Source organism: Mustela erminea, chromosome 7 (assembly GCF_009829155.1).
Source record: "Mustela erminea isolate mMusErm1 chromosome 7, mMusErm1.Pri, whole genome shotgun sequence".
In the NCBI taxonomy this organism is placed as follows: Eukaryota; Metazoa; Chordata; class Mammalia; order Carnivora; family Mustelidae; genus Mustela; species Mustela erminea.
Window position 1 is genome coordinate 766567 of NC_045620.1, and position 66735 is coordinate 833301.

At 63.7% G+C, this 66735-nt stretch overlaps 3 protein-coding genes across 8 annotated transcripts; 2 read left to right on the forward strand and 1 right to left on the reverse strand.

The window, feature by feature from the left end:
• Nucleotides 1-15557: 15557 nt before the first annotated feature.
• On the reverse strand, nt 15558-23360 carry BIRC7 (baculoviral IAP repeat containing 7). 4 transcript variants are annotated; one of them, XM_032353566.1, is made up of 8 exons: nt 22650-23358; nt 21916-22015; nt 21542-21776; nt 21395-21440; nt 20449-20652; nt 20157-20213; nt 19813-20011; nt 15558-19112 (listed from the first exon to the last, which is right to left on the reverse strand). In XM_032353566.1, the coding sequence occupies exons 1-7, from the start codon at nt 23014-23016 to the stop codon at nt 19818-19820; spliced, it is 1203 nt and encodes a 400-aa protein (XP_032209457.1). In that variant the 5' UTR covers nt 23017-23358; the 3' UTR covers nt 15558-19112; nt 19813-19817. The 4 variants fall into 4 exon arrangements, 3 of the variants coding, with proteins under 3 accessions (XP_032209457.1, XP_032209456.1, XP_032209458.1); XM_032353565.1 differs by having other exon boundaries at nt 15558-20011; XM_032353567.1 differs by having other exon boundaries at nt 15558-20011; nt 21542-21623; nt 22650-23356.
• A 9559-nt stretch (nt 23361-32919) lies between these two features.
• YTHDF1 (YTH N6-methyladenosine RNA binding protein 1) lies at nt 32920-44062 on the forward strand. Of its 3 annotated transcripts, XM_032353542.1 has the most exons (5): nt 32920-33039; nt 33204-33228; nt 34180-34259; nt 39814-41328; nt 42882-44062. In XM_032353542.1, exons 1-5 carry the CDS (start codon nt 33013-33015, stop codon nt 42906-42908), a joined length of 1674 nt encoding a protein of 557 aa, XP_032209433.1. In that variant the 5' UTR covers nt 32920-33012; the 3' UTR covers nt 42909-44062. The 3 variants fall into 3 exon arrangements, with proteins under 3 accessions (XP_032209433.1, XP_032209434.1, XP_032209435.1); XM_032353543.1 differs by lacking the exon at nt 33204-33228 and having other exon boundaries at nt 32921-33039; XM_032353544.1 differs by lacking the exons at nt 32920-33039; nt 33204-33228; nt 34180-34259 and adding an exon at nt 34269-34568.
• On the forward strand, nt 43038-56671 carry LOC116595830. The gene is made up of 3 exons (XM_032352614.1): nt 43038-43047; nt 44864-45009; nt 54893-56671. Exons 1-3 carry the CDS (start codon nt 43038-43040, stop codon nt 55442-55444), a joined length of 708 nt encoding a protein of 235 aa, XP_032208505.1. The 3' UTR covers nt 55445-56671.
• The last annotated feature ends 10064 nt before the right edge of the window (nt 56672-66735 follow it).

The window sequence follows — 66735 nt, forward strand, 5'->3', positions numbered from 1 at the left end:
CTGGTGCCTGATTCCAGGCGGAAGGGCAGACAGTCGCCGTGATAGTCTCACTTGGTGTGATGCCGTCGGTGTCCGTGCACAGTGCTGCGTGCATCAGGGCTCGATTCCTATGGACACCCGAGCTACGCTCCATCATATGGCCACACCACACTTGTAGAGACCTGTTAACCTCTTCAAGGACATGTGGGTTGTTTCCTCTCTGGGCTCTTCCAAATGACGCTGCTGCAAAAACGGGTGCACACGCTTTCCTCCGGCTGTTCCGTTTCTTCTGAGCGTGTGCTGGCACTGCTGGTTCCCATGGTAACCCTACAGTCAACGTCTCAAGGAGCTTGCCAGACAGCCTCCCGTGCGGCTGCACCGTTCACGTCCCCAGCAGCGCGAGGAAGGTGGACTCCGGCCACGCTGGTGGGTGTGGAGCCGAGTCCCCTTGTGGGTTTGACTTGCATTTGACTTGCATTTGACTTGCATTTCTATCTCCAGGTGACTCGTAACTCCAGATACATCGTGGTCTCCTGCGTGGGCCTGGGGCTGTCCCGTCTTCTGTCTGCAGATGGGACGGGGACAGCCCTCGCCCACACGTCCTGGTGCAGACAGGAGAATGTATCTGGGAGAAATATTCTGGGAAGCCACGGAGCCAAGGGCTCCCACGCTGCCAGCTGGTGACCTGGTCTGCCGCCCTGTCCCCAGGAGCATCCAAGACACTTTCCTTTTGATAAAACCGAAGCCACACTTCACGGCAGTGAGGGCTGTCCCAGGAGACGTTTGTCCATGTCTGGAAACATTTTTGATTGTCGTGACCGGTGGGGATGCCATGTGTCTAGTGGAAGAGCCCAGGGATGCTGCCGGACTCCCAGAGTGCCCGGGCCCCGGAGCAGAGCCACTGGCCCCTCGTGCATGGGATGCTGGTTTTGAGAGGCTCCATTGCCTGTAACATCAACCCACCTATTTTTTTCATTGAACATCTTCCTAGGAAGTCCCTTTCCGGGTGTTCTAAGGGTCAAGATTTGCAAAGAAGATCAAAAACCTTGGGTGGTGAGTCCAAGTTCCCATGTGTGACCCTGTCACTGAAGCGCCCCTCCCCCCCAGCCTGCTGAATCATCCCCAACAGGAACTGGACTTCCCATGGGGGGTGCTTCTAGAGGCCCCTTCTTCTCCCTGGCCCCCCACAAAGGCCATCGGATTGAGCTCCAGGGACCTCCCTGTGCCCCAGTCTGCCTGTCCCTCCCTCCTGCCCATCAGCAAACACCCTCTGAGAACACTCCCCCTTCGACCAAACCCGGTTGTCCCAACCTTTCTACTTACTGGGGTCTGAGAGCCGCACACCTCCGCAGACCCCGGGTTAGAGCTCTGCTGTGGCTTTCTCTCTACTTTGCTAGGGACTCTAGACCTTGGCCTTGCTCTTTAGTTAAGTGGACAGTGGGACCTTTAGCCAATATTGTATTGGTGAAAACTCTTGGTGCTTTGTAAATCCCACAGGTGGGGTCAGGGATTGAGGTCACCATGGGAACCTGATTTCAGATCACCCGCCTGTGAAGGGGCCGGTGACCATGGGGGTGCTCAGCGCATGTGTGGTGAGCACGGGTGCCCCTTTGCCCGGCTGAACGGCTCAGCCATGGAAGCCATCACCAGCAGGGCTTGCACTCTGGCCCTGGACTACTGGAGCCAAGAGCAATGGCTTGAGGCTGAAGTGTCACCTGCTGTGCGACCCTCGTCCCCACACCCCCACGTGCTCTGCTCAGGAACCACCTGCTGGCTCCCCGTGTAGGACTCACTTCCCGAGGACCAGCCTGATCATGGCTCCCACTGATGGAGAACTCCGGGGCTCTCTATGACTCAAGGATAAAAGCAAAGCCTCTGTACGCCCCTCACCTGTCTCCCTTTTCCCATCCGCCCCAACCCTGCTCAGTCCCACCAGGCCTTCGCATGGCAGGGTTGTCCCCCAGCCCTGCCTCAGGGGCACAAAACCTATGCCTCGAGCCTGCGATGCTGGGGGCTCCCTAGTGACCCTACCCCCAGACCTGACCCTGCCCTGGCACAGGCACAGTTGGAACAGACTCCCCCCCCTTCCCATCTCCCCACATTCTCTGGGCCTGTGAGCCCCTTGGTAGACCACCCGGCCCTCCTCCTGAGTCCTCAGACCTGGGAGAGGACCTCTGGGCTGTGAACCCTGGCCGGAGCCCGGGAAGGTATTGAGGAGGTTGATGGGGCCGATGAAGGGGTGCTCGGTGGGAGGCGACAGGCAGGGGAGGAGAGCTGCCGCTTCCTCCCGCTGGTCTGGGGCAGGCTCCGGGAGCTCCGGTTCTGCGCTGGGGCGGCCGTGCGGCCGGTCTCCGCTCCAAGCCTCCTGACGACTAAGAAGCGGTCCCGCGTCCCTCCCCAGCTCGCGCGAAGGCCCGGGAGGGAAGGAGGGAGAGGCGGCGCGGCTGTTCCTCGGAGGCGGAGCTGGGCCAGGGGGTCCGAGGAGCCCGGGACTGAGGGGCGGGGGGCTGCGGGGTGGGACCCGGCTGGCGGTCCGGAGTCTGTGGGGCGGGGGCGGGGGCCGCGGGGCGGACCGGGAATGGGGGGCGGCGGGGGCCGCGAGCAGAGGCGCCCGGCAGCGGGTGCGCCAGGGTGGCCCAGGTCCAGACTCCGGGCCGGCGCGGACACAGTGGGCTGCTGCTCCGGCCGCCGCGCGCTCATCTTCCTCTGCGCTTTCCAGCTGGTGAGTGGCCGCTACTGCCCGGGTCCCGCGGTCCCAGCGCGCGGGGTGTGGGGAGGGCGGGGGCCCCCGCTGGGGACGGTCGGAGCCGGGGGCTTCTGGGGCCGAAGTTCGCCGCGGCCCTGGAGGGGTAGGGAGCCAGCGACCCGCGCACGACCCCACTGGCCCCTGAGGCCAACCTCCGTGCCCCGCTGGGCCTGGGCGCCCGTAGGGAAGGGGGGGCCGCCGCGGGGACCCGAGAGCCTGGGACAGGTGCCGCCCGGGCAGGTGCCAGGGAGCGGCTGGAAAGGTCCCAGGCGGAGCAGAAGCCTCCGGACGGGGCTCCCGAGCGTGAGCGCGCGCTCCCTTTCCAATGCCAGCGCCAGGCCTTGGGTGAGCGGCGTCGGCCCATTTCTAAGGCCCAGGAGCCTGGGGGTGGGGGTGTGCTGGCCCGAGTGTATGTTAAGGGTGTGTGAGCGCGGCCCTGTCCCCTTTGGCGCGGGAAGATGGGGCTCCCTCGCCCTTTCTCTGTCCTGGAGAGATGGGGAGGACAAAAGACCAGCAGCTGCACCCGGACCTTCTGTGTCGGGGATTAGCCGCCCCCCTGTATCCAGAGCTTTGCCAGAGAACTTGGGCACCCCCCACCCCCCACCCCTTCCCCGGCCAAGTTTCCATTTTGCCCCAGCCGCTCCCAGTCGTTCCGGAGCCCGAGGCATGGCGTGGGGGTGATGGAGTGCGAAACCGAGGTCCCAGGCCGCAGACCCGGGGAGAAGATGCCCAGGAGCCCTGGGGTCGCCCATCTTAGACAGGAAATGGTGTTTTGTTGAGGCCAGGCTGTGGGCTTCTGGCTCGGCAGGGCAGGGGCCTTCCTCCCCCGGAAGCTCGGAGACCCAGGGAGCATGACGTTTGAAGCAGAACGTCCTCGAATGCATGGCATCCTGTCCTTTGGCTGTCCTTTGCGTGGGGGTGAGGGTTGGGGCAGAACCGGCAGGGGGCTTTGAAACAACCAGGAGGCCTCTGTGGAGCCAGTGCCCACGCCTGAGCTGTAGGGTCTGTGTCGGGAGCAGAGCCGTGTGCAGCCGCACACCTCCAGTCCGGGCGTGGGCCAGGACCCTGGAGAGCACGGCCAGCGGTGGCCTGCTGCAGGGGCTGGGAGTTGCTGGCAGGCAGCCCGGAGTCTCCCCTGAGTGCGTGGCACTGGCGGGGGGTGCTGGGGAGGGGCATGAACCCCAGCCCCTGGATGAGGGTCACGTAGTCAGGAGAGGAGGCTGGGGCTCAGGACGTCACGTCACTCTTGTCGAGAGCAGGTGGGGCTGGCGGGCCGGGCCCGGGAAGGCTGTGGCATGCACGCGCGTGTGCACGGCTCATTCTCCTTGTGTGGCGGGGTCCCCCATCACAGTGCAGGCCCTTCGCGCTTGGGCCCCTCCCCCTCAGAGCTTTGCCTCGCTTGCGGATTGCTCCACTCTCCCCCTCCCCCACCACACACGTCTGGGCCCGGACCGCTTCCTCTGCCCACCCAGGCTGACCCCTCAGGCCCGGGTTTGTGGGGCTGTCCTCCGTGGGGCTGGCCAAGAGCTCCAGGTCCCAATCCCCCATCTCTGTGGGCAGGGCTGGGGTCTCAGGAGGCAGGGAGAGGCAGGATCTCTGCCCTCAGACGCCTGTCTCTTTCCTCCAAATCTGTGAAACCGAGGAAGTCCTGGGCTCCCGGATCCCGGCCCTGATGGGAGCTACTGTCTGCTTCCCGGCAACGGGACGGATGAGGGGCTGGGCCATGGGCTGGCGCAGGGCGACCTCTGGGCAGAGACGGCCTCTCCCGTGCCCGGGGTTAGCTCCGTCTGGAAACACCTGAAGGGGCTGTGTGGTGAGCCAGGAAATGGGGGTGCTGGGGAGGGGGCTTCGTTTCTGCTCGTCCTTGTCCCCTGAAAACTCGCTGCTACAGTCTCCGTTCTGTACTGTGACTCGCAGCCCTGCCGCACGCTTCCTTCTCCGAGGGAGTTCTGCTGCCTCTTCCTGCCGGTGGAGCCTCTGAGAATTCTTTTTGCATTTCTAAGATTTATTTATTTGAGAGAGAGAGAACCTGAGCAGTGGGAGGGGCAGACGGAGAGGGAGAGAGACTGTCAGGGTCGCCCCACTGAGGGCTCCATCCCAGGACCCTGAGACCGTGACCCGAGCTGCTGGAGAACTGAGCCGCCAGGCGCCCCCTGCGTGGGTAGTTCTTTAATTCTTCTTGGCCTTTGCTAGCCGTGACCCAGTCTTGCTTCAGGTGCTGGGAGGAGGAAGCCCCGAGCCCAATGCTTCCTTTGGTTCCCATTTTTGGGGTGTTGTGAGGGGGGTCCCGGGACCCCTCTGGTGAGGCTGCGGTAAGGACTCCGGCTGACACGGTGTCCGTGACACTCAAGTGCTTTCGGGCTGAGCTGATTTTCAGGTTCTGGTGGCCAGAGGGCACACGGATGCAGATGCTCCTTCCTGATGGGGTCCCAGAGCCCCCAGCGCGGTGGCGGGGCCCTCAGGGTAGGTTGGGGGAGTGGGGGTGGGACCTACATTTTGGAAAGATCAGTGCAGGCTCTGGGGGCTACTGAAGCATGAGCGTCCTCTCTGTCCTGAATTGAAAAGAACCATAAGGGGCGGCGGGGTGGGGGGCAGGCAGGAGGCCGGGCACCAGCTGGTGAGCAGCCTGGGCCTTCCGGGGCCACTCTCTGTGGGGAGGACACACGGCTTGGAGGCCCTGCTGAGTATCCCCCCCTCAGGCGCAGGCTTGTGATGGGGATGGATGCCCTGGGAGGAGACAGACAGACAGACTTGCCTGAGCACATGGTGGCAACACTGGGGTCTGCCCATTGGGCAGCTGGGTCTTTGTGCGCCCCCCCGGCGTGTCCACGGCCCTGAGTCAGCCCTCCTCCCCTCTTCCTGGCCTGCTAGTGCCCTCCGAGCTCCGTCCCTTTCCTGGAAGGCCACCAAGCAGGAACACCCGTAGTCCCAGGGATGCTCCCCTGTGGTCCAAAACCATGGGCACGGAGGACATAGGGCATGGTCAGGGAGGCTGAAGTTGGACAGCAGGCACCTCAAACGGGAGGGGACAGGGGGCCCATGGTCTTCCCAGCAGCTGCCTGGCCCCCTCCTCTTTGCTCTGAGGGCGTCCCTGTGAAGGGATGGGCCCGGCCCACGGGTCCCACCTGCCCACTGGGGTCTCAGACTCCGACTGAAGCCTTCTTAGCCGTGACGGTGCCGCACGTCCTTCCAGACGCGTACTGACCACTCGAGACCGTGTCGGTTACAGACCGCTCATCCTGTGCAGGGCAAGCAGTGGGGAGTCTAGTGACCAGCCGGACCCCGGCCACACCCGCTGGGCATTAAGAACAAAGTGGGGACAGAAGGTGGGGGCTTGGCTGGTCCTGGTTCTCCTCAGAGAGAACCGCCTGCGTCTCAGGAGACGATGCCTGTCACCTCCTGGCCTGGGGGGTGGGGGCTGGTCTGGAGCTGCCCATCCCCCGTGGGCCTGTGGGGCAGGAAGTCTGCGGCATGCAAGAGAGCAGCGCAGAGCAGACACGTGCTCTGCCCTTGAGCCGCTCCCAGTCCCCACGCCCCGCTGTCTCCCAGGATGGACCCCAGCCTCTGCAGGGCATACTTGGAATGTCCCCGGCCAGAGACCTGGAAACAGCTGCCGCCACCCCTTTGGGGCCATACACGGCAGCTGGCCATGCCCAGGATGCACCCTTGGCCACTGTTTAGGGGGCGGGTCGGAGTCCTGCAGGCAGCCGGGGTGGGGGCAGGACCAGGGGCTCCTGTGGGGTTCCAGCTCACCCAGCCTGTGGGAGGGACCTGCGAGGGGGGCATGCCACCTCAGGGTCGTGAGCCCCGCGCTGGGCATGAGGAATACTAACAAAAAAGAAAGCAAGGCCTTAAAAACCATCGAGCTCCGCGGAGGTCTGGGAGTGCCCCTGCTGGTCCTCTGCCAGCCCGTGCCTGCAGGCTAGAGACCAGGAAGGGCCGCAGTCCTCGGAGGGAGGGGAAAGCCCCGCAGATGGGGAGGGCGCTGACCGGAGCTCCACGGGGCCTCGGCGCCATTCCTGCCGAGAGTGCCCCAGAGCCGCAAGCCCTGGCCTCACGCGTCCTGCCCCGGGTTTGTGGCTGGGCCTGCAACCCCGTGAGTTAGAGCGGCCCGGCAGCCCCACGCTGGGGATGAGGGAATCCAGGTGGGGGGGTGGTGCTTGTCCAAAGACAGCCTTTCCAAGCAGAAGGGACACCCCCAAGGTGAGACTTGAGGGCCAGTCGGATGCGTTTGGAGATTTCTGTTGGACGACCCAAGACCGTTGCTGGCGCCGGGTGGTGGTGGTCGGGCGGAAGACGCATGCCGGGGCTCTGCCGCCCTCTGGCGCCCGCGCTGCCCCGAGGCTGCTGCCCTGGAGCGGCAGGTGTTCGCCCTCCGGGACCATCAGAGGGCGCCCGTCCTGGCCACCTTGTCCGCATCGTCGTGGTCATCCTGGAGCTCTTTGGGACCATCCAGCACTGGCCTCGCTATGTCGTGGTGGTGAGTTTGTTGTGCTCCTGCAGACCCCCATGGGCGGGGGGGCGGGATGACCAGTGGGAGGGCTCTGGCGGCATCGTGTCCTAGAAGCCACCAGAACATCCCGGAGAGTCCGGGATTCAGCCGCCGCAGCCTGAGCCCTGTCTGGGGCGGGCTCGGGGAAGTCACCTCCAAACAGAGTGTGTGGCTGCAGGCTCCGGGAGCAGAGTCGCCCCTGCTAGTGCCCTCCCAGGGTGCTCTGGAAAGGCAGGTTGGCCCCCACAGAAGACCCGAGTTCACTTTCTCCACCACCCCCCGTCTCGACTTTCCAGCTGTGTAGGCAGCCGGAAACGTCTTCATTGTCTGCTTCTTCCTGGAGGTGGGGGGACTGTGGAAGGTGGGTAAGTCGAGGGCTTGTGGCCTGGCCCCTGAGCGTTATACACGGCTGCTTGTGGGTCACTGTCTCTGCCGTGGCCGGTTCGTGGCCCTGGCTCCCAGGACAGCCCCAGGCCACAGAAGGGACTCAGTAAAGGTTGGGGGAAGACCTGCGATTTGATGGGTAGATGGGGGCTTGGGCACTGTGGGCAGTGGGCTTGGAGGAGGGCTGTGGAGCAAAGAGGTGCGGGGGGTGCACCTTGAGGGGCAGGTTCTTTCAGATGCTGGTAAAGCCCACTGGCCTCTCCCGGGCAGGGGGCACCACTTCCAAGCCGTGGTCTGCCTGAGTAGCAGTTTCATCTCACCCGAGCTGAGGGCCAGGGATGCGGGTCGGCCTGGACCCCTGTTCCGCCGCGGGGCAGACTAGCCGTTGCTTTGTGGGGCCACAGCTGGGGCAGCAGAGCAGGGAAGACAGACGTTAGTTCCAAACCTAAAATGACAGTGGTGACCAAGGACATGAAGAAGGGGCCGAGAGCACTGTGAGAACACACCCTCAGGGTCTGACCTGGGCAGGGAGGCCTTCCTGGAGGAGGGGGTGTAAGCAGGGTAGGGGCCAAGGCAAGCAATGGGAGGCCTTCTTGCAGGGGAGTGACGAGCAGGCCTTGGGGTCCCTGCCTCCCTTGGCTGGAGGGCAGGGCACCCCTCCCCCTTCACAGGGGCCCACACTGGGCTGTGAGAGGTGGGTGGGCCGTGTCCCTGCTGCTTACCTGGTCCCACCCTCACCCCCAGAGCAGTGAGCTCCTGACCTGCCACCTCTCCCGCACCGCTCCTGGCCTGGGCTGCTGCGGAGCTACAGGCTGGTCTTGGGTCCCTGGATGGCCCTGGTGCCCGGCACCGGCTGTGCCCTGGAGCCCGGCTACGCTGAGGCCCTACACGGTACCCTGCAGTGGGGGGGGGGGCAGGAGAGGCAGCGGGGAAAGGGGTGGGAGGGGGCTTACAGGTAAGGAGTCACCCCCACCCCCATCTGTCCCTCAGGCCACTGGACCCTCAGTGCGCTGCTCTGCAAAATGGGTTCTGAACGGGCTCCAGCCCCGGGGGGCCATGAGGGCGGGAGAAGGACAGAGCGAGGCTGTGCTGATGCTGTCAGTGCGATGGGACCAGAATGAAGGTGTCTGTCTGTCCCCTGCCCGCCCTGAAGCCTCCGTCACAGCCCCTCCCAGTCACACAGACACCTGACATGAGGGGGCAGAGACGCAGCTGGGCCGCACCTGCTCTGCTGATATGGGTTGTGGCCCATGAGTGCAACTGCAGGATGCCCAGGGCCGCGTGCGTTTCTGATCAGCAAGGACTACACTTCAGCGTTGCGCGCTCTACATGGGATTTGTGACGTACGCGACATCCGTGGTTCATCGTGATCTGAAATTCGCATTTAAGTGGGTGTCCCGTATTTTATCTGCAAGCCCTGAAAAGAGAAGTGTTTTAATGCAGGGGTCGGGCGTGGGCAGGAGCATCTCAGGCCTCAGGAGCTGGGCCAGCGCCTGGCCCCATCTGCCCCTCCAGACTGGGGACTGGGGACTGGGGACCGGGGACGCTGCCGGGACAGATTCTGGCCGTAAGCCGGTGGTTTCTCCAAGCCCGTTTCTCTTCTGCGATCCCGACGGTTAGCTTCCTGCACCCTTCCCACCATGGAGGTCTGGGCACCTGGCTTCTGAACCCCATGGAGGGGCTCTGGGACTAGATGGGCAGGAGGCAGGAGGATCGAAGCCCCAGCTGCGTGGGAAGCGGGGGTCCTCTGCAGGGCGCCCTCGGCTCGCAGCTGCTGGGGTCCGCCATCTGCATTCAGGCCTGAAGCGCCAAGTCTCCTGAAGCCTGTGAGGGTGCGCCGGGAGCTACTTCTACCCATGCTCGGGAACCCCACTCTGAGGGGAGAGTCTGAACTCCGCTGCAGACTGCTGCTTGGCGCCCGTGCCTCTGGCAGGCTGCTGTCGGGTGAGGCACATGGTGCAGGCTCACGGCGTGGCTGAGGTCCGTGTCTCATCCTCCCGTGCCTGCCTCGTGTCCCCAGCGTGCGGACGGGGAACAGAAGACAAGTGAGAGTGCCGCGCGGGGAGCGTGGAGCTGGAGGGGTCTGCAGGAGCTGGTGGCTGTGGCTGTGACCTAGGATCCTGGAACATCACTGCTGGAGACAGTGACTCTGCGGGTCGGGAGTCTAGGAATGGCTTAATCGGCTGGTGGTGGCTTGAGATCACTCACGAAGCCTTCCTTGGCAGAGGCTTTGGTCACGTGAAGGCTGGACCGGGGCTTCAAGTGCTGGTTCCAAGGGGGTCCCCTTGCGTGCACCCCCAGGGCTGCTTGGGTATCCTCACCATGGGGCGGCTGGTCCCACAGGGTGAGCAGGTGGAGAGGGACGGGCAGCTGCATCGCCTCTGAGACCCTGTCTTGGATGTCACACTTGGTCATTTCCGGAGGATCTCAGTGTTTGCACAGGTCAGCCCTAGTCAGGGTGGGAGATGGCCCTGCAGGACATGAGCTCCGGGGAGATCCACCAGGATGGCCCCGTGGCTTCTGCAGGAGCCCCGACTCTCCCTGCTGTTGGTTCCCTGCAGTGACAAGGCAGACGGGGCCCAGATGCCTCCCTTTCTTCCAACAAGGCCCACCCTCTCTGGTTTGGAGCCCTAGGGAGGCCCTTTCTCCCCATCATGTCCTCCAGAGAGATAAGGACCCGTCTGAAGAAGAGGAAGGCGGGAACCCCCAGTTTTACTTAAGGCCCGGAAACTGGCCACAAGATGCTCGTACCCAGAAGAGGCCATCGAGGGGTGGGGGGGAGGGAAAAACCCCGTTCCAGGAGGGGTCCGGGAAGGGCACCTGCCCCATGCCCTCTTTGGGGGCTTAGGTGGCTGTGGACACAGCTGTCTGGTCTGCAGAGCCCAGACTGTCTTTGACCGTGAGCATGTGGTCTCTGTATTCTGGAAAGCATGGCCCCATCACCAGGCCCCTCAAAGCTGGGGCTGGGAAACCCCCTGTGGGCTGCAGCCCCTTCCTCTCTCTCAAAGCCTCCAGGAGCATCCTCTAGAGGCTGTCCCCGGGCCCAGATGGAATGGGTGTTCCTCCTCCGGGTGTCACCTTCTTGGGCTGTGTACCCTGTGGGTCTGGAGCTTGTCCAGAGCTCACACACCCAGAGGCAGAGCCTGTTACAGGGAGGCCGTTGGCCAAGGGTGCTGCTCAGCAGGGTTCTCTCAGGGAACTCGTCCTTTTGTGGGGGGGTGTCTTATTCATGAATGCATGTGGGAGACAACGAGACTGGTTGTGAGTAGCAGAGGCAGAGGTTAGGGATCACGGAAGGAGCACGAAGAAACAGACTGTGGACTCCGAGGTGGTCAGACAGCCTGGAGGGCCCTGGAGGAAGGGGAGGTCAGGGAGCTCCTCCGAGGGCAGGCTGGCCGTGCAGCCATGTGCAGGCGCTTCCCTGTGTGGGGAAGGGAGAGGCACTGGGAGGAGCTGGGCCATTGTCTGTGAGGCCCCTGGAGCCGGAGTCCGTGCTGGGCTCCTCCCTGAAAGGGACGCCCGCTGCTCCATGCGTGGCCAGGCCACGCCAGCTGGGCCGGTGGTTTCTGGCTTTTCGGTCCTTTAGTGTCCCAGGGACACTGTAACAAAGTACTATGACAGGCCACTGCAAACATTGGTTTTTCTCTGTTCTGGAGGCAGGACTCCAAAATCAAGGTTCTGCAGGGTCGGTTCCTGCTAGGGGCTCGGGCGGAGGGGCTGCCCCAGCTCCGGTGTCGGACGTCCCCACCGGCAGATGTGGCTCTGTCTTCACACAGCCTTCTTTCTTGTGTTTCGTGTGTCAGATCTCATCACTTTTCCTTACATCTCAGCATCTGGGGTGGCCTCGTCTTAATTTTGTCTTAATTTTGTCTCTTCAAAGAGTGCTTCCAAATAGGACTGTATTCGCTGGTGCTGGGGGTGAGGACTTGATTGTGTATTTCTGAGGCTACGATCCAACCCATGACAGCAACTAAACAACTTCTCGGGGTCACACAGATGGCTTCTGGCTCCTGGAGGACTCGCGTGGCAAAGCCCTGCCCCCTTGGAGACCAACCCAGGTCCCTTTCCGAAGCTGTGTGTCGTGCAGTCTGTGCGGGTAGTGCAGGGCCAGGTTAGGTCCAGGACAGGCCCAGCTGCAGGCTTTGGTGGCCCTGGGGAGGCCGGGCAAGGAGCCTCTTGACCTGATTGTCCAACGGAGCCCACTCACTCCTGTCCTGCCTCGCTTCCACCACAGGACCCAAGGCCTACCAGCAAGGAGCCAGGTGGCTTTGCCCCAGGACCTTGGAGTGTGTGTCCAGGTGAGCCTTGAACCTCACAATGGAGTCCAGTCTGGCTAGTGCTTCTCCAGCCCTGGGCAGTGCTGAGGCCCTGAGTCGGGCGGGCGCCGCCTTCATGAGCCACTTGAGCCCCGTGTCTCAGCTTCCTGTTCTGTGACCTGGGAAGCAGGGGGGAAGGACCTTTTGGGGGAGGTCACGTCAAGGCTCCGGTGAATGTGCTTGCAGGAGGAGCTCAGTCCGTGTTGGCCAGTAGCTCCATGAGCACCGCAAAGGACACACGGAGCAGCTCGGGTGTGTCCACCGCGTCCCTGGAGGGAACTGGTCAGATCTGGAGGCTCCTGACTTTGCTTGGTGTAAACAGTGGCGTCGACATCCATGTGTCCAGGTGGGTTTACAGGACAGAGGTTCAGCATCCAGCAGCTGACACTGGAAATTGAATTCTGAATCTTGGGCAATGCTTGGCTGCTCGTGGTGGTCCGCAGCATAAGAAAACACGGCAGCTCAGGTGGCCTGCACACTTCCAGCGTTCCCTCCTCTGGTTTTTATAGGTCCGACGGACGATGAGACTGGGGCATTTGGGGTGCTGTCCCCATGGCCAGAAGCCAGAGCCGGTGCTGGTGCTGCAGACCTCACTCACTGATACAAAATGAGGGTCATGGTTACCTGAAAATGCGTGGGAACCCAGGTGCTTCCTCGAAAGGAGAAAGAACCAGCTTGGCAAGGACACTCCTCCATACATTTACAGAATTTTTAAAAAGACAACGCAAAGGAAACTGGGGAAGAACAAATGAAGATTCTTTTTTTTTTAATTTATTTATTTATTTGACAGAGAGAGCGATCACAAGTAGGCAGAGAGGCAGTCAGAGAGAGAGGAGGAAATAAGCTCCCTGCTGAGCAGAGAGCCCAATGTGGGCCTCGATCCCAGGACCCCGGGACCACGACCCGAGCTGAAGGCAGAGGCTTTAACCCACTGAGCCACCCAGGCGCCCAACAAATGAAGATTCTTGGTGGGAGTTTCCAACATGCTGCTGCTGGTGCTGGAGGGGAGTTCCGTGTGTCTGTGGGAGAGACGGGTCCATTGGGTCGCAGGGATGCACTTTCTTTCATGAAATGCGAGTTTCTAAATACTGGTTCGCTGGTACGTGCTTTGCCCCCCAGGAGCCAGCCCTCTGGTGATTGTTCTGGAGGGCTTGGAGGGGCGAGCCCTTAGCTGGCTGGCCTGCGGTCTGGCTGGTGAGGAGAGAACCTGCCATGGAGGCAGGTAGCCTCGTGCTGGTGGAGCGGAGTCTGCAGGTCCCATGGGCTTCTGGGAACTTCGGAGAGCAGCTGGGAGTGGGGTGCAGGGGACAGACAGGAGGTGGGAAGGCAGAGGTGGGGTCATGGGGTGTCCTTCCCCAGGACCCTGCGGAGGAAGAGTGGGGGTGGGTGGGTGGGAGGGAGGAGGTTTCAGCACCACGGCCAGCTCCAGCCCGGCCCTTCCTGGGAGGGACACCAGGTTCCCATAAGAGTTCCAGAGGACTCCTCAAGCTTCCCTCTTGAGGGGGAGGAGACCCGCTTGTGGCATCCAGGGGGGACTGTTGAGCCTGATCTGTGCGTGAAGATACCAAGACCCAGAGCTTACGTAAACCCCTCCGGTCTCACCGTCGCGGATGGAGGGCCGGCCATCCCCGGGGAGGCAGCTGGAAATGCTTCCAAGACCGTGCTGCTGGCCACCTTTCTGTGCACCCCATGCCATTTCTTACCCCACCCTGGGTTGTGCTAGTCTCACAGACAGACCCCACCACCCTCTCTCAGAAGATCAGTTGTGCCGTCTCTCCATAGCAGGCCCCCCTGTGAAGCACCTTTTCTCTTTGTCCCCCCGACAAGTCAGAATCCCTGCAAGACCGAGGTGGTGCCCTTTGGTTGGGTTAATGTCCAGGGGCTGGTGAAGGGCTGTTCTAAGTCTGGGTGCCACGCGAGGGACAACACAGCGTATCCCACTCCCCTGGGGTGTGTAGGCACAGAGCCGTTGCCCTCTGGCCCGTAGGGGTGTGGGGAGGTGTTACATCCAGGCAGAGCTCATTGGAGCTGTCACCTGCCCCTGGGATGCAGCTGAAGAGAAGGGACAGAGGGGTCCACACTTTGTTTCTCTCCTTCCTTCTGCTGGGCTCCCCATTGGCTGACCCAAGCAGGAGACGCTGGAGCATGGACGCCATCCACACCACAAGGGGTGGGGAACGTGGAGCAGGGTCAGGTGGAGCACCCCCAAGCCACCGCCATCGGACTCCTGCTCCAAGCTGCATCCTTGGGGTGGAGACCCCTGCTTGGTGTGGGAGATGCTCGGATGGCCGACAGCATGACCTCACCATCCTCAGCGGCCTCGCAGCTTCCCAGCATCCGTGGAGGAGGCTGGCTTTGCTTCCCTGGGCAGAACCTCCCGGGTGAGCTGGGACTGCCAGCCTCTCCCAAGGCTCTGTGAGCACGCAGGACAGTGGGCATTTCCTGGGAACCTCTGGCCCTGTGGCACTGGGATGCATGTTAGAAACAAGCAGTCCTGCTCAGGGCCCACCCTGGGCTCTGGCTGTGAGTCAGGGCTGGTCCCCTCATTCCCATAAGGAGGATGCAGCTCCCCGGCGGTGTGAATGCACCCTCGGTTACATCACCTGGGCCACATGAGTGCAGAGAGACCAGACCACAGGCAGTGCCAGCCCCTCCATCTCAACTGGAGCCCTTTCTCCCACAGTGGTCCTGGTGTCTCGCTGTCCGTGGGGCACCTAATGCCCACCTGTCCTCTGCCCTGAAGTCTGAGTGTCCTCCCGTGGGACTGGCTGGGGAGCCTCTGCCCAGTCAAGCTGCTGACTCCCTCACGGCAGCAGCCAGTCCTGTCCACTCTGTCCAGAACTGCCCGCGGAGCTGGGTCCTTGGCACCTGCAGCCGAACCATCCAGCCTGGCTGGCTCCAACTTCTCCAGCCGCGTCTGCATGTGGGCACCCCCTCCCCGAGAAGGAGAAAGCTGGTGGTTGGTTACGGCAAGAGGACCCCACAGTGATGGCCGGGCTGGAACTGGGGTTCAGGGTTCGGTCTGGGGGTCCATCAGCTGTGGTTGTGTCTCTGAAGGCTTCTCTCTGCACCTTAGCCTCTCATTAAAGCAGGTGGTCACCTTCCGGACTCACCCACTGGCCAGCCCTTACCCCGCTCACCCCCCCGCAAGGAGTTCAGATGCCACTTGGAATGTCGAAGCTGAGGAAGTCCCACAGACACGCTCTCCTTGTGCATTTTACAGATGAGGAAACTGAGGCCTGGGAGGGGCTGTGGCCTCATGGTCGGGACACCCTGGGGCTTCTGTCCCCCGTGCCTCGAGCTTGCCTTGTCTTCATCCTGGCCTCTCGGAGTCTTTCAGCCCCTGGGCTTCGTCTACGCCTGCTACATGGTCAGCGTTTTCACCGAGGAGGACAGCTGTAAGTGTGCGGCCCCCGGGTGCCCACAATAGCCTCTTGGTGAGCTGGCCTGGGCCGTCCAGGCCATGGGCAAGGAGCAGAAGGTTGGACACAGAGATGGTGACTCTGCGTTCTCCTGGACTTTTTTAAGATTTTATTTATTTATTTGACAGAGATCACAAGTAGGCAGAGAGGCAGCAGAAAGGGGGGGGGGAGCAGGCTCCCTGCTGAGCAGAGAGCCCGACGCGGGGCTCAATCCCAGGACCCTGAGATCACGACCTGAGGCGAAGGCAGAGGCTTTAACCCACTGAGCCACCCAGGCGCCCCCCTCCTGGACTTCTGCTGGCAAAGCCTGAGACCTCGCCTCTTAGGTGGATCCCCCTGCCCTCGGGGGCCCGTGTCTGAGCAGAGGGAAGAACAGATGAGGGGTTCCCTGGGCTTTGGGCACCAGGGCTCAGTTCACACCCAAGCCTCCAGGTCCGAGGGCTCCTGGACTGCAGGGCAGGTCCCACTACAGCCCCCACAGCAGCCGCAGGCAGAGGTTCAGCCCTCAGACCTGCAGAGGGGTGGGCCGCTCTGTCTCCTGCAGCCGGAGAGACCGGGCCCTGCTGGCTGTGGTGGCCCCATCAGGCCCCATCAGGCAGCACTTTTGCTTTCTGCTCACAAGGGGGGACCCCCTTGACCTTCCTCTGATTTGCAACATCTCGGCACGCTTGCCATGCCTCACTGCCCCTGGCTCTGCCACGATTTCCTGGAAAGACTCTGCAGAAGACAAGGCTGGGGTGGGTTGGGCCTGGGTGCACCTGGGGGCCACTGCTCCCGGGGGCAGAGCCCTCTCTGGGGGCCGAATGGCTTCCTATACTGGGAGACCAGACTGGCTCTGGACCAGCCCCCAGGTCCCCCAGCTCTCACGCTGCGTGACCCCCAAACCGTCACTCAGACCACTGCCGGCTGGGAGAAAACTAAGGGGAATTCACGTATTGGTTACATTAAAATGTTCCGGCATGGGAGTCAGCCCTGCGGTTCAGAAATGCATCTCCTCTGCCCAGCAAGGCCAGCCACCCGCCAGCTGCGCAGACACAGGTGGCTGATGTTCGTGGACGCGGCGGGGGGCAGTGGTTGGGCCACAGTGAGGTGCCCCGCAGCCCTGGGGACCCAGACCGGCCCTGCAGGCTGCCTCCCCTGCTGAGCTCGCCAGTGTCCACCGGAACGTTCTGCCTGGGGAGTCACACTGTCCATCCTCCAGAGGGACATGGCCGGGCCTGGGCCGGGCCTAGGGCGGTGCCTGCCCTCCCCTTGGGGCCCCCCAGGCTCGCCCCGCCTCTGCCATCAGCACACAGAGGTTTGTGGTTGGGCGTGCTCTCTTTCTGCCATCTTTTCCATTGTTTGGGTCTTGTTTTCTTTCAGTGGATTTCATTGGTGGATTTGACCCACTTCTCCACCTCGTCAAGAAGAAGCCTTCCAGCCTCTTGTTCGAGCAGGCGTACTAGTAAGCATGGCCAGCAGAGCCCACCCCTGGCTGGGCCTGGCCGGTTGGTTTAGCGTAGCTGCGAGGCTTCTCTCCTTGTGGAAGCCTCACCAGGCATCCGTCTGCCTATCCGCCCATCTGTCCATCGTCCGTCCGTCCACCTATCCCTTGCTCCCCGAGATCGGCTCCGTGCCGGCTCTGCGCTGGGTGTGGAAAAGCCGAGGCTCTGGGGCGTGGCGCCCACCTGCTGGAGCTGCAAGCCCGGCAGAGTCCACGGACTTGGGTCTGAGATGGTTTTGTGCTGGAGAGACCTGGCCTGGAGAGACCTCCTCGCAAGAGGGCAACGTCTTCTCGAGGGGTCTCACTGAGGCAGGAAGTTTGGGGTGTTGGTTTCTTTGGAGAATCAGACTTCTTTCCTCTTAAAAAGTAGTGTCCAGGACCCTGCGTGCCCCCGGCTCAGGATGGGGGTGACTGGGCACTGCCCACCTCCTCTCAAGCAGGCCTTGCCAGGTCCCACATACAATCCTGAAACTTGGGGTCCAAGAACTGGGGTCCTTGTCATCGTGGAGCTGTGCTTCCCCTTCCCCATCCCACCGAGGCCCTCGGACACGATCCTGCCCTCCAGGCAACCCCTGTGGCCCTCCCCTAGGGTCCCCCGCCCTCTTGGCAGCCACACCCTTTCCACCCTACAGGTGAAAGCCCCTCTCAGCCCAGGGCCGTCAGGGGTGGCAAGCATCCCATCTCTGTGACAGGAGAGCCCTTGCTCAGGCCACGCGGCCTTGGCAGAGGATGAGAGCGGACTGCCTCGGGCATGCGGGGCTCTGGAGGGGTTCGCCAGGCTGGGAGGGCCTTGCAGGTTCTTCCTCCAGCCACTGGAGCCTGGGTGGCCAGGACCTAGGGTGGCCCCTCACTCCACACCCCCAGCTTCGTGGCCCAAACCCTGCTGTCTGCAGACACAAGGCTGGGGTCCTAGAAGCCCCACCTGGCCAAAGGCCAGGAACCCTCTGCTGCTGGGATGTTGTCCCTTTTGCATCTGGGGCTCTCCGAGGCAGAGGGGGCAGCTCTGCTGATGGCTGACTGCCCCAGCCTTCCTGCCCCAGTGCCAAGGGCTGCCGCTCAGGGCTCTCTGAGCTCTGCCCACCCCTCCCTTGCCCCCACAGGCCTGCGTAAATGAGAAGCACCAGTCCCTTCTGCGTGTGACCTCCAGCCCCAAGGACCACCGAAGACTGCGGGGAGACTCCCCTGGCCTCCCTTCTGCCTCCGGGGCCAAGTGACCAGACACCAGCCAGGCCACTGGGGCCAGGGCTAACCTGGGGATGGCTACAACTTCAGAAGAATTTATAATTTTTCCTTTTTCTGGGAAATAAAAAAGGGAGAGAAGACACAGAAGACTGCAGGGGTCTCTGTTGCCCCCGCCCTCAGCTGGCCCGGCGGCCGTCTGACGAGCCCTCCCTGGGTGCCTACACCAGCCCCTCTGCACCACCACCCAACCCCTGCCCCGAGGTTGCATGCCCTGCGGCTGGGGGAGGGGTGGCTGCAAGGACTCTGAGACAGGAAAGTGTGACCCCACCACAAAGGCCAGTGTAAACCCACAGTGACCCCCACCACCACTCCGAGCAGCCGGGCTCCTGGTTAAACACGGCACACCCGGGCTGCTGTGAGCTGTCTGTCACCCAGGCAAAGTCCCCACCTGCTCCGGGGGCGCTGATGGAGCCCTGGGGAGGCGGCTGGGTGCGGCCAGGAGCAGAGGCCCCCTCTGTCCAAGAGCAGAGCCCTTCCTTGTCCTTGGCCAGTGGTGCTGTTCACAGAAAGGGTTTAAGCCCTGGTCCTACAGGATCCCCAAAGTGCCCCCATGTAGAAAGCAGAACACTGCCCCGCAGACCTGCTTCCCCGAGAGGCAGGATTTGGTGGGCATTTACAAGCCCAGTCTCAGAAGTGACCTGAGGCAAGGTGGCTTTAGGAGTCACCACGACGCTGAGAACAGAATGAGGAAGAGGAGAGGGGACGGAAGGGGCCCCGCCGGGCACGAGGAGGCCTGTGGGGGGACATGCCGGGAGAGGGCTGGCCGCCCTGCGGCTGAGCGGGTGGGCGGGGCCGGCACATCTGGCACAGAGGCTGCTGAGCACGGTCCAGGGAAAACCCACCACTTTACTGTGAATCTCCAAAAGCGCCGAAAACCCCACTTTAGACCCCCTTCGCCACGGCGTCCGCAGCTCCCTTCCAGCCTGGCCTACGGCTGGGGACTGGGGACGGCCCGTTCTGGTTGCCAGCTCCGCTGTCCTCAGCAGGCCTGCCCTGTGGCCCAAGGAGTAGGCGGAGATGGGCAGGGCGCCCGTGTGGCAGCCGGCACCTGGGAGAGGAGGAAGGATGAACGGGCGGTGCCCTGTCGGCTCGTCCACGGACCAGGGGCCTCAGCCTGCAGGAGGAGCCCCTCCCCAGCCACTGGAGCCCCCGGCAGGTGCTCGGAGAGATGGGGAGAAGCACAGAATCCCTTGACAACCAGGAGGCCAAGCTTTCTGCCCCTGTACAAATCAAAGGTTCACGTTCCCCTCCCACACCCGTCGCGCACTCCCGCCTGGCCGTGGCGGCCAGGCCCCTCCTCACGCAGTGCACCGCCGGAGCTCCTTCCCCTGGGCCCGGCTGCGGCCCACACACCCAGCTGGACAGGCGGCCTTATCCCCCGATCACTGGGGAAATCGAGGCAGAGCTGGGCCTGGCTGGTACGGTTAAGGTGCCCCAGCAGAGCGGTGGTGGCCAGCCAGGGTGCTGTGTTGAGAAGGACCCAGGGCAAGGATCTGAGTGTCAGGGGAAGGTAGCGCGCTGATCGGCCACACCTGCCAGGGCCGGGGAGCTGGAGGAGATCCGACGTGCTCCCTGCCGCCATCCCGCCAGGCTGGCACCCCCCGGAGTTAAGATCGCGGGAGATAAGGAGCGCGGGATGGCGGGGGGGGGGGGGGGTCACCATCCAGGCCCGTCCAGATATCTGTGAGGCCCATCTGTGAGGCGGGCCAGGCTGCGCTCTGCCCGTGGGCAGCGCCGTGGCCACTCACCTGGCCTAGGACAGGAAGGTGCGCACGCAGCTGCGGACGGGGGCCCTGCAGACGGGGCACAGCTGCAGGGCGGGTGCGCACTCGGCACAGACCAGGTGGCCGCAGGGCACGAAGACAGTGTCCACGGTGCGGTCCAGGCAGACTTTGCAGGTCCGCTCCTCCTGTAGGCGCCGCAGCTGCTCTCCCGCATCCCCGGCCCCTGGGGTTCGAGAACCCGGAGGTGCCTCTGGGCCTGGGCTCCCCCCTACCCCGGAGGACCCCGTGTCTACCCCAGACCTCTGTCATCTGTCCTGGGCCGATGGAGAAGGGCCCCCTCCCCCAGGAGGTAGGGGAGCTGGCCTCACCTGACTCTCTGGCACCTTCTGACTGGGCCTCTCTTCTGGGCGTGGGCAGCTCGGGACCTGTGTGGACAGGAGCTGTAGGGGTGAGGAACAGAACAGAGGCTCCCCAGGGGACGTGAAACCCCACCCAGAGGCTCTGACAGGAGCCCGCCCCCAACCATGCCATAAACCCCAGAGCCCACGCCACCAGGATGTGTCCCCGCAGACCCTGCATGGTAGCCGTGGGAGCATGTACCCGGCCCTGGGGGCTGCGCCCAGACGGGATGAGCAGGGAGACGCTGGGGCAGGGACGTACCTCTGGTCCCCAGCCCCCGGTCCCCGTCGTCCTCCTGGAGCAGGTCTGCCACCAGCCAGGATGCGGAGAGGTCAGCCGGCCCTGCCCAGCTGTACTTCCGCTGCAGCAGGTTCCGCACGCGGTCCGGCCCAAAGCCCATGCGCAGCACGGCCTGCACCGCTGGGCACTGGCACCGTGCGGACCACTCCTGGCTGTCCCCGGCACCTGCAAGACAGGGAGAGGGGCACTGGACCGAGGAGAGGAGGGCCGGGGTCAGGGGGCGGTGCTCAGGGTCATGGGAGAGAGGCGGCGGCTTGCTACTGTGGCTGGTCCCCAGGGGCCTTTGAGGCCATCGTGGCCGTCTTATCGAGGTTCCAGGGAGGGACGTTCCCTGTGATTCAGACGCACCACGACACGGAAAGACAGAGCTCATTGCCGAGGCCACTGGGGACAGAACCCCGCCAGGGGCCCGGTGTAGCCCAGCTTAGTTCCCGACAGTTGGCACCGTCCCCACCTCAGGGCTCGGGGCGATGAGGCTCAGGGAGGAAGTCACTTGCAACGCACTAAGAAGAGCCGGGGTCTGAGCCCCGGAGCCCCTCGGGCCCTCACCCTGCGGTTCTGGGCTCAGTGTAGACAGCAGCCGCTGCCCCCTGTGGGCTCACGACTACAGCCACCGCGGGGGCCAGGGGGCACCTGGTACACCTGTGTCTCCTCTCCACGCTCCCAGTGCCGGCAGGGGGTTGGCGATGCCCACGGTGGGTTGCTCAGTGGTAGCAGGGGCTGCTTCCTCTCCCCTGCAGCCCCAGGCACAGTGCCCCCACACGCAGCCCCCTGCGCCCAGAGCGAGCCCAGGTAGGCCCCTGACAGCTGGCCAAGGAGCCTCACTCTCCCGGCACTGATCACCTGAACCACGGGGCGGGCCGAAGGAGCCTGGAGAGCAGAGCCCGGGACAGGCACCACGGCTCACCTGATGGGACGGCAGGGGACCCGTCTTCTGGCTTTTCTGGTTGGTCCTGAAAGGAGCCAGAGAACATCTGTGCCTAGAGTCGACAGAGGAGTTGCGGGGAGGGGTGAGGGACCCTTCCCCCAAGTCCCAAGGAGAGGCAGGACTCACCCAGGAGCAGAGCGGGTGGCAGCGGGCCTCCTGCACGCTGCGGACAAAGTCCTGTCCCCTCGTCTGGAGCAGAAACTCACACCTGAAGGAAGCAGGTTGGGAGGCCCCGTGGTGCGGCTTGGGCTGCAGGAGAGCCCCTCTAGCCAGCCTTGTGCCCCCACAGGGCCCTGCAGCGGGCAGCTGGGGGTCACGGAGGGTGAGGCCCTTGCTGGGAAGGCTGTTTTGGAGGCAACTTCTGTGGAGCGTCAGGGAAGGAACAGCAAACATTCTGTCCTCAGACGCCCCTGGCCCCAGAATGCGGCAGTCCCGCCCCCGCCCCTGGAAGGGGAAGCTGGCCCGTACCCAGCCCTAGGAGTGGCCTGCAGGATCCTCACCTGGGGAACCACTCTGCGTGCTCTGTCCAGGGGTCATCCCCTTGCTCCCAGCTCTGCAGACCCCCGCAGCAGAAGAAGCACCTCACTTTGTCTTGCTGGCCTGGGCGGAACACGGATGCTGGCCCTGCCCACTTCCGATCTCTTGGTACCCACCCGCTCAGCCAGGTGTGTCCCCCAGGGCTGTGGGGGCTCCCAGGTGGCCTTCCCTTATGTGCCAAGGGCTATCTGGGGTCGCTCATGAGCCGTGGGGGCACCCAGGGTCTCTGCCCCCTCTCTGCTCTTATTCTTGGGTTTCACAAGCACCCCACTTTCTCAGAGGTGAAGTAGGGATAGTAGTGCCTGGGCAGTGGTGCAGACTTCCATTCAGGGGAATGCAATGCCTGCAGGCAGACAGGGGCAGGGTCACGGCCTGGATGGATGTCCCAGTGACGGAGAGGAGAGTGCCAGGTGCCTCCTGTCTCTGCCCCCGCAGCCCTCACCCTGGGGATCCACAGGGTCCACGGGTTCGGGGTGCTACAGACCTGACCCTGGACCCCAGGACCCCGTGGATGCCCCACACGCTTTCCAGCCCAACTCCCCCTGTGCACTGGCCACCCAAGTGGAGACTTCGAGGCAGGGGACAGGTGCAGAAAGGCCACGGGACCCCTGCCCCCTCTGCCCAGGGCCAGCCCCGCCCTGCTATGGGGGAGGGGCTCCAGGCCCGCGGGGTCCCCAGTGGCGCCCCCAGAACTCACCAGTGTAGAAGAAGCCTGCAGCAGCCAGCCGCTCAGGCCTCACCATGGCGGTCAGTGGCCAGTCGCAGAAGGAGGCCAGCCGCAGCTCCTCAGAGCCCATCCCGGGGAAGGCCGGTCTTGCCGCTGGGGTAGCCCTGGCCCCCTCCTCCTCTTCCTCCTGCCCTGAGAGGGGGCGCGGCTGGCCCAGGATCTGCCCATCTATGTGGTCCTGCCCTTCCCCGGACAGGGCACCGCTGGTGTACTGGCCCACAGTGTGGCCGCACAGAGAGAGGGGTCCACCACGCCCCCGTGTGGGATCACTGCCAGCTTCCCAGCAGCTTGGCTCTGGGCCCCAGCACCAGCACTTGGCCCTGTCCTCCAGCCCCATAGCGCAAATCCCAGCCCTGACCAGTTCTGCGGCGGCAGTGGGGCTCACGGAAGCCAGTCCTGGAATGTGCCAGCCAGCATGCCTGGGGGCTCCTGATCCCTCGGCCCCGCCCGGGGAGAGCAGTGGCCTTTGCCTACAACAGCCGGGTGACGAGGGCGGGCCCAGTCCTGCCCCACTGGATGCAGCAGTGGGGGAGCGGGCAGGGGGCTGCTGCTTTCTGGAAGGGGCCGGTGTGGCGGCTGGCGTCACGCGCTCTAGGCAACAGGAGTGTGTCACGGGGCTCCCCGGGGTGGGCGGTGCCTCTCAGGACGGAGCGGGAGAGGCTGGAGCACGGACACCTCTCCCAAGGCCACAGATGGCTACGGCCGGCTCCAGGACCTGGGGCAGGACGGAGGCGGGGAGAAGGGGGAGGCGATGCTGTGGGTCAGCTCCAAGTTCCTGGGCCAGATGCCAGTGCCAGCCTCTGAAGGTAGAAGGTCCAGGGGCTCTGAACTATGCAGTCAGTGCTCCCCCAGAGGGGAGGGCACCCCCCTCTCTCAGGGATGACACCAGGCTCCCAGGGACAGGGTTGTCTAGCGACGGGCTGGCTCCTGGAGCAGTTTCCCTGGACATTCTGCTCTGAACCCTGGAGCAGAGGGGGCACGAGACAGTCACCCGGCCGGCCAGAGCAGGAGGTCTCAGCAGGTCAGTGGACAGCTCTAGCCCTTAAGCTATGAGGATTGGGGACAACCGGGCTTGTGCCCTTCCCGAGGCACTGCAGAAGGGGCTGGCCTGAGCTCACCTCGGTCACCTCCCTCAGCCTCAGTGTCCCGGTGGGACTAGGCTGGAGGGTGAAGCCACAGTGTGGGCTCAGTTTTCCCATTGGAATTGCAGCCCTGGAGGCCATGTGACCCAGACACTAGGGACCTCTGGGGAAGGGTCACAGTTCTGAATACCTGCACCTGTTGTGTCAGACCGGCCCTGCTGCTTGGGTGACCCCACCGGCCGTCCCACTGCCCTCCCTGGTGCCCCCTGCTCTGCCTCAGGACTAGCCCACCTCCCTGGGCCTGCCCGGGGCACCTCTGCCTGGCTAGGTATGCATGGGGTGCTCCCACCGCTGGCCAGGGGTCCCAGGTAACCTGCATTTACCCCAGGCCCAGATCAAAGCCACTGGCCATGTGGGGCAGCCTTCCCTCAGACCTGGTCATGGCCACACGGTCTCCACCAACCAGCTCAAGCCCAGGGGTCCCAGTGCCCCGAAGCCCAACAGTTAGGGGACACAGGGGAGGGCTGTACCCAGGGAAGCTGGAGCTCCCAGGTAGGCAGAACAGGCTCTGGCGTGGAAAGGATGCAGAGAAAGCCTGGACAGGGGGTGGGAGCGGCAGCCCTGGTCTCCCCCACTCCCGCCGCCCCACTGCCCTGCCTAGGAGCCCAAACCTACTCCCTGCTTCCTGGGGCAAACCTGACTCTCCCGCCCCTTCAGGCCCTCACCCTTTCTCATCACTAACACGCTTCTCCTGGCCGCGCACATCTCCCATCCGCTCACAGGGCAGCAGCCCTTGAAAACAAGTTTGTGTCGAATGAAGTGAGGAACCGGGCTCTGACGGTCATTGCTGACACTGGGAGGGGGTGGGGGGCTGACAGTGGGGGGAGGAGGGCTGATGGGGGCAGTGGGCTGACAGTGGGCGGTGGGGGCAGGACGGCGGCCCTGCGCTAGGGCCGGCAGCAAAGCCATTGCAGGGCAGCAGGCAGGGTGGGCCGGAGCGCAAGACCTGGAAGGAAGCGGAGGGGTCTGGGGTCTCACTCAGGTTGGACCTGACGGGGCGCCTGCCCCACTGGCCCTCCCTCCCCTTCGGCGCCACTGACCACAGACCCAGCCGAAGCCCCCCCCCCACCCCCCGCACTCCACCTACGCCTCAGGTGCAGGGGAGGGGCTGCCGCCTCGCCTTCCAGGAACCCTGCCGCCCTTCCGGCTGTACTGGATGCCGCCAGGGTCCCGGAGAGGCCCTGAAACCTGCTCCTGTCAGAGGCCCAAAGCCACCGGGGTCCCTGCAGGAAACCCCAGTGAAGGGCGTGGCTGGGAAAGCAGGTAGCAACTAGCGGGGCGGCTGCACCTCTGCTGGCTCCTGGCTCCCAAGGCCAGGGTGGCCTGGTGGGCGATGCGGGCAGGGATGGGGCACAGCTCAGGGGCTGTGGGGGCTGGAGCCCAGATGGAAGCTCTCAACATGTTGGTCTCAGGACGTTGGGTCCTTGCCCCCTCCACACTCCACTGTCTGGGATGAAGAGGGACCCTTCCCTCAGGTCTGCCTGTCCCAGGGCGGGAGCTTTCCTCAGGGGTCAGCCCTCTGCCCCTGGTCCACCCTGACCCTCAGATAGACAGGGAGGTGGGGGCCCAGCCTCCAGGCTACTTTTCTCGTGGTGGGGGGAGCTCTGCAGCCCCTAGGTTGGCTTGCATGCTCTGGGGATGGGGACAGGACGGGTTCGGAGGGCCCTCCCCGATGGCCCTGGCGGCAGAGGCAGCTTCCCCTGGGGGCCCCTCAGACCCTACCGCTTCGGGGCAGGCGAGGTAGAAGCAGTATCTCTCAAGCCGGGACATCCCAAACACGCCTAGTTTTGCTAATTACGAGGTGGAAGGGAGGAAGCGGCTCAGAAAGGGGGTTTGCTGCCTGAGCCGAGGGGCACCTTCCTCTGCACACCCAGGGGCAGATGTCCCACAGTCTGCGCCAGCGCGGGTCTGTGTCTGTGCAGAACCGCGGGCAGGGGCAGAACCTTCCCGGCGCTGGGCACAGCCTGCGTACCGCCTCCCTGGGCCTCTGAGGGCGGGCGTGGAGCCGGGGCAGGAGGGAGTAGGAGGCCCGGTGTCCCAGGCCTTGCGCATCTGCACCCGCGTTAGGGAGTCCTGGAACAAAGAGCTACCCGGGCGCGGCTTACAGCTTACATAATGAAAGAGAGGCCCGGAGGTAAAAATAGCAGTCACATGTTATTCTGGAAATATTGAGAATGCTGAAAATACAAAGAGTAAAAGTCACTGTCTGAACGCATTTGTGGCACTACCGGGTCAGTTTCTGGGTGCGACCTTGCCCTGAAGCTATGCAAGTTGTCAGCGGGAGGGGACGGTGCACTTTCCGTGGTTTCAGGCGGAGCAACTCAGCTGCCTCCCTGCAGACGCAGGAGCCCTGCCCTTGACCCTGCCGTGCTCCGCCTCCCGATACCTGCCCCCATTTCTCAGTTAACTGTCCGTTTTCAAACACGAATGCGTCTGTCCATGCCTCCAGCCGCCGGCCGCCTAGACCTCGGGGGTGCCGTATCTTTGCTGTGAAGTCCTCCCAGATACGACGACACCCCGTGGGAGATGGGGCAAGACAGCCGCAGGTCACCCCAGCCATCACCGACGGGTCTGAAGACCACCCAGGACCCACGCAATGTGCTCTTGGGGAGCAGACAAGACTCCTGTCCTGCCTGAGAGGTTCAGAGGCAGCTGGGTTTGGAGGGTTATATCCCTGGACTGAGACCATCTCCCCCCCAGCGAGAAGGGCTGGGCTGTCACGGGGCAGAGGGGCCAGGCTGTCACGGGGGAGAGGGGCCAGCACCCCTCTCCACAGTCCCCTCCTCCCTCAAGCCCACACCCGCCTGAGAATGCTCTTGCTTGCAAGCTGAGGGACGTGCTGTCCACGCAGGCACTGGCCTTGCCTGGAGATGACCAGAGCCAGGACGCCTGGGCGGCTGTACGGGCCCACTAGACACCTTCCCCTGGAGTGAGGCTCCTGAGGCCGGGCCAAGGAGGCCAGGCCACACAAGGGAGTCCCTGGCACTTGGGCCTCCAGGAGGCTCAGCAGGGCCGAGCTTGCTGGCCAGGCCTGGAAGCATCCCAGGAGCCCCTCTGAGACAGGGCAGGAGGCCTGCTGTCTGTGCACCCCCTCTCCTGGCTGAGAGAAGGGCTCCATGAGCTTTCCACACGGGCGTCTGGAAGCCCAGCTGCCCCAGGAGCTCCCCTACTGTGGCCCCAGAGCCAGGACTCCAGGTGACCACACAGAGCACTGGGCAAGGGCAGGACAGGCCTGCAGAGGTTTTGGAGGGGATGGGAACAGGCATGGGAATGGGGGGGCAGGGCCACTGGTGTTGGGGCCCCTGCCCCTGCATCCATGCTCCTTCCAAGAGCCCACGTTGACCTGGCCCTACTGTTGGACCGGCTGCTGGTGACGCGGGCCTGTCCTCGAAGCCGCCGCCAGCAGCAAGCACACGCAGCCTCGAGGCCACCAGCACAGTCTCACTGAGCCGGGCCAGCTGCGGACGGCCGAGGCGAGCAGCGTGGGAGGGTGAGAACCTCCCCGAGAAGGTCCTCAGAGCCTAGCAGGGTGCCTGGCCACAGAGCCACGAGGACCTGGGAAGGGAAGGTGCCGGGGAAGGTGCCGGGGCTGGGGTGGGAGGGCAGAGAAGGAGGGAGGTCGGATCTCACGGAAGGTGCTTCTGTGTCCACCACCCCTTCTTCACCCCTGCATCTTACCTTGAGTTCTCCAGGGCAGGCCCTGGGGTAGAAGTGCTTTTGGGGTCACTGCAGACAGCAGAAGGAGGGAGTGGGCAAGTCACTGATACTGAGGGGTGTTGCGGAAGGGTCACTGCCACGGCAGCCCTGCGGGGGGGCACCCCTGGCACGTGGCACGTGGGCTGTGGGGTGAGGGGGCTGGAGGGAGCCACAGGCAGAGCCGCCGAGGCCCGTGGGAAAGGCAAGCTTGTCCCGCCTGCTGAGGGTCAACGCACGGGACCGCCACCAAGCTGAGGGCCCAGGGGACCCTACCCGACCCACCGCTTTGGGGCTGCCTGGGTGGCCCAGACCGAATGACCTCAGGCTCACTGAATCAGACTGTTTCCTGGCACGTCTGGGCCCAGGCCTGGGCAGGACAACTGGCCTCTCAGTGAAGACGGTTCAGTGCAGCCGAGCAGGGCTCCTGCCCGCCTCTCCCCTGAGCCCAGCTGCCCCTCAAAGCTGAGCCAGGAGGATGAGGGACGGACTGAAGGCCCGGCTTGAAGGGGAAGGAGAGGTGACGGACAGCGGCCTTGTTGTCCCACTACCTGTAAAGCCTGAGAGTCCCCTGGCCGCATGTCCTCGGGCCGGCTCTGCTGTCCGCAACCACCTGGGCATCATCTTGGACCTTGAAAAATCCCATGCCTGGGTCCAGATCCCAGCCTAGGAACCCGGGCAGTTAGGTTCAGCTTCAGGGAGGGCTGGATCAGGGCTCAACCCACCTTTGGGAGGGGGCTCCCGGGAAAGAGCTGACAGGCTGCACTGGTACACAAGCCCCCAATTCCCCAACCCCATGCAGGCAGAGCTCAAGGGCTGAGCGGGTTATAGGGGTGCAAAACGTCTTTCTTTCTCTCTCTCCCTCACTTTGGGTTTTCAGGCTCACAAGGCAGCATTGCTTGGGGCAGGCCCCTCACAATCAGGTCAAGCGTAGATCCTGCAGATAGGTCATGACTTGGCGGAGCCCCAAGGTCCCCCAGAGTGAGTGTGAGCTTCAGGAGAGCCACAGGAGGGAGGGCCAGACCACCCAGGAGCCCCGGGCAGGCTTGGGATAGGACGCGAACAGGGAGCGGAGTGTGCCTATCAGAGACTGGGAAGAGCATCCCAGGCCGAGGGGAAAGTGTGGCGGAGGGGACTGTGGTGGGACCTTGGAGCCAGCCAAGAGGGGCTAGCTGCGCAGCATTTAGCTGGTGATGGTCGCCTGAGCTCCACAGACCCCCCCTTGGCGAGTTGAGGTCTGGCCCCGGGGGCTACACGCCGTGTGTCATTGTTGCAGTCAAGACTCCTGGGCGCAGGGGACAGAAACTCAAGCCTTCAGTGGAAGTGAAACCTCTCGGTTCTTGTGACCAAAAGCCCGGAGCCGGACTGCGTGCGGCTTGTATGGACAGGCCTGCTTCTCCCACTCTGGGCCCTGCCCTCAGCGTCCCACTACTTCCAGGTCATCGCGACCACTGACAGTTCCTGCGGGCCTAGCTGAGCACCAGAGGAAGCTTCTCATCTCCAGACCCAGACACTGTCTTGGGCTGGGGCTCCGACAGGGCCAGGTGAGGCGCCCAGGTCCGAACCATGGACACCGGGGGGAGTCTCCCCGGAAGAAAAGCAGGACGCACCCTGCTCTTCATTTCTGCCCCACCAGGCACCCGGTCCGGCCCCCACCCCCAGTTTTCTGGCCACTGGCTTCTGTGGTCCCCTCTCTTTGTGAGTCTTCATGGTGCCGAAGGACCTGTGGACCTGTGAGCCAGGCCTGCCCTCAGGGCGTCCCACTGCGCTCAGCGGGGCTGGCTTGGCAAGCACCACCTCGATGTTCTTAATACTTTTGTCTTTGAACTTGTGTTTTGTAAAGTGACATCCCGTGGGATGATGTGGCACGTGCTGGAGGCTTGGGGGTCTCCCTGATCCCCTTCCCCTGGGACGGATTCTCAGCTGCCCCCTCCACTGTCCTCTGCCAGGTGACTGATACTGCCCCTGCCCCCAGCAGGGGTCTGCAGGGGCTCCGAGTCACAAGTGTGGGCTTGGGAAGCCTGTGAAGGCCTGTGTTTCCCCTCTGAGCACCCCCTGCCCCAGGGAGCGTGACCCTAAGCAGCAAATAATAAATGCCAGGACAGGCCCTGGGAGACGCAGAGGGAGGAGAATGCCTGTTCCCGCTGTCTGAGCAGCCCGGGCCCTCACCGTGCCGAGCCAGCCGTGCTGGGCCCTCCTGGGCTGAGAGCTGCCCCCGGCTGCCAGGTGAAGTGAGGTCCCCCCACCCCACTCCCCCAGACTGAGCAGTGCAGGGTGCTTGGCCACAGCTTACCTCATTTCATTGCCAAGGTCAAGGTCACCTGACGGGCCTACAGCGCAGAGCACCCCCACTCCCGCAGTCTCCTCGACCACCAGCAGGGGGCATCTGTAGCTCGCCCCCGCCGCTGTGAGACATCTGAGGACCCACCTGGCACTGTCTTTGGGGACCGAGGAAGCAGAATGCTGTTGGCAAAGTGGAGTTAAGATTCTAAAAGCTCAGCTCCTGGAAAAGCAGGGAACGTTGCTGACCAGCAGAGGCTGGGGAGGGGTGCGGCTGGGCCCTTCGGGGAAGTCACGCAGAAGGGTTGGAGCTGAGGATGCCTGTGGAGGACAGGACAGGCCGCCTGGTGCCAGAAGCTGGTTAACGCCCGCCAGCTGGCCATGGATTCCCGGTGGAGCCCCGATGAGCTCTCTAACTTCTGGGGGCTCAGCTGCTCCAGGCCCCCAGAGCTGCTGGTGCCTCAGTGGTCTGCTAACTGTCATTGTGCACCCCCACATGCCAGGCTGTCTACCCGCACTGCACACAGCAGTGGGTCCCGGCCCTGGCCTGGCCACGGGCAGCTGCAGCTGCCCTTGTGTCCTGGTTCCAAGTCCTAGCCAACAAGCTGCTGCCCCAGAGCCCCCATTCTGGACGGGGCCCCAGAGGTCCTCCTGAGGCCAGACCAGCGGCCCCTTCTGGCTGTCTCAGCTCTAATCGAAGGTGACCCGTTTGTCCCCATGTGTCTCCCTTCTGGGTCACAGGGCAGCATCTGGCTGATCCTGCCCCTGCGCCTGGTCCCCGTACACAGCAGGTGCTCAGTGCCGCAAGCAGAGCCGCTCTCCAGGCTGCGTCAAAGATCCCCAGTCCCCTTGCCAGCTCCTCAGGGTGGAGACTGCTGCCTAACTCCCAGCACCCCACATAAGCAGGTGCTCAATTAGCATTCATGGAATGAATGAGCCAATGAAGTAATTAAAAAGACGTTTTGAAACTGTAAAACGCTAGACTCACAGGAGGTAACAGAAGGTTACTTCCGGGGTGGGGGGCACACGTCTGGAGAACATGAGCAGGTCTTTTGGGGATGAAACAGCTCTACAGAAAGCTCCGCAGAGACGGGGGTTTCCAGAAGGAGACCCCTGCTCAGGAATATACTTGGAGTTTAGCTGAGGAGGTGACCAGAGAGTGAGACACTGGTGTGGGCGCTTTCATTACCCACTGGGTGGACAGGTGTCCTCGTTTGCAGGCCCCCCAAGGCCAGTTGTTGGGTGAGCTATGGCCAACACCCAGGGGAGAGGGGCCTCCAGCCAGGTGGTCTCAGGCACTCAGGGCCACAGCCCTTGGGCCCCGCCCCCCAGCTTGGATGAATCTGCACAGCCTCTTTTGGGAGCCACCTGCTGCATCCGACACAGCCAGTCCACCCGGCACGTCATCCCACGGCAGCCTGAGCCTGAGCAGCCCAGGGATGCCCTTGGGAGGGATGAAGGGAGCGGTGGGCGGTCCCTGACAGCTTGCGTGAGATGCAGAGCTGTGTGCGGGGCGCAAACCGACAGACCCACGGGCACGTGTGCCGTCAGGGTGGAGGGCTAGGGAGAGGGACTGCATGCGTCTCCCGCCTGTGCCTTCAAGAACCAAGGTAATGTTTCACCTTACCACGAGCTGCCCATGGCCCCAGCGCAGCCAGGTCCTGCGGGATGCCGAGCCATCTGCAGGGCAACAATCGCAGCTTCCTCTCGCCCTTGTGAGCAGCCTGACTTCTCTATCCTTAGGTCGGGCAGGGCCCAGGGAGACCCAGTGACGAGCAATGGGGCGCAGCGGACTCCCCCATGGCCCACCCACCTGCCGGCACCATCTCTACCTCCCCCTGAAGCCGCCAGAGATGTTGTCTGGTACCCCGCTGATCCTGTCTCTCCGGCGCTGGTGCAGCTTCTGAGCCTGTCTTGGGATCCCACGATGACCCTAGCAGTCCCCATCCCCCCTGCTTAGGGCCTAACCTGCCTGCTGGCGTCCCCCTTGGCCCTGCTTTGGGGAGATCCTCTGATGCCCACCTGCCTGGCTCCCTACCCTGAGCCAGCATTCTAGGCCTCTCTCCTTCAGCAGAGCCTGGGGTCTGTGAAGGTTACAGGAGTGCGCGGGAGGGCGGGCTGGAAGGGAAAGAGCCGGTTGGGAGCCAGGGTGGGGAGTGGCCACAGGGGCTCTGGAGCTGGGAGGCGGGTCCAGGCGGGGGGGGGGGGGGGGGTTACGCTGAGGAGTGGGGTGAGTGAGGAATAGAACTGAACTCCTCCAGGGCTGTCCGTCTCCGAATGGAGACCAAAGGCCCCTTGTCCCTCCTGGACTAGGGCCCAGTGTGGGGCTGAACCCTCTTTTCCTCCCCGTGGTTAAATCGGGGTCAAGACTCTAACATGCAAACCAATGATGAACCGCGGAGACCCAAGAGAGCGCTGAAAAGCAGGACCCTCGCGGAGGCCCAAGCCAGGGTCCCCCGGGACAGCGGTTGCAGAAGGCGAGGACACAGACAAAACTTGGGAAGCGGGGAGGTGCAGCCCCAGCGGCTGCAGAGCGGCACTCAGGGTGTCCCTCTGAGGGAGGTCTGCGGGGCGTCTGGGCCGGGCCGGAGGGTGGACCGTCGGGTCCGCCCTGCCGTGAGCGGCTTTAGGTAGGTGGCCGTGGTCCTACTCGCCGGCTCTGCTTCTTCAGACCTCGGGGATACGCACAGGGCGCCAGGGGCAGAGGCTGCAGGCGCTGGGCCCGGCAGGTGCACGCCCGACGAGGCCGGCCGCCAACCCCCCGCCCCGCCGCTTCCAGCTCTGCCCCGGGTGGCCGGGCAGGACGTCGCCCTCTGGACTCCCCGGGCTCGCCCCGCCCCCGCCGCGCGATACCAGGACCGGGGCGCGAGATCCATCCCGCCCGGCGGTGGCGCGCAGGCGCGGCGCGCGGCGGCGCGTCGGCGCTCCCGGCCTGCCCTGCGCGCGCTGACGTCGCGCAGCCTCGTCCCCGCCGTCGCCGCCGCCGCCATTGGGGTCGGCGCCTCGTCAGGGCGTCCGGTCCAGGCTCGTTGCCCTGCGCCGCGCCCCGCGAGCGGCCGCGCGCCCGCCAGTCGCCGCCGCCGCCGCCGCCCGGCCGGCGCCCGGGGAGGAGGCGGCGGGCCCGGGGCCGCGAGAGCGCGGGTGACGGGCCCGGCCTCGCGGGAGGCCCGAGCCGGCGGGCGCCCGGGCCCCGCGCCGCGCCGGGCTGTTGATGAAGCATGTCGGCCACCAGCGTGGACCCCCAGGTAGCGGGGCCGGGGCCGGGGCGCGGGGGCCGGGGCCGGGGCGCGGGGCCGGGGGAGCGCGCGCCCGGTGGGGCCGGAGCGCGCCGCACGCCGGACGGCGCCCGTGAGTAACTCGGTGTTTCCCTCTCCCCCGGTCCCGCCCGCGCCGGCCCGCGGCGCCGCAGAGAGCGAAAGGACAAGATAATAAAGGTACGGCGGCGGCGCGGGCGGGGCCGGTCCTGCGGCGGCGGCGGCGGCGGCGGCGGGGCGGGCGGGGCGGGGGCGCGGACCCCGCGCGGGGAGGAGAGGCCCGGGAAGGGCGTCTGGACCCGGGAACTTGCTCCGTGTGCTTCCGGGAGCGGGAATCGGGTCGTCGCGTCTGGGGACGGTCGACGGGGCTTCCCCGGGAGGAGCCGGTGAGCGGGCGGTTAGGGCGACCCCCTCGCGCCTCCCCCTGCAGGAGGGTGGGGCGGAGTGGGCGGAGGGGCGGGCGGCCGGGCTGCGGGCGCGGCGCGGCTCTGGGGCGCCCGGTCAGCCCTCGGCCAGCTGGGCACCCGGCGGCCGCGGGCCTGGCTCTGTGTCCGCTCGCGCTGGGACGTTGTGGCTTCGGATAAGCCGCCAGCGCCCTGCGAGATCCCGTAAGTGACCCTTCGTGTCTGCGGGGCAGGGTGTGTTCTCGGGTGTAGCCAGACGCGGGCCTCGCGCGTTAAGGTACTTCGTCGCTTTGCTTGTGTGGCTGAGCTCGCGGGAAGCGCGGGGAGCCGCGACCGGAGCTGGGTCCTCGCTGGGTTCCGCGGTCTCTGTCCCGCGCACGCAGGGGCCCTTGGAAGCAGCGACCTCTCTTCGGCCCCGTAGTCTTCGCGGACCAGACCGTCTTTAGCAGAACCGGCTGCAGGTTCTCGCGGTGCGCGTGTCGGCACCGCTGTCTCGTCGCCTTCTTTCGACTTAGGATGAAGTCTTTACCGAAAACACGGAAATCGCTGAAGTTGTGCGTCGTCGTTGGGATGAGTTGTGTAGACGCCCGGGGATACCCATCGTGTTCCTTTGCAGTGGGAGCAATTTCTAGGAATTGATGGGCATCGACGTTAGTACTTTGGATCTTTGTGCTTAAAAGTCACTGTTTAAAATTCAGAGATAATATTTTTCAACTTCTCGTTCTAGTACAAAATGGTTCTTTGCACCAGAAGGATCCGGTCCATGACAATGACTTTGAGCCCTACCTTTCTGGACAGTCAAATCAGGTGAGTTTTTTTTTTAAATAACACGTTTCTGTTTTAGTTTTTCTTGAGTTTTGTAACACACCTTTAGTGTTACGTTTCCGACTTCGTTACCCTGACAACTGAGAAGCACACCATGAGGTACCGGAAAGACTGCGACGCCTCGCTCGGACGATAGCCTGGAGCTAAACATGGGGCTGCGGTGCTCTCCGGAGGGAGCAGTGACCCATGGGGGCTGTGCGCCGGTGGACTTCTGGCGGCCTCAGTGTCAGGGGCGCCGGGACGCGCTGCTTTCGATGGAGTGGGGTGTGCGTAGTTCTCTGGAACTTTCTGGTGAGCCAGTCTAGCTCTGGGCATTAGAACTGGGGTGTAGGAGAGCATCGAAGAACCAAGCTGTGGAGCCAGACTTTGGCTTTGGGTTCGAATCGTCACCACTGACTCCGTGACAGTTCCTTAGGTGCCTTCCCTGTGCCTCAGGGACCTTTTCTGTGGCGCTGGCTGTGGTAACTGCTCATAGGATCGTGGGGCAGGTCGATGGGGCTGCGTGGAGCTCCAGTCCGTAGCTGTGTTGGCCCCGGGAGGTCACAGCTGCCGATTTCTTAGACACGCGGCACTCCGGATGCTTTGGACTGAAACATCTTTGGGGTGCGGTGTGTGTGTTGCAGGATGTTTAGCAGCCTTCCTGGCCTTCAGCCCCACGATGCCTTTAGTAACCGACTGCCCTATACCCACACAGCTGCGGGAAAACCGAGAATGTCCCAGCATGTCTCCTGGGGGCCGGCTTGCCCTGGTTAAAGCCACTGGGCTCGCTGGAGTGTAGGTTTAAGCACGATGTCTACCACTTCTTAAACATACTGGGTTTGCTTTAGAATAAAACCAAGCTTTGCCTCTTTTTGCAGAGGAATAAGGTTATTCTGTCTCTTTTTTTTCCTCGTCTGCTCTTGTCTAAAGTGTCTTAGAACTTCTCTGCACCGATGTCCTGGTTGCATTGAGCAGATCAGTAGCAAAGGCACTCGGGAGACCCTTATAGAGCCTCCCCACCTCCCCTAAGAACCCGCCCCTTCTCTGGGCAGGACCAGGTGCTACACGTGACGTATTGCTGGAGGTGACGGCAGGCAGTTAAATGACCTTGTTTTATTTTGGTGCCTTACTTTTTTGTGTGTGATTTGAATACCATGGCAGTAGCGTGTTCTGTTTAACCAGAGAAAGGCAGTGGGGGTTGTTTCAAAGACACTTGAGAGGTTTGTAGAAGGCAGGAGCTTTCATGTTGTTCGGGAGGAGCCTTCGTTGGAAGTGGGGCAGATGATTTTCCGTCAGGACGGTGGTTCAGCTCTTTCACCCTGGGGAAGCCAGTGCGAAGACCATCGTAGGCCCGCGCTGCCGTGAACCGCCTCGAGACGGCCGCTGTGTGTCCTGGCTGTGAGGGTGCAGGGTTAACCAGCACATCGCTGTGGAGTACATCTGTGTTCTTGTCTGAGCATGGATTTCCGGAAACACCCCACTGAAGGAGTGTGGGAAGCAGGTAACACGGGAGAGCTCTGAGATCCTGATTCTCCTGGTCCTCTTGTTCTTCGGGTGAAGAAACGGGGTCAGACAGGCCTGGTTTACCCGGTGGTGGGACCTGTTTGTGGCAGAGCTTGGTTCCCCACTGAGGGGTGGGGTGTGTCTCTCCCCGCACATGGCAAGGGCTCCTTTTGTGCTTCTTTGTCATTCCTTCCTTCTGTGGGGAGGCACCTCGCAGACGAGCTGCTGGGAATTGAGCCACGTCCAGTCCGGGACTCCGCTGGTGAAGATCCCTGCCGAGGGTAGCTCCCACGTGCTGCTCCGCCGGGTCTTGGATCGGGGGTGCGCATGCTGCCGAGCGAGGGAGAGAAGTAGCGTGGGTGGCCGGGTGCGGTACCCCGCACTGTGCTCGTCTTCAGCGAGGTGTCGATGCACGCCTGGCTGCACACGGGTAAAGGGTGCCGCTCTGCCAGGGGCTCTTCTGTGCACCCGTGCCTGGCCACCACGGTGAAGGCCATGCGTAGAGCTGGCAGCCCCCAGCACTTTGTGGTTTACTTAAACCCAGATGTTTGCAGTAGCAAGTTGGAGGCCCTTTCTGTTTTTGTGTTGAGGTGGTAAGACATGGGATGGTAGGGCGTGGTTCAGAGCAGGCCTGTAAGGGGGTTTAACTTGGAATGCCCTGAACAGAAGCGTCCCTGGGGCGGGTGATTTTTCCCAGAGGAAGGTCTCGGGACATTGTTTCTGCTGCGCTTTTATTCCTTCCTGATTGCCCCCAGGACCCTCCTGCATAGATGTAGCAGCGCGGGGTCCCCTTGTGTGCCGTGGAGCATGCACTAGTCAGTTTTAGGGAGAGGGAGGGAGGGCGCTGGGGAGCCGAGGGGCTCTGGGTGGGCATTGTGGGTGGGGGGCTTTGGGGGAAGGGCTCTGGTGGGGTTCTGGGGAGGCGCTCTGGTGGGATTGTGGAGGAGGGGGCTCTGGGTAGGGTTCTGGGGGAGGGGCTCTGGGTGGGATTCTGGGGGAGGGGCCGGGCAGCGCTGTGGGAGTTAAGGGCAGCTGGGACTGTGCTCAGGTTGTACTCCGTCGTCAGCACATTGTTGGTCTGGTCACGTGGGACAGGGACAGAAAGGAGCAATGGTAAACTTCCGTAGTTTTTTTCAGCAACTCAGTTGTGCCGCCAGCGTCCAAGGACGTGTCCGCTTTCTAGGGGCGTTGTGTAAACGCTGCTGTTCGGAGCCTCAGTGCTGGTCGCTCGGTGCTGCTTTCGCTCGTCCTGGAGCGCTCTTCTGGGAGGCCGTGCCGGCCGGCCGCCCTGCACAGGAGGCCTGCTCTGCACTCGGAGCGGACCTCCTGAGTGCTGGTGGGGGTGCTTCAGGGTCAGGGTGTCCTGTGCGGTCCGCATCTCTTCGTGGACCTGGGTGAACCGGCTCTCAGAAGTCCTCTCATGGTTAACTTGGTGCCTCCTTAGTGCTTTTCCTGGCGCGTCTGTCCGGTCTGGAGAGGTGTTCGGTTTGTAGAAGACAAACTTGTCTTGAAAATGGTGCTCAGCTATCGTCCAGGGTTTCCGGCAGCTTTGGGGGGTTTCACCCAGTCGCACAAAGCCAGGCTACACGGACGCCCTGTCGGCGGCCCACGTCACGGGACAAGCCCATGAGCCCCGTGGTTCGTGCCAGTGGCTTGCTCTGTGGTAGGCTTGGGTGATGGGAGGGACCGGTGAGGAGCGTGTGGTCTTGTGTGCCATGGCCTCCAGCAATGCCAGCCAGTCAGTGGGGACATCACGGAGTGCGACTGGCAGAGCCCATGGGGATCTTCGTGGACTTCTTGTTGTCTCCTTGCTCAAAACCATGTGCCTTGAGCTGAGACAGAGGCAGACGTCCTCTGTGCCAAACCGTGCTCCACGCACACAGCCCCACCAGCGAGGGCCTGCAGCCACGGTCCTCTGGTGCAGGGACACACGCAGCTGGACTGGCATCCGTAGGGCCTCTGCCACGTGCACCTGCTGGGCCTCAGCTGCATGCCCTGTGCCCGGGTCCCTTTGATCCTTCCCTGTTTACATAATTTACTCAAGCTTCAGTTTTGGTCATTTAGAACGAGTTTCTTTCTTTCTTTTTAGTGTGGTTCTCTTATTATTAAGTGTGGAAAAGTTTGAATTTTAGAATAGATGATTTTCTTTTATGGTTTTTTAGCGGAGATGACATAGGGCTAACGGACTTCTGGAGGGCCCCTCTTGTTTATTATTTTGGACGGGGCCTCAAGGAGGCACCCGAAGTGCCCAGCACTTGGCCGTGTCCTTCCTTCTGTTGCTTGATTTTGCCCTGAAGACGTGTCAGCCTCTTTTTTGAGGTCGTGTCTTCTACCAAAGGCTATGATGAGAGGTCTCGTGTGTGAGAACATCGGTCGGGGAGGTGCTTTTACCTTGTGCTTGCAGAGACGTGTTGCGTGGCCGGCGTGCTGAGGGGAAGCCTGGAGTGTGTGCTGCACCTGCAGCCCCGGTGCCCAGACTTCGCGTGGGCAGCCCCGGTGTGCCGCGCAGAGTAGGTTGCTTGCTTGGTGTCAGCGAGCCAGGCTGAGCCGCGGCCGGTGGCAGCACGTCTGTCGGGAGCAGGTGTTCTGGGCTGCATCTGGATGGGTCTGGGGTGAGACCCCGTCAGTAGGGGGGTCACATCTCAGGTCACATCTCAGGTCCACTTCGTAAGCAAGTGGAACGTCAGGTTCGCTGGCAGCCACGGGGCTGGGTCACCTCCGTCACGTGTTGTGCCGTGACTGCTGGGGGCCCAGCCTGTTCTCCATAGGGTTCTCTGGGGGGTCTGCTGAGTCACTCCACATTGCCACTGCAGGGAGGCAGAGGGGCTCGCTTGTCTGGTACTCCAGCCCCCACCCTCTGGCTGCCTGAGCCCAGCTCCCTCCTCAGTGGGTCCCTGGGACCCGAGTGGCAGCAGACACCTTATGCCAGCCGGGCCGGCAAGTCTGCGCACCTGAAGATTGGTGTGGGGTTGGAGGAGGAGGTCTTTGGCCAGCGATCTCCATGTAGAACCTTCTGGTATTTGGGATGGAAGGAAGCGGGGAGGGTGGGGACCAGTCAGAAGATGGGGTCACAGACTAGGAAGTGTGCTGCTGCCCCTCCTCTGATTTTCCTTTACAGCCTTCCCACTCTTAGGTCAGCTGCCTTGGGCAGGAAGCTTCCCCCCCACCCCGAACACTCTTCAGGAAACCATTTAAGTCACCAACGGTGGCCTGGCCTGGGAGGTCCAGTTCTGGCCAGACCACCAGTGAATCTCCCCAAGAAGGTGCCGTGTCAGAACTGCTGACCCCGGGTATAAATCTGTGCCTTGGGCCGGCTTTTGGAGACTCCGAGAGGAGTCCCTGTTGCGTCAAGGGGTGGTTCGGCTGCCGCACAGGTGTTTCCTGTGTCCAGGACTCCAGCTTGGTTGGAGCTCGAGACAAGGGGCTCTCCAGCTCAGAGAGCAGGCAGGACACGGAGCTGGCGAAGGAGCTGCCAGAGCCACTCTGAGAGCCCAGGGCGCCGGCCAGGACGGGGGGGGGCCGTGAGATGGTGAGACCCCTCCGGACTCAGAAGAGGGGGTGGGGTGTCGCACGCTGGTCGGGTCTGCTTGGGTGCGTTGAGCGGTCCGAGGGCTTGCGACCAGGTTGTGGGGCAAGTCTCCCTGCGCACCCCAGCTTGTCCTGTGGCTCGAACCTCTCATTGCCCGTTGGAAGCCATTTTCACCTGCTGTGCTGCCTGTGCTGCTGGCGTGCGGGTCCGCATCATTGCCAGTTGGATGGGTTTGTGCCTCTCTCTGGGTTCCTTTAGGTTTAAACCGTCCACTCCTTGAGGGGAGAGGGGGGTTCCTGAGTGGGCCGCAGACAGCCCACGGTAGAGTGGCTGAGCCTGGTCACGTCGCCTGGACCCAGAACAGGTGGCCACCAGGCCTCTCTGTCCTGGCTTTGTTCTCAGTCGGTGCTCTAGGCCTCCCTGTCGGCAGTGACAGTGCTCCAGAGTCAGCGGTGCCCACGCAGGCAATCCCCACCGGGGCGCGTCTCCAGAGCGATCTAACGTTTCCTGTGCTTGTTTCCCCAGAGTAACAGTTACCCGTCCATGGCGGACCCTTACCTGTCCAGCTTTTACCCACCGTCCATCGGGTTCCCGTACTCGCTCAGTGAGGCGCCCTGGTCTACTGGAGGAGACCCTCCCATCCCGTACCTCACCACCTACGGACAGCTCAGCAACGGAGACCATCATTTCATGCACGATGCTGTTTTCGGGCAGCCCGGGGGCCTGGGGAACAACATCTACCAGCACAGGTTTAATTTTTTCCCTGAAAATCCTGCTTTCTCAGCTTGGGGGACAAGTGGGTCACAGGGCCAGCAGGCGCAGAGCCCCGCATACGGGAGCAGCTACACTTACCCGCCGAGCTCTCTGGGCGGCACGATTGTGGACGGGCAGACGGGCTTTCACGGCGACACTCTCAGCAAGGCCCCTGGAATGAACAGCCTGGAGCAGGGCATGGTGGGCCTGAAGATTGGGGATGTCACCACCTCTGCCGTCAAGACTGTCGGGTCGGTCGTTAGCAGCGTGGCGGTGACTGGTGTCCTTTCTGGCAACGGTGGCACAAATGTAAATATGCCGGTCTCGAAGCCGACCTCGTGGGCTGCCATCGCCAGCAAGCCAGCAAAACCACAGCCGAAAATGAAAGCAAAAAGTGGACCTGTGATTGGGGCCGCCCTGCCCCCTCCGCCGATAAAGCACAACATGGACATCGGCACGTGGGACAGCAAGGGGCCCGCGCCCAAGGCTCCGGCCCCCCAGCCCGCCCCCCAGCCCGCCCCCCAGCACCAGCCGGTTGCGCAGCCTCTTCCCACCCAGCCTCCCCCGTCGGCCCAGCCGCAGCATCCGAACCCTCAGCTGCCGCCCCAAACCCGCTGGGTCGCCCCTCGCAACAGAAGCGCGGCGTTTGGGCAGAGCGGAGGGGCTGGCGGCGACAGCGGCGCTGCTGGAACCGCGCAGCCTAGCTCTGCCCCCGCCACGGAGTCGCACCCTGTTCTCGAGCAGCTAAAAGCCGCCCACAGCTACAACCCGAAGGAGTTCGACTGGAACCTCAAAAGCGGGCGCGTGTTCATCATCAAGAGCTACTCAGAGGACGACGTGCACCGCTCCATCAAGTACTCGATCTGGTGCAGCACCGAGCACGGCAACAGGCGCCTGGACGGGGCCTTCCGCGCCGCCGGCAGCAGGGCGCCCGTGTACCTGCTCTTCAGCGTCAACGGCAGCGGGCACTTCTGCGGGCTGGCGGAGATGAAGTCGCCCGTGGACTACGGCGCGAGCGCGGGGGTCTGGGCTCAGGACAAGTGGAAGGGCAAGTTTGACGTGAAGTGGATTTTCGTCAAGGACGTGCCCAACAACCAGCTCCGGCACATCAGACTGGAGAACAACGACAACAAGCCGGTCACCAACTCCCGCGACACCCAGGAGGTGCCCTTAGAAAAAGCCAAGCAAGTGCTGAAGATCATCGCTTCCTACAAGCACACGACCTCCATCTTTGACGACTTTTCGCACTATGAGAAGCGCCAGGAGGAGGAGGAGGTGGTGCGCAAGGTGGGTCTGGCTTCCCCGGGCTGGGGCTCAAAGTCGGGGTCCCAGGCCTGGTCACCAGCGGTGACGGGGATGTGGGTGTCACCATGTGACCTCCCCGGTCTGAGAGGACGTCGTGGTTGGGACCACAGTGCACACCTCTGTCAGGGACACTCAGGAGCGGTGTTTGCCACGGGGTAGGCCAGCCGCGGGGGCTGCAGACCCTGTACTCCGTGGGCCGGAAGGGCTGCTCCGGAGGCTGTTGCTTCCTTCTCCCTCGAAAACCCCATGTCTTAGTCTTGAACTCGGCGTCCTGGTGGTAAGGAGGGGCCAGGGCTGGAAAGGTCTGCAGTGCGGGCGTTTGCTAGCTGCGAGTTCGCGCCGGGAGCCCGGAGTGCAGGCCTGGCGGCGGGCGGGGACGCCGGCTCTGTCTCCCGCCCCGTGACGGGGAGCGTCCTGAGCCGGGGCTGGTGGAGGCCGCTGCAGAGCCTCTGTGGTGTCGGAGGAGAACAGGGCTCAGAGGCCCGTGACCTGGCTCAGCAGTGGGGCGAGTGAGGACAGCGGAGCACACCTCGTGAAGCCGGTTTGTCTGAGCGCGCTCGTCCCCAGATTCGTCACGCTTTTCTGCTATTAAAACATCGCTTTTTTAATTAAATGTCCGTTGAGAGTAGACGGGTTTGCGGCCTGTTCTAGCTGGAGCCCCGTGCCGGGCGTGGATGACGGGACTCCCCGTGCCGTCTGCAGTTTCCGAGGCCGCACTGGCCGCGGCGGCTCGTGGCTGGTAAGACGTGAACGGGAGTGCTCGCTCCTTCCTCGGTGTGGAGGAGAGAGGGGCTTGTCATTTCTTCGTTAGTGAGAATCTGTTTGACTCTTCGGGCACAAGCTAAAACAGCTGAACTGCTGACTTGACAGGGGTAGGGCAGAAGTCATTGGAAGTAAGCTGAAGACCCTTAGTGGGTTTCTGGCAGTGGCCGCGGGTGGCCGTGGTTTATCTTAGGTCCTGTGGCGCCTCGGGTCTTTTCCCGAAGCTCACTGGGTTCCGGATGTTGTGTGAGGTTAGGGGTAACTTTCTGTCCGTCACCCGGTTTGTGTTTTAAAGTTGGAGGGTCCTAAAGGTACATTAGGGAGGGGGTTTTGGGAAGAGGAAGTCTTAAGTTCGTCCGTGGGGTCCTGCCTGCGGCTTCGAGCTATCCCCCAGTGAGCTCGAGAGAGGTTTGAACTGCGGCCAGCGCGCTGTTGCTCAGCCCCGTGGGTCCGTGTCTCAGGCTGATTTTACTTGCAGCGTCGTGAGGAGGGGCCGACGGGGCTTCTGACCCTATGGGTGGGACGCCAGACAGGCCGACATGGGGCCACGTGGGTCTGTGCCTGGTGGGGGGCGCCTGTCCAGAGGGGCCTCGCCTGCAGCAGGCGGACGTCGTGGGTGGGTGGCGCTCAGAGGCCCAGTCCCCCCTGCTGCCGTGGCCTGGCCGGTGCCAGCGGGGTGCGCCAGTCCGGGGCCGGGCAGCCTGGGACCTCGTTTCTGAGGGAGTGTCTGTGGCCGGTTCACGCAGTTTGTTAAACTCTTGTTCTTTCCGCAGGAACGACAGAATCGAAACAAACAGTAAGGATGAGCCAGCTTCTGTGTTCTGACACTGGACCGGAAAAGTTGAAGGGAACACGTGCTTGGTGCTGTCGTCTTGTGCAGGGCCCGACTTGTTGCGTCTTCACGGCCTTTGCCTTTTATTTTTGCCCCGATGGATCTGCGTGCGTTCGTGTTTTTCTATGTGTTACAGTATCACAGAGCTCACTGATAGAGGAGTGTGTTTTCCGCTTACCGGTCAGACCCGGCGTGGAACACAAGCGTCCTTCACGGCAGAACGTCCCAAAGGTCCTGTTGTCATTCGGCAGAAGTTATGTTCTTGCTCCGAAGAGTCACTGTCGTTTAACGTCTTTATAGGCACTTCTTTGTCACCTTTCTTACTTTCTAGCAAACACGAGAAACCGTGGCTTGTTTTGTCATTTTCCTGCGTTCTGTTAAAATACTTTTCAAAAACGCTGAAATCAACTTCATCCGGCCGGTTTGCCATTTTTATTACCCATTGTCTGTCTGAAATGCTAGTCTGTCCACTTGATTTTTCTACTTAGAAAGATAGATTTGAGTTTTTCAGATTCGGTGAGCATGCTGTGTTGGCGCGGAGTGTCAGGCCCCTCCTGGCTCCTCGGCCCGGCGGGGCAGATGGAGGGGGAGGGGGCGGCTGGCGGAGGGTCGGGCTCAGCGGTCTGCCGGCTCAGCTGCGTGTGGCCGCCCCAGCCCCCCGCTCTGCACCTGCGATCCCGGTGCCCTCCTGAGTTTGCCCACGAGGCCGAGCTTCACACGTAGGAGCTGCTGGGATAGCTGGTGCTGTGGTGGGGTTTAAAAAAAGCAAACAAAAATCCTTTGAGGAATTGAATTTGCTGTTCTGTGTAGTGTAATGAGGGACCCTGAAGAGCTCGCTGCCGCCCAGAGTCTGACTTGGAGCACGAAAACGGTGCTCACGCCCGTCGTTCTGGCACAGTCTGCGCCCGCCCGCCGGAGGGGATCCGACTGTTGGAGAGCAGATACCTTCTGGAACCTATTTACTCCAAAAGACCCTCTCGGTCGAAGCGTAAGCCGTATTGTTTAGACTTGTATTGAGAACCCGGCACTCCGAGCTGTTGCCGGCCGCACGGAGTCACGGACAACGTCGGATAACTTTCCTCTGGAGAATACAAGCCTTAATAAACAATACCTATTTAGCAAGTCTGCTGTCCTGTGGTTCTTCACCCCCACCCGACGGGCGAGGTCTCGCTCGGTCGCGTGGGTGACGCTGGTCTCTGGTCTGCGGCAGGGAGCCCGTCGTCTCCGGAAAGCGAACACCATCCTGACCTCACTCACCTGCGCTGTGCTCTGTGGGGGAGTTCAGAGGAACGTTTTTCTCTGTTTCTTCTTCCTTTTTCTTTCTTTCTTTGTTTTTTTTCGATTTTCTCCAGCCCAGCATGGGGCTTGAACTCAGGACCCTGAGATTACTTGTTGCGTGCCCCGTGGGCCGAGCCAGCCGGGAGCCTCTTGAAGGTCCAGTTCTCACTCAGAGTTTGTAGCCCCTCGGCGCACTGCGAGCCTTTCCAGGCACAAGCCGAGTTGCGGGAGGTCTGTGAGCGTCCTCCGTGCGCTGGATGCCAGCACTGACCGTCCGCCCCCCGCTCGCCCGTGCGGACCCCAGCGCACTCCCGAGTCCGCTCCCGCGTCGGGAAGTTGAGTGCTTGGGCTGCCTGGGTGGCTCGTCGGTCTGCCTGAGCGTACGTCTGCCTTCGGCTCAGGTCGGGTTCCGGGGCCTGGGGTCAGGCCCCGCGTCGGTCTCCCCGCTCGGCGGAGAGTCTGCTTCCCCCTCTCCGCCCCACTCATGCTCTCTCTCGCTATCTCTGTCTCTCTTTCAAATAAAATCTTCTCTTTTTTTAAAAAAGGAAGTTTAATTCTTAATTTGTTTTATTGTGGTAAAATTTACAGGTGCACAAACCTCAAGAGTTTAGAAGTTTGAGATGGGAGTAAGGACACGGGCGTGAGCGGCACCGCGGAGCGCTTTCTCGTGGGCTCCCACGGGTGCGCCCCGCGGGGACACGGTGGTCCGCGTGAGGGCGTGGCGCGCGAGCACAGGACGTCCAGCCTGGCTCCCTGGCAGGTGGAGCCGGAGGTTTCACGCTCCCCAGCTGGTGAGTGTTCTGCCCGTAGCAGTGCAGCTCTGTTTGCTCAGAAGGACTTCTCGGACTTTGTCTTGGAAAGTGCACATCAGACCTTGGGGGCTCTTTTCTTCCGTGGGCTTGACCGTCCAACTCCGTTAAAGGTTAGGCGGTCCCTAGCCGAGCTGACTGGCGAAGTAGTGTCCCCGCCTTCAGCGGGGGGCGAAGCAACAGAGGGTCCAGGGCTGTCACGGGCCAGATGTTCATCCCCAAGGAGCAGAGGCTGGGATGGCCACTCCTGTTGGTCTAATGAGATCAGTTCTTTACATGTCACCTAGTCGGGAGGCTCCCTCCAAACCCTGCTGGCCAGGCTGGCCCCTGGGAGCAGAAGTCAGGGGCTGCCTCCCACGCTGGCTCTCGGGAGAGGAAACCACATCCGAGGAAGGAGAGAGTGTGTGTCGTGGCGGGGGAGGGTTGTAGGGACGCTTGCAGGTCTAAGCAGGACAGGTTTTGCTTATAAAGGGCTGTGTGGCAGGAGCATTTGCCCCCTAAGGCCAATCAGGTCAGCTCTACTTTTTACCCAAAGGCACACGCACAGGTGGCTCTTCTGTCTGGGCATTTAGCTGATAAGAGGGAGTCCTGGAGGGTGCCGGCTAGACCTGCCTGCTGGGGGCTCCTCCGGCTGGGGGCTCCTCCGGCTGGGGGCTCCTCCGGCTGGGGTCCTGTGCTGCCTGGTGCCTCAGGGCCTGAGATCGAGGCACTCCTCTCACTCGGGCAAGAGGAAGGCAGGTCACTAGCTTTGTTTCCTGGTTGTGGGCAGGGAGGGGGGTCCTTGTTGGGCCCGAGTCGGCGAGCGCGGTGGGCGTTGGCAGGGTCCTGGGGCCCGCACAGCGGTTGCGCAGATGAACTTTGTCCCCCTCCTCCCTGGGCTCCCCCTGCCTGTTCTCTGTGCCCCATCACCTGTCGGTCAGCTTGCAGTTAAGATCGGAGTGTTCGGGTTTTTTCCCTCAAACCAATGTGTTAGAAAAGGTATTTGAACAGCTGTCCTCCATGACATTTTTACTGTAATTCCGTGGATGAGGGGGGATTCTTTTTTCAGTTGGGAACACCCAGTGGCCTGTCTCAGAGTCCATCTTTGTTTACCGGAAAGCCTCCCCCCGCCCAGCCCCTGGAAGAGAGTCTGGGTGAAGGTGTGACAGTAGTGGCGCTCACCGGGAAGTGACTGTTTGGATTCCTCCTTCCCTGGCAGCCAGGCACAGGCTTCAGTGCTCCCTGGACCGGGGCGGGGGGCGGGGTCAGCCCTGCACACAGATGGGGTCTCCTCCCCCATGCATCACCTGCCCTTGCACGAGAAGAGCCAGTAACAGGCTTGAGCTGTGCCCTGTGAAGTGACCTTCCTGGAGGGCAGCTCTGGGAGTGACCTGCGAGGTGCCCTGGCCTGCTGGCAGCTCAGGGCACAAGGGACGTCTCAGAGCAAGTTCTCGAGGCCTTGCGAGGCCACACTCTGGATCTCCTGGGCAGTTTGTGGCCCCCTCCAAGAGTACAGTCTGCCCTGAGTCAGAGTGACCAACCTCTGCCAACAGCTGGATGGAGCTCAAGGCTCACGGGGGCACGTGCCGAGGGCCCCTGGTGCGGCGACCCCAGCTCCTCGTCCCCTTCCTGCCGGCTCTGAGGCCTCCAGGCAGACTTGGGCTGTCCAAGATTGGGCTGTCAGCTGGAGGCGGACATGACGGACAGGGTGCCCTGGAGCTGTGGTGTCCCATGCAAGGTTGACACAAACACCCACGGGCCATGCCCCTGGGAGAGGGCTTTCCTGCCAAGCGGCGGCTCCCGTGCCGCAGGCCTGGCCCGCTGAGTGTGGGCGGAGGAGCTGGGGCTGCGTTTCTTGTTTTCAGACTTTTTATTTGGAGTAACGACCGGTTTACAGAAGAGTCCTAGGAGCAAGGATGGTGCCCGGCCTTTGACCGGATTTGCTCATTGGCGTTTCGCCCCGTTTCCTTGATCCTGTGCTTCCTGTGAGTGTGCGTGTGCGTGTGTGTGGGGGGTCTGTATGTGGATGTGGGTGTGCAGGTGTGTTGTATGTGTATATCCAGAGGTACAGGGGTGCAGGTGTGTATGCACGTATGTGGGTGCGTGTATGTGCGGTGTGTGCAGGTGTGTTTGCAGGGTGTGCGTGTGTGCACATTTGGGGCACTGTTGGAGGTCTGCAGTGGGTCTAGCACCCACGCACTCCAGTGTGGCTTTGACCACAGCTCGTCAGGCTCTTGAGTGTGGCAGCTGTGACTCACTTGGGCTCCGTCTAACCCTAGTTTGGTCATTAACGCGACAGTGTCCTGCACCACTCTGGGGCGCGGAGGAAGCTTTTGGGGCCAGGCTCTTACGCTGTGTCTGGACAAAGCCTTGAGGTTGGCACCCCACTGCCCCCCCACCCCCTGCTCTGGAAGAGGACACCCCACACGCACAACCTTGCCGGCCTGATGGGGAGGCCCTAGGGTGCCTTCCAACCCTTGCAGTGCACCTTGCGTGGCTGGTCCCTCGGCGGCGGCCTCTGCAGACGTAGGAGGTCACGGGCAGCGGGCGATGGCTGTCCCAGGTCCAGTGCACTGGGAGTGCGTCTCTGGCCAGGGAAGCCCTGCCTGGCTGACCTCTGGAAGTGAATGCGGGTTTAGCCTGGGGACCGTTACGGAGAGAGGGGGGCACCTGCTGGCAGAGATAGGTGCCAGGGGTCCCAGGGCTGGTCTGCCGGAGTGCTGATGCCAGGAGCATGCCTCCTTCCTTTCCACCTGGGCACGCAAAAGGCTGCTGCTTCCCGGGCAGCTGGCAGCACTACAGAGCCCTTCCTGCGGGCGGAGGGTGGTTAACTGCAGGCATGCCCTAGCTGGCACTGAGCCCCGGCTCGCGGGAGCCGTCATCTGAGTGGTGTCCCCAGGGACGGCTGTCCTCTGCAGCCCCACCGTGGGTTTCGGGGATGCGGTGTGGGCGGGATGACGGCTCCCTGCCTTCTGTCTGGGCGTGGTGCAGGTGCGGTTCTCCTGCCGCCCTGGGAGGATGAAGTGCTGTGCTTCGTGCCTGAGTCCTGCGACAGTCCCACCAAGGCCGGGGGGACAGTGCCTGTGGTTCCTCCCTTATGGCTGGCCGAATGGCACCCTCTGCACATCTCCCCTCTCCCCTGGACTGATGCGTGGCGCAGGCACCTGAATCCTGTCACCACACGGCGTCGGTCTGTGCCTTCTTGCTCTTCCGTCCCCTCCCCCTGAAGCCCTAATGTCACTGGAAACTGGGACTCAGCCCCTGGGGCTCTAGTCATCAGTGACCTTCCAGGGAACAGAGGTTGGTGACATGGTCCCTTGCCACCGAGGACCACTGGGCCAGCTGGGGGACGAGCCGCTTCCAGGGACCACAGAGTGTCAGAGTGAGCCAAGGGCGGCTGCTGCTGCAGGAATGCCAGAGGAAGAAGGGGGGCAGTGTGGGTGGGTGCTTGGCTGGGAGGTCTTCCTGGAGCAGACCAGGATGCAGGAGGAGCCAGGGCTGTGAACTGCTCAGCGCCCCGGGGCAGGGGGGCCGGAAGTCTGTGGTCTCCCCGGCAGGGATGGGTAGGGGAGCTTGTGGGGCAGAGCGGCTGAGCCCGTACCTGGGGGCTTGGGGGTGGGGGTGTATGAGTGCAGCTGGGGAGCGGCGGGCGACTAAGCACCTGCAGCAAGAGGTCAGGAGTGGGCAAGGGCACCGGGTCGTGGTCCGAGAGGGACGTGGTCAGCGCAGCAGGTGAGGAGGCCACAGCTGGAGGGCTGTGCACAAGCTGCTCGCTGGGACCCAGAACAGTGTCCTGTCCCTGTCTGTCTCTGCCCCTGAGAGCCAGGAGTCGGGGCCCGGCCATCTGGGGACTCCTGGTGCAGAGCTGCTTCTGCTCTTCGCTGCGTCCACGGTTTTACTGGCCGAAGAGGAATGCCGCCTAGTGGACACCAGGATGGGGGGGGGAGGCCCCACCTGGCCTGGAGGGCGGGACCTGCCTGGAGAGAAAGGTGGGCTTTGCGCAGCCTGGGACGGTGCAAGGGTTCTGGTCTGCCTCGCTTGGCCGGTCCCTAGCCCTCGTGGCGGTGAAAGACCCCAGCTGGGAAGGTAGGAGGAAATGCTGAAAGGGCCTGTGCCCTGGGAACACGGGGTCTTGATGCCTGTCCTCGGATTGTCAGGGAAGCCTCCAGAAGATAAATGTCAAGTTGGGGTCTCAAGAGGGATTTGGGGAGCAGGTGAGGTGAGTAGGAGAGCCTTCCCATTAGGGCATGGGCAAAGGCGATGGGCAGGGAGTCCAGGGGCCTAGCAAGGCTGCTGGTTCTTCTGTGTTCTGGGTGCGCACACACACCAGCACACGTATAGACACACAGGTGCACACACACACGTGGGCATAGAAACACGTAACTGTGCACATAAGTGTCGCCACACATGCCACATGCATGAACATGTGCACACTCACGGCTATGCATACACACACACGTGTACACGGCCCTGGTAACGGCAACTCTCAGTTGTAAAGATGGTAATGACGCCAGACAAACGGGCCCTTTGCGGGTGGGGGGGGAGTTCTGCCTGCCCCTCCGCCCAGCTGCTGGGGCAGAGCACCTCCTGCGTTCTTTGTACAGCAGGAAAGTGGGATTTAGCTGGAAGCAGGCCTTTCTGTGGGCTCTTAGGACACCATCTCCAATCTCTGAGCAGATGGGCTCCGAGAAGGATGGCCACCAAGACTTCTAAACCAGGAAGCAAAACCTGCTCGCCCCTGGGGGGTTCTGCACTTTCCTGGGTGTGAAGTGGTTTGGGGAGGTGCAGTATGGGTGCCAGGACAGGGCTCTTTCCTGACATTGTGGCAGATTGTGAGGAAAGGACATTGGAAGTTGCTCAAGGGTTCGCTGGGTCTGGGGCTGCTCGGGCACGGCCGGCCGGGGGCCTCTGTGGTGTGAGGACAGCTGTCCTCGTGTGAGGTCGCGGACCTGAGCCCCGCACGCCCAGTGGTCTCCGTGCGCTCAGCTCTCGTCTCCGTCCTGTCACTGGCTGTCCTGCATCCTCAGCAGGCGGCCACCCTTCTAGGAGCACATGGGTTTTCCGAGTGACCTTTCGGTGGCAGTTACAGTGGTTTACAGCCTCGCCCTTGTGCTCACCTGCCCCCACTGCTGCAGGGAACTAAAAACAGGACCGGCCAGAGGGGGTTCTAATGGCCTCACCTTGTGAGTTTGATGAAGATGGTGGTGGTGGTGGTGGTGGTGGTGATGGCTGCTTACATTTACTGAGCGGCCACATCCGAGCTCACTCTCCAGCCACAGATGAGGAAACAGAGGCACGGGCGATGAAATAACTGGGTGAGGCCCGAGACTGCTCATGTGTGATGGCTGTGGGGGGCCCACCCTCCTGTCTCCGGTCATCAAGATGCTCCCACTCTGTCCCAGGCTCCGCTCCATCCGGGTTCCTGGGAGGAGTGCAGGAGCCCATGTTACCCTCTGCCCATCAGGGTCCCAGATCTTGGAGGCACCTGGTCCCTAGGAGAGGTTCAGAAATGTTGGATGAATGAAGCTTCCAGCTGCAGAGAGGCCTTCCCTTGTGCGGGCCTGGGTGTCCCTCCTCCCCCGGTCTGAGGTGCCATGCAAGGGGCAATCTCCCACCTGCGAGAGGCTGCCTCTGCTGTCACAGGAAGGTGGCCTTTGGGGCTGGCCGCTGCTCTCCATGCAGTGCCCGGGGTCCCTCTGGGCCCTGTCCAGGTCCAGAAGCCTGCGGGAGGCCCTCACGTCCGGCGCCCCGGCCCTTGCAGGAGGTGCAGTGACAGATCCAGGTCTCCACGGGCACCGGAATCTGACTGTGCTTGGAGATTCCGCCTGAGCTGGTGTGTGGGCAGGCCTGCAAGACGGTGCCTGCTGCGGAGTGAGGACTGCGCACTTTTTGAGCCATGACAGGTCACAGCCCAGGGCCAGGAGCGTCCCAAGCCTGTTCTTGCTGGTCATTCATGGCCGTGGTGTGCGGACTCTATCCCCAGGGCCGGACTTCCCTGGGGTTGTACGCAGGTGTCGGTCCTAGCCTGAGGGGCTCAACGGAAGGGTTTGCAGGATGGCTCAGGTGCCCTCGCAAGCGTCTGGAGCTCCTGGCATACACTTCTGGCCAGTAGTGACTCTGAAGTCTAGCCTTGCTGGGAGGCCGCGGGGGCCCCGGACTGGGGAGTGGGGAAGGGAGAGGCTGTGGGGCCCACAGTTGTCTCGGGGTGGCTGGAAAGGATCTGCTGAGTGTAGCCGAGCTCCTGAGATGGGACTCAGCACCCCTGCACGCAGAACCTTGTCTTCTGGAGGGGCTGTCCTTTCCCCTCCTGTGCAGTCCCTCGACCTGGCTGCCCTCCGCGCTTAGCGGGCCCCACCGCCATCAGAGAAGCCATAGGAATGGCTCGTAGAAGGGCCTCTTTTGAGTCATTTCTGGTGCCCGCTGCCTCACACGGGGAGGGGGTGGGGGGGGATTCCTACCCCTGCCTTCCTGCTGCAAGTGCCCTGGGTGGTGAGGGTTTGGGGATCAGCCCGGCCGGCAGAAGTAAGTGTGCAGGCCTGGGAAGGGCAGGTGCATGTTCATCTCTGGGGCCATTCTTATCTTGGCGGCTGCTGACCCCCCACAAGGGAGCCAGGATGGCTTATGCAAGTGCTCTGAGGGGAAGCAACGCTTCACCCTGTTTTCCAGACTCTTACCGCCCCCCAGACATCGCTACCCTTCACCCTGCGCCACCCGGCTACTGGGAGCCCAGAGATGGAGACAGGGCTGCTGAGGGCCTGCACTCCATGGGATCATCCACTAAGTGTCCAGGCTTCCAGGCAAACAGCCCAGAGCGCCCAGCTCCCAATGTGCCGCAGCCAGGGGCCTGCCTGGGGCCTGGCCTCGAGGGGGCCCTACCGAGGAGGCGAGGCCAGAGCAGGGCCAAGGGAACCCAAGTGTGGGGGAAGCAGCCACTCTGTCTGGCCCTGCAGTGCCTCCCTCTTTGGCTACCCTGTGAGTGGGCTGGTGCTGGGAAGTCCAGAGGGGACACCTGGGGAGGGGGCTGGGGTGGGCAGCATGGTGTTTATTAGGTCTGGTTCACAGTGGGGATGTCATCTCACAGGGCTAGAGCCTTGGCAGGCCAAATTGGGGGAGGGTTCCCTTGCCATCTGCTCACGTCTTCCTCACTGGCCCCACACTGGGAGGTGGCCACCTGCTGGGGAGCCCTGAGCTGGACCCCAGTTTGGTGCCTAGCCGGGTCTTGGGGTGTTCTGAGCACTCATCCAAGCTTGCTGTCCCCTAGGGTGACTCCCCAGCACCTGCATGGGGGGACCCTGTTTGCTGGCTGCTTGGGGGCAGTTAGCACTAGTCAGGGGGTCCAGTGCTTCCTCTGGAGTATGGGTGTATGTGAGCCCCTGTGTGAGCAGGAGGGAGGCTGAGCACAGACGGCGCTGAGCTAGGTGCAGAGTGTGGGCTTTGGGCTCAGCCCTCCAAGTCTAGGCTCTGGTCCCCTGCACACGGCCCCCCTGGCCCCGAGATCCCTGCAGACCTTGGACCCATCCAGGGGCTGGGCTGCCGTTGCTCTATGACTCCTGTGCAGGAAGGTTCTAGGACAGAGCTCCCCAACTTCTTCCTGGGGGACCTGCAGCAGAGACTGATAGACCATGGGGGAAAGGGCTGTCCCTCAGCTCTAGGTGTCCTCCTCCTCCCCATCTGGCTAACTCCGGTCAGGAGGCAAGTCCCCAGGAAGAGCAGTAGGAAGCATAAAGCCCGGCCTCATCTTTGGTCCAGAGAGCCAGGGATGCAGGGGCCACCTTCCCTGGGAAGGAGCATCCACTCTTCTGTCCAGGAACATTCTGAGCAGCCCCAAGAGGAAGCCCAGACAAGACAAGGGCTACACGTCTTTCATGCTCAGCAGGGACGCCCAGACCCGGGGCTGCACCCCTTGTACCTTCAGTGCTGTCCTGGACTGACCCTGGGTCCCCTCCAGCCTAGAAGCATCTTTGGGGGTGCTATCTGCACCCTCTTCAGGGCAAGGAAGGAGAAGGGGCCACCAAGTGCAGGATCAGTGCTGGGGGTCAGCTCTGCCGCATGACCGTCAGGCTGAAGCTTGCTGGGGCCACCGTACTGCTTCCTTGTTTTCCAGGGGGGTGAGGGGCAGAAGATGAGAAGACTCTGTCCTTGGCCTCTGCAGTGACCCTGACTCGGTCGGAGGTGGGAAGATGGGGTCCCCTGACTGCTTCTTGTGCCTGCAGCATGCGTCTCAGGGACAGGTTGGATGTTTGAGCAGATAAAGAGCTGGGGAGGCAGGTGTCCTGCCCTGCAGCCAGAGGAGGGGGTGGAGGGTGAGGGGCCACACCCTGAAACCTATGTGGTCCCTTTTGTGCTGGTTTCCAGGACCCTGCTGGAGGAAGATTTGGGGAGACCAAAGCCCCTGCCCAGGCTTTAGGAGGAAAGCCTGCACAGCTGCGAAGTCTGGGCTGGGGACGTGCAGAGAGGAAGGGGTTGTCTGCCCCGAGGCAGAGGCAGCTGAGTGACCAGAGGTGCTGGCAGAGATGGGGAGCCCGGCGGGTGGAGGCAGGAGGAGCCCACACAGACCGCTTGCCAGGGCACCAGCAGGTGGCGCTGGCTCCTGAGGACCGAAAAAAAAATGCCTGCAGCAAACCTGAGTGGGTGTCACTGCGGCTGCAGATGGTGGGGGAGGGACTTGCCACCCTCCCCCTCGGCTGCGGAGCCTCACGTGCCCAAGTCCCGCATGGTCCAGAGCGAGGTTTTCGGAGGGATGCGGTCCGGTGGGTACACCTGTCCTCCTGGTTTGGAGCCTGGACGCAGGTGTAGACGCGCCTCCCCTCCCCCATCCCTTTTGGAGTCGCCCCCACCCCCAGGCTGGGAGGCAGTTCCGGGAGATGAGTGAGGGCCGCCCCCACCCCGCCGACGACTGAGGAAGGACAGACTTTGCAGTGACCTCAGACCCCACCCCACCCCCTCCCTCGTTGCCATGGCAACTGCCCAGCGGGGCCGCAGTTGGGGCGAGTGGCCTTTGGGACACAGTTGGCCCCACGCCCCTGACGCTTCTGTCCGGGGGGGGGGGGGGGGGGGGGCAGCCCACCGCCAGGACCGCGGACAGCGCCCCAACCTGCTCCTTGGTGGCCAGACCTCCCCAGGCCGAGCCCCCCTAGCCCCCGACAGCCGGGTCCTGGCACGCTGGCGCTCCCCCCGCGCCCGCCCCCAGCCCCCACTACGCCGCTCCCTGCGGACCCTCTCTTTGTCTCCCGGCCTCAGCTCTTCCTCGGACACCCCGCTGCCCGCTGCGGGCCTTTCGGGGCCCCGTGCTGGGGACGCACGTGGCTGGGGCCGAGGCCGGGTGGCCGCAGTTCCGCCCGGACCGCAGGCTTCCCTTCGTTCATCCCCACCCTCCCCGCGACGCCCGAGGCAAGCGGGCCCCTTTGTGTCCCGCGGCCTGGTCCCCGGCCCGGCAGCTGGGCCGCCCTCTGGGCGGGCGCATTGTTCGCCGGATTTGTCCGCGGCGCGAGGGGCCGCCGGGGGCCGGGCTTGCCTTCTCCCGCGGGAGGGGCACCGCGCTGGCCGGGCTAGCGGGCCATTTCCATGAGAAAGGAGCGGCGGAGGCGCCTCTCTTGGCATTCACCGCGTGCCTTAATTGTATAGACATTAAATCAAGGTCCGCTGTGAACACGCAGAGGGGCCCTCAGGCAGCGGCGGGCGGCCGGGCCGGGTCGGGGCCGCGGCTCCGGCTCGCGTGGGGTCCTCGCCCCAAGGCCGCGAAAGCTCCGGCGTCTTCGGCGCGGGGCGCGCGGGGCGCGCGGGGCGGGCGGGGCGGGGCGCTGCGCCACGCCGACGGTGCTTCCTCGGACTCCAGCCCGGATCCGCCCCCAACTCTGAGGAGCCCACTCTTCTCTCCCTTCCGCAGCAGGGAGGGGGCCCCAAGCGAGCACCCTGGGGGCGTCCCCGAAGCCTGGAGCCCTCGGATCCTCGGCGAGGAGGAGCAGGAGCCGAGGCGGTGAGCGAGCGTGTGCGCGCCCGGCGCCTCCCGCGGGCCGCCGAGAGGTGCGGAGCCCGCTCCGATGGGCAGCGACGGGTTCTCGCCAGCTGTTCTCCCCTGCTGCGCCCCTCCCCGCCCGGCCCACGAGCGCGCAACGAATGCGGTTCAAAGGAAGAATCTCGATGCTCGGAGATGAACACCAGTGTCTTTTTCAACCCAGCCAACTCGTCCTCCCCGCGCGCCGGGGCCGGGGCAGAAGGCGCTCGAGCCGTTGGCGGAGAGACGGGGGACCCGGAGAGGCCGCTGGCCAGGCCCGCCCCGGCCGGCCCCCAGCGCAGTTACCCGTCCCGGGCGGGAGCTGCCGCCGCCTGCCGCTCCTCGGCCGCCGCCGCCTCCACTCCCAGCGCCGCCCGTTCCCGCCTCCTTCTCGGCGCCCGCCGGCCCCGCACGGCGCTGCCCCGGGCGCAGGAGGGCGTGTGAACGCCGCGAAGAGAGCCGGACAAGTCCACGAGCGCCGCGGGCCCGCTGAGAGCCGAGGGTCCGTGGGGTCAGCGCGGTGGGCGCCTCGCTCCTGCTCGGCCAGGCCGGCCCGGGCGCGACTGTCCCCGCGCCCGCCGCCGCCGCAGTTGCCTCCGCGCGTATCCGCGCTCGGCTCGGGCACCGGGCGATTATACTGGGGCGCGCGGTGACGTCACCCGGACACCGGCTCCGCCGCCGCCTCCCCGAGGTGTCCTTGAGAACTGCGGGGCACGCGCGCCGCGCACACGCGCACACACGCACTGCGCGCCCCGTGCCTCCCGCGCACACTCACCGCGTCCCGCCCCGCGCGCTCCTCCGCTCACCCGGACGCCGCCCTCGGGCGCCCTCGACCGTGCCCGGCGCCCTGCGGACCACACGTTTGCGCACTGAAACGCCTCCCCCGCCCCCCGCGCTCGAGCGCTCCTCCTGCAGCCCCAGCGCCTCCGGGCGCACGGTGACAGCGGCCGCCAGGCCTCACGGGCCCACACCCCAGCCGCCCCGCAGACACACCTCCGCCCTCAGGCTCTCCCTGCAGTCTAGGCTCCTCCTGTGCCCCATAACACACTCTCCCCACCCTCAGCTCACAAACCGTGCTCCCCGGGGGCCCCCTCCAGCCTCCTGCCGACAGAGGGCCCGAGGGCCGGTGCTGGCGGTTGTGTGGTCCTCCAAAGTGTTCACGTGGAGGAGGGAGCTAGAGGCCCTCCCCCCATCAAACACTGCTCCTCTCTCACTGTGTCCTGAGTGGGGACCATGGAATCCCAGGCGACACCTCCCAGCCTGCCCTCTGGCTGGAGCCCTGGTCCGTTCCTCTGGGGCAAAGGACTCTTGCCTCCCTAAGCCACACCACCTCAGGCCTCCCCCATGGGCCTTTGTTCCTGTGCAGACGGTGAGGGAGCCACAGGCCCAGGCCGGACCAGCAGGCCTCTGCTCCTCTCTCCTGCCCTCCAGGCCAGCCTGGCCCTGGGCCATCTGCCTTAGATCGGAGCCCACGACCTCCCACCTGGGGCTCACAGTCCTGCCTCCTTCTTGGCCCTCTCTAGCACAGAAGGGGCAGCCAAGAGCCCACTGGGAAGGGGGCTGGGACTCGAAGTGCCACTGCCCCCAACCCCCACCCCATCCTCAACCCAGCAGGGTGCCCCTCCCCCTTTGGTGCAGCTCCAGCCTGACCCTCGGAGCCTGAGCCGCAATTCCTTGTCCTCTGCAGGGTCAGGATGGCCCTTCTCTCTAGCATGAGACATGTAATGTCCCCCTCCCCCAACACTCATCCACAGGAAAAGGGAACGCTCACCTCCCCCTAGCCCAACACTCAGGAAGGCGCCCCAAGCCTGTGGAGCTCCCAGCCACAGCCGGACACAGGCTGGACACTCACTGGTGGGCTGGAGGACAGGAGACACAGAGCAGCTGGCACTTTAAGCACAGGGACTGTGTCAGCATGGTGAGGATGCCCATCCCCCTATGGCGGCTGCAGGGGGTCCGCTGTCCATGGTGTTGAAGCCGAACCCTGGCCCAGTCTCCTCTCCTGCGTGCCTCTGGATGTTTCTCTCCGTCCTCGCCCATGAGAGGTGGGGGTCCAGGCAGGAGGCAAGGGCAGACAGCCACCCTCCACCCTTGGCTTCCTGGAAGAGCCCAGGCCGGCTCCGGCTTCTAGCTCCCTGAAGCTTGTTTACATTCGGTGGGGGGGCGCTGCTCCTCAGGTGTATGGACCCAGATTCTCCTTGGGACCCCTCTTCCACAGGCTGGCTCCCCCTGGGCCCGGGGAGGGTCACCACTCCTCCCTTCCCCGGCCGAGCCCTGCACTGCCAGTCCGCCGCCTCTCTGCGGGCAGGGCAGATGTGGGGGTGCTGCTCTCCTTCTCTTGGATAAGGCCAGATTTTTGCGCAGCTGGCGGGCTTCTCTTGCCATTTTTACATTTCAGAGTCCTGAGCACCGAGGCTCGGCCCTTTGGTTCCCAGTAACCAGTTCCCTGTAACCAGCGACATATCACCCCGGCCCTCTGGGAGGAAGGGCTGCCCTGGGTATGGGGCTGGAGCTGACCAGTGGGTACTGGGTGGGAAAGGAAAGCCGCCCCCAGCCTCCACCCTGCCCGCCCTTCTTCCCCCGCCTGGTGGGGACCTTCCTGATGGGACTGGAGGCTCTGAAGGTTTCAGAGAAGTCAACTTACTGCTGCCAGGCCCCGGTGTGGGTTTGTGCTCCCGTTGGCTCCGCAGACGCGGGCGCAGCCTCTCCCTGCCCCAGCCCCGCGGCACCCCGCACCTGCTCTCCGCTGCTGCCCACGCCGCAGTTTCTCCCCGGCTCGCAAGATTTTGTGTTTGTGGATTTATTTGCCAGCTCCCCGGCTGGGAGTGAAGGGCGCAGGGAGGCGGTGCAGCCGGGCGCTTCAGGGCTCAGGGCGGCTCAGGGCTCCGGGTTCCAGGCAGCAGCTTCCCCGCGCACAAAGGCCCCTCTCGCCACGGGCCGGCAACTTGGAGACAGGTCAGGTGTCTTCTTGGGGGCGGGACGTGGGCTGAGACCCCCCTCCCCCTGCTCTTCCTTCCGTAAAAGCCTGCGAACGGCGAATGGCGTGGGATTAAACAAATCCACAGAAACCGGTGAAGAACCCCCGCCCTCCCGGCTCCCGCCCTCGTCACCCGCCCCCGCCCCTCCCAGGCCGAGACTTGTCACTCCTCCAGAAAGGGGTGGGGCCCTGGCCACGTCTGGGGACCGCTGGATCTTGGCGGCTTGACCTTTGCCCCATTCCCAGGTCGGGGAGGAGGAAGACCGGGGTCTTACCACCTGCTGGGGGAGAGCAGGAGGCCTGTGGTGCGCGCAGGAGACCTGAAGCCCCAGGAGGGGAAACTGAGGCCTCCAGCTTAAGGAGGGGACAGTTTGCAGGGGTCCAAGCCCATTCCCTGCCCTGGGCCCCCATAGCCACCGAATGGTCCGCAGCTTCCAGCTCTGACTTGGAGGCCCCCACCCGCGGATCCGCCTGTGCAGTGAGGCCCGGACCCCTCCACCAGGCACCAGTAACACTCTCCTGAGGGAAGCGCTGGGGTCCTTCCCCTGGTGCCGTGAGGACCTCCCCCTTCCTCCCACAGTCAGACTGAGGCTCCCAGAGGAGAAGCAGGGCTCCCCCCGACCCAGACCAGCGGGGACCCTCTGCTCCCTGCTCGCTGCTCGCTGCTCGCTGCTCGCTGCTCCTGTTGGGGCCTTTCCCTCAGCCTACAGGAGTAGGAGGTTGGGGAACAGCACAGCAAAACCTGCCCCCAGGATCAGTCTCCGCCTCTGCCTAGGGCCAGCCACCCGTCCCTCTTCTTAGGTCTGGAGAGCCTGGACAGCCCATATGAGGAGGAGGAACTTGCCCTTTGAAGCTGGTGGGGGGCCAGGACCCCCCCCCACGCTCGAGTTCCCCTGGGTGGGAGAGGCCACCACAAAGGCTGTGATTGTTAGCCCGGCCAGGCACACAATGGGGTGGGCCGCTCAGGGGCCGGGGCCCCCGCATGCAGATGAGGCCACAGCCCCTTCCCCCGCTGCTCCCGGCCCCTTTCTCCCTCCTCCCTGGCCCCGCCCAGCCCCACTGGGAGAGACCAACAGACCGGAGGGCCCCACAGCCGCAGAGCAGCTGCATCCAGACTCCTGGAGGACTGGTCCCTGGGCCTGAAGGCTGTAGAACAGCGAGTCGTTCTGCCGGGGACCAGGTAAGTAAGTGCCACACCTGGGTTGGGCCAGGCGCAGTGCCCCAGACGCCGTTGTGGTGGTCCCAGGACGCCGCAAGGGGAGGTTGGATGCCTGGTCAGTGGCGGGAACAGGCCTTTTGTTCCGCAGCCGCCCCTGCTGGCCCTGAGGCTCCAGGCAGCTCTGTGGCCACCCAGCTCGGAAGCCGAAGCAAGGCCGGCCGCCGTCCCCACCCGCTCTCCAAGCCCCTATCCCCGGGCTGGACTCCCCACCCTGTGGGGCTGGGGCCTGGCTTTGGAGTGGTCCCCCGTGGCCTCCTTGAGGGAGTCTTGTGTGGAGGGAGCCCAGGCTGGCCCCCACTGGTCTCACCTCGGGGCTTGGCGTCGGCTGGTGAACCCTGGGCCCGCAGGGCTGAGGGTTATCCCCACTGCTGTCCTCCGCAGAGCACTTGGGCTGGAACAGGTGTCTGGCGTCTGGGCTCCCCAGAGTTCCTAGTGGTCCTATAGAGCCCGACTCAACCAGCCTTGAGCAGTCAGAGGCCCTTGGCCACGGGGCCCAGCCGGGCATGTGGGACCCTGTGCACAGGATACCCTGGAAGGCACACTCCTCTGGAACCACGTCTTGCAGAGAGGGGCAGCCACGCCAGGGGACACCTGCCTAAAGCTGGTTATGTGTCTCTTCGGGAGGGATGAGGCCAGCCTGGGCCAGGTGGGGGCTCTTTGTCCCCCGAGTCCACTCAGGGACCAGGGCCTCTGCTTTGGTCCTCCTCTTCGTCTGCGGCCACACGGCCAGTGGACAGCAGGTGAGGAGGGACAGCTGCCCCCTGGTGGCCAAGCCGACCTCTGAGGGGGAGCAGGGGTGCCGGGCCCTCGGCTCCCTGCTTCCTCTGGCCCTTCAGCAATGTCCCCAGCAAGGCCCTCTCCTCCATCATGAGGCAGAATGGGTTCAGCCCAGGATGTGGCCTGCCTTGCGCCTGCCCTGCTCCGCACACCCCCCCAGTGCTGCCCCCTTCTCCCTCGGTTTTCAGGACCCCAAGCAAGGCCATCCCACCACAGCAGCCCTGGAGACTGAGCCCCCCACACCTGGATCCTGGAAGGCCGGGGTTCTGGGCATATGGCCTGGGGGCAAAAGGAGCCTCCACGGCTGGGCTGATGGGGCCAGAGCTGGTGACGGGAAGGGATAGCGCAGCTTCCTGCTGGCCCGGCCCTTTGTCCAGATGCAGGTCCCTGTCCCCCAACTACGGGTCCTGCTGTCTCTCCTGTCCGACAGCCCTGCTCCCCACCTGTCTCTCTCCTGGCCGCCCCTTCCTCCTTCCGTCTCCACCTCTGAGAGTCTCTGGCTCCCTCTTCCTCCCTAACCCACACCTTCGTCCCGGGACCAGCGTCTGCCTCTCATGAGTGATTCTGGCAGGAACATGCGGTCTTCAGAGGGATGCCCCGTGCCCTGTAAGTCAAATGTCCCAGCACGTGTCCTCTGTAGAGAGAAATGTCTGGAATGTCCTTACCCCCGGGAGAAAGCCTCAGTGTGTGCGGGACCCAGTCTTGGCAGCGGGGGGGTGCGAAGGTGCCGACATGCCCTGGTCCCTGGGGCTGAACCGGACAGTCAGCCGTCCTGTCGGGCCGGTGCAGACCCTGGGGAGGTGCGTGGGAATCCCCCACCAGGTACGCGGGGTACAGGGGCTTGTACCACCAGTTGCTGCCGGCCTGGGCCGGACAGGGAGCCAGGGCCGTGTGCCTGGCTGCTCAGGGAGCAGCGCAGGAAGTGTGGGGAGGACTGTGGGGGTGGGGGCCGGCATGCAGTGTGGAGGCGGGGGCATGCACGAAGGGACCCGGGCTTGGCCCAGGTTGGGGGACTGCCCACCTCCGTCCGGCCGGGGGTGTGTGTGCAGAAGGCCCTTCGGTGTGGGCTGGCCTGCGTCGCACGGGAGCCGTCGACCTCCGAGGCGTCCAGTGAGGCCCGGGCTTCCCTGGTGTCTGTGCGTCGCGTTTCGAGCCTCCTTAGGGCACATGGTCGTGACTTCCCCGTGCAAGTGTAAAGCTTGTCTGAAGGACTGTCCCTAATAAGAGCGGACGAGGGAGGCCAGGAGGAGCACAGGTGCACCTCTGTGTCGAGGGGCCTCCGTGTGCTGGGCTGGGGGGGCCGCGACTGCTTCTGCACAGAAGGCTGGAGTCAGCCTCGGTTTTCATGTCCCGGCTGGTGACTTTAGAGACTGCTGCTTGCCCCCAGCGCCTGCCCGGGGGAAGGGTGCCTGGTGTGGGCGCCATGCTGACGGGCTGCCTTTGGGGCCCTGGGGCCCCATCCTTGTTGCTAGTGGCGGCGCAGGTAGACACTAACCTGGGGCCCATCTGGGGGTCCTCAGGGGCCCGAGTGGCTGCTGGGCTGGGCAGAGGCGAGGATGGCCCTGGATGTGGGTGTGGTACCGGTCCTCTCCGAGCCTTCGCGCGCTGTGCCCTCCTTCGGCAAGTGTCTCAGAGCCGACCTCTAACCGAGGTGTGGAGGGGCTAAGCCCTGCTGCGGACCCTCCCACGTGCCGCTGTCTGTCTTCTACTTCCTGCCCTAAGCGGCTGCCTCCGTGGGCCCTGTGCCTCTGGCTTCCAGGTGTTCTTGGCCATGGGAGGCACGAGCCAACCTGAGGGCAGAGGGTGAGGGAGCAAGTGATCCCTCCGTGTCCTCCCTGTGGCTGCCCTGTCCCGGCCGGCCGGACAGCAGTACCTCCTTCCAGGGGCCTGCTCCCCTTCCTTCTCTGGCCTGGGGGGAGGGAACAGCCTCGATGCCAGGAGTCCCTCATGTGCCTGCCCATGCCTGTGTACAAGGTGCCCCTTTCCAGACCCTGCCATGTCGCTCACCTGCAGCTGTCTCCGCCCCTGGCTGGTCGGCCTTCCCTACAATGCCCGAGTTCATGGCAGGCTTTCCTGCTGGCCAGGGCAGGACGAGAGACTCTGGTGCCCAGGACACCTCCCGGGGCTCCCCTTCAGTGGCCGAGGACAGAGGAGACAAGGCTGATACTCAGATTGCACGGAAAGAGAGGTAGGGACCTTCCCCGCAGGAGACTGCCACGTGGGGTGGGGGCAGGGTGAGGACAGTCGCAGGAGGAGCCCCTGTGGCTTGGTGCGTCCCTCCAAGCCCCGTGTGACTGGTGGCTAGGCTGCCAGAGGAGAGTGTCTCCGAGCACTCCGGGGGTGCTGTTCCTGCAGGAGGGAGAAGCGGGGCTGGGTGCTCCCAGCTTGGGACGGCAGCTCTGCAGAAGCTCAGGGCTGACCCCGGGATCACCGCGGGGAGGGACCCCCGAGAATCCCAGCTCTGCTTCCCATGCTGCCTGTGGTAATGGTGGCGAGCAGTGCCAAGCCTGCCCCTCACCTGGGGCTTAAGAGCTGCCGGCAGTCCCGTCTGGGGACCGTCTGGGGGAGGAAGAGTCATTCCCTCTGTCCGAGAGGGAGTGGGGCAGCCAGAGTGCCGACGTGCATGCAGCAAGGGCCTCCTTCCTCAGCTGGGGGGGGGGGGGGACCCTAGCCAGCGCCTGCAGGGTGCTGGGTTCTGGTGGCTGTGGGCCAGCCCAAGGAGGTGACCCAGTGTCTCTGGTGGCCCTCCCAGGGGCCACGGGTCCATGGCTTGGTTTGATTCCGAGCCGAAGCATCAGGACTCCGCCTCAGTGTCTTCCCTCCGTCCCGGCAAGAGGCTTCATGCGGGACAGGCAGGCTCAGACTGCCGTGCCCGGCTGTCGGCATGGAACCCTGCCTCGGGGCACAGAGCAACTCCCTGGGAAATTCCAGGGTCTCGCTGGGCAGGAGTGCTGTGAAGGACACGTTGGACGTCCGCTGGAGCGGGGGGCAGGGGCTCACTGCCAGGGATGCTGTGACGGGGACCACCCCCAGGGTCTGTCCCTGCCGGGCCGCGGCCCTTTCTCTGGGGAAGGCGACAGCTGATTCAGACACACGTCCCGCGGGGCAGCTGGTCAGGGCCACGCCTGGACGTGCGGCCCGGGGGGGCTGGAGTGCCCTCCCTGCCCCTGGTGCCTCCCCGTGAGCGGCATGGGGGGTGGGGGGAGCTCCTCCTGTGACTCGGACACCTGGGGCCGACCTGGACCGTCACTTCCTCCCACTCTAACGGCAACAACTCTAGGGTTGCCCCGCTGCCCGCCTCAGGCTCTGCCCCAAGGAGCCGCCCCCCCATCCCCGGGCCCCACGCCAGGATGACCTTCGGGGCCTCTGCTCGTGGCAAAGAGGAGTTGGCCGGATCCCCAAGTCCCCGAAAACAGATCGTGGTGGAAAGAGGGGAGCCGCTCTGACGGTAGGGCGTAGTAGGCAGGGCCTGCTGGACCGTCCATCGTGGACAAGGCCCTGGGGGCCCCACCCCAGCCCTCAGCTCCATGCCGCCTGCTCTCCCTCGGAAGGTGACACAGGGCAGACTCGGTGGGCCGCACCCCGCACACTGTGGGCCCAGACCCCCACTGGGGCCCCCGCCAGGGGAGAATGGGGCCTCCCTGGTTTGTGTCCGCAGAGGGCGCCCCCCACCCTGCTGGTCCGGCCACCCGGCTGAGGCCAACATCAATGAAGATAATCGGTTCAGGTCACCGCCAGTGCCCAGAGAACGAGAGGTAAACTTGCTTTCTTGTCTCTGCAAAAATAGCTTCTTGTCAATCATTCCTGAAAGCAGAAGCTTCCCACGACAGCAACACGGGGTAGCGCTGGCCAGGGCGCTCCCATCTGGGATGACCCGTGCGGACCCTGCCCACCCCTCACCCTCTAGAAACCTTCCTGCAGGGCCTGCCCCAGCCCCCCGGAATTTGGTGGCCGTGCTCGGCCTTTGCTGGCGTTCAGACTCGGGCTGGGCCTCCTGGAGCAGGGGAGGGTCCCGGAAGCAGACCGGCCTGGGCAGGTTCCACTCGCTCTCTCCTCACGAAGGCCTTCTGACCCACCTAACCCTCAGTGTCCTCGTCTGAGGAATGGGGACAATAGTAGCCCCTGCTCCCGGGCTGGGGGAGAATTCAGAGAAAACAGCCGTTCTTTCGTAAAGGTAACATTTTAGTGAAAACGCACACTTTTCAAGTCGGGGGATCCCTGGAAGCTGGCTCTGGGCCCTGCCTTCTCTCGTTTCAAAGGGTCCTGCCTCACCCGAGAGCATCTGCTTTCCACAAGGACTGGGCCAGGGGCCAGGGGAAAGGACGTGTCCGAAAATGGGCCAAAGGGGTGGCCCTGAGATCTGGAACATCAGAGGCCTGGCAGCTGTGGGACAGTAGGACCAAGGGCGTGTGACCCTCGGCCCCTAGCCCCGGCAAGGCCTCCAGGGTCCGGGCACGTGGTGGCTTTCTTCCCCTCAGTCAGACCACCCGCCGGAATGCTGGCTGGACCGGGCTCTTCCCTGATGGACCCGCAAGGGCAGAGGGGGGCAGTCAGGACCCCCAGAAGATGCCCCACGCCTCTGCCCTGCTCTCTTCCTGCAGGGGACCCCGCCGGCCTGGTGCTCACCTGATCGCACCCAGTCCCTTGAGAAGAAGATCCCCACAGTTGATGGGGGCAGAAGCACACCCATATCCCACCACAGGGTATGGGGCACACACATCAGACTCACCCCATAATCTGGGTAGTGGGAACTTGGGGGATCCTGGCAAGGGACAGGTTTCTAAACCCCTGGGAAGTCCCCCGGGCCTGGAAATTTCACCCCTGCCTTGAGTGCAATAGGCTCCTGGCAGTTCTGGCCTTGGGGAGGCCTTGCTCCGTCTGGGCTGCCAGCCTCACTCATGGGACTGGGAGGGCACTCCGGACACCCTCCCCCGGGGCTCTCCACTGATTGCTGGCCCCGCACCCAAGGCCTGGTTGGGCCCCAGGCCTCCTGCCCTCTCCTCCTTAGTGGCCTGGGTCCCTATCCCCACAGCACTGGCCAGGACATGTCCCCTCAATTCCAACCCCAGCCATCACTGGGCCTGCCTGTGGCACAGTCCCCCGACCGGCCTCACCTCTGCCATCCCTGGGCTGGGACCGCCCCCCTCCCCTGGACGCTGGAACCCCAACCGCCCGGCAATCCACGCCACAGGAATCACGGTCCTCTCTGGCTGCTTTTCCCCACCCACTTCCCAAGGGTCCTGTGAGTCCTAGGCCCTGAGGACAGGCCCTGCCTCCCTGTCTGGTCCCCACTCTCATCCAGCTGACTCCTCCCAGAGCAGCTGGTCTCCCTCTGGCTTTCCTCTTGCTCCAAGCTTCCATGGGACACTGTGGCTGTGTTTGCCTGTTGACGCCTCCGCCATGGTCCCCTCTGGGCCACCCTGAAGCTCGATGAAGGGCTGATTGCCAGGGGATTCAGAGCGGTGGAACCTCCCCCTCCCCCCCCACCCACGGCTTCGTCTGAGGGTCCAGGGACAGCCAGGAATTGGCAGCAGCTGGGAAAGTGTGGCCAGGGGAGGGCCCAGGTGAAGGAAGCAGGTGTGCAGAGCGGGCATGGGGCCTGGACAGGTGGTCTGTAGGGTCCGAGCGGGACGGCGGATGGGGGCGAGGCACACAGAGTACCCAGCTGAGGTAGAGTCAGAGAGACCCAGGTAGAGCCAGGTAGACCCAGCTAGGGCCCAGGTAGACCCACTTGGGCCCACGTAGGGCCCAGGTGAGGCTCACCTAGGGTCCAGGTAGGGCCCAGGTAAGGCCCAGGTAGGGCCCAGATAGGGCCCAGGTAGGGCTCAGGTAGGGCTCAGGTAGGGCCCAGGTAGGGCTCAGGTGGGCGTTGGTGGAGGTCATCTCTGTTTCTCCTTTCTGTTCCAGGCACTGGGAGATGGCCTGATGACACCAGGGGAAGGGGAAACTGAGGCCCAGACTTCAGTGACCCCTTGAGGTCTGTGGCTGGTCAGGGGAGGTCGGGACGCGACTGGAATGTGACCTGACACCCTCTCCCCGGGTGCAGAGATCTTTCCCTCTGTCTCTGCTGTAGGCTGGGGGGTGGGCACGTGGCCTCCACGGCTTGCTCCTCTGGGCACCCCCCGCTGGTCTGGCACCAGACAGGGAGCTAGGGAGGGTGGGGAGGGGCAGGGCCCGGGCCAGCTTCTGGTCACCCCTGTGTTTGGAGCCTGCTGGGTCCCTGCCTACCAGACAACATTCAGGACTCAGGGTTCTGTAAAGCCAGTGGGCTCGGAGGCTCGGTGCACCCTCTGAGCCTGGGGCACAGCTTCCCCAGACCCGGGGAGAGGACAGGAAGCCAGGGGTCTGGGAAGGAGCATCCGCGCTCCCAGGGCCCGTGTGGTGGGGATGGGCAGCTCTGGGTCCCGCGGAGGGTGTCGCAGAATCCAGTGTGCGGATCGGCGCTGGGAAGGCACCGCGGTGGGATCAGCCAGGGGGCGGCTGAACGGGCCCCGGGCACGGGTGGGGGGAGCTGCCGTGGAGGCCGGTGCTCACTCCTGTTTGTGGTGGGTGAGGGCTACGGAGATCCTCCTTGAACCACACCTGGCCAGGCCAGGGCTGTCTGTCTTCTTGTGGGGGCACTGCTATTTCCCACTTGAGGCCAAGGTAGAGTGGATCACCCAGAAGCGCCACGGCCTTCCTGAGCCCCATCCCCCTGCATACCAGAGCTCTGGGTGTTCAGCTCCCGTGGGGAGCTGAGCCCTGCTGTCTGGGACCCTCAGC

Excerpts from the sequence above, each read along its gene's own strand:
- BIRC7 (XM_032353566.1), bottom strand. The coding sequence starts at position 23,016 with ATGGGGCTGGAGGACAGGGCCAAGTGCTGGTGCTGGGGCCCAGAGCCA. Across the intron at positions 22,016-22,649 it reads TGCAGGCTTCTTCTACACTG|GCCAGCAAGACAAAGTGAGG; the intron begins GTGAGTTCTGGG and ends TGTTCCGCCCAG. Across the intron at positions 20,012-20,156 it reads AGAAGGTGCCAGAGAGTCAG|GGGCCGGGGATGCGGGAGAG; the intron begins GTGAGGCCAGCT and ends CTCGAACCCCAG.
- YTHDF1 (XM_032353542.1), top strand. The coding sequence starts at position 33,013 with ATGTCGGCCACCAGCGTGGACCCCCAG. Across the intron at positions 33,040-33,203 it reads CCACCAGCGTGGACCCCCAG|AGAGCGAAAGGACAAGATAA; the intron begins GTAGCGGGGCCG and ends GCGGCGCCGCAG. Across the intron at positions 33,229-34,179 it reads GAAAGGACAAGATAATAAAG|TACAAAATGGTTCTTTGCAC; the intron begins GTACGGCGGCGG and ends TTCTCGTTCTAG.
- LOC116595830 (XM_032352614.1), top strand. Across the intron at positions 45,010-54,892 it reads GGTTTCACGCTCCCCAGCTG|CAGGGAGGGGGCCCCAAGCG; the intron begins GTGAGTGTTCTG and ends TCCCTTCCGCAG.